The following is a 66,352-nucleotide window of genomic DNA, read 5'->3' as shown; positions in this document are numbered from 1 at the left end:
GTTACTTTTAATTTGAATCAATTGACTTAGATTCTATTCTCTGGGACAAAAGAAAACAGGCTAATTCCATCTTCTACACGATAGCTTTTCAGATACGTTAAGATGGCTATTCTATTACATCTCAATAGAAACAGCTTCCCATGTATGGGCCACTGAAATTTGATGGTGTGACAGCAACCAGAATTTGAGGGGAGATCCAGAGGTTTATGTTTGTGTACATGAAATGCTTTGCCATACTAAAATAAGGCACTTTTTTTTGCAGAGAAATGTGTTGTTTTACTAGCACAGTCTTGAAATTTATTGGTGTGCCACCACATTCAGCAAAGGTTGTGTGAGTCATAAAAACAGCTAGGGAATAGAAACGGTTGTGAATTGTCCACTCTTATGTACAACCCAATCACAGCAACAAGATCTGCAAACTGACACACAAATATTCTGCCCAGTTGTTAGTACACCCACTTTTTCACCCACCTTGCCATTTTTAAAAACATGTTCTTGAAATGTCCTTGGTTTGATTTGTAAGTTGGCATTTCAGGCAATACTTATCACTAACCTTCCTTTCAAAAGGTTTCTCCTCAAAACATTCATTTTAATTTATTTGAGTACTTAGAAAGCAATAGCTTTAAAACTTCAGCCTCTACAGAGCAGGTCATTTACTCTGATGAGAATGCCGAGAAGTGCTTTTTAGCCACCCACACAGATACTTCCTTTTAGAAACAGTGCTGGCTTTCCCCCTATTTCTACCCATATAGGTTGCTAGGGTTGTTAGAAAGTAAGTGTTATATTTAACAAATCAGAGCCATGCTTCTTAATGATGTCTGTAAACAAATCTTTATCGAAATAAACAACATTATAGGATCAAATATTACTCCGGATGCTAGGTTAGCATTATTAATGGACACCACGATGTTAAATTTAGAAACGAATAAGAAAGAATTGGTGATTATTTTACTCACAGTGGCAAGAATTATAATAGCAAGGAACTGGTAAATAATAACTAACCTAACACCGGAAGCGTGGTATAGGGAGGTATGAAACATAGCCTTAAATGATAAACTAACAATGGAAATTAAGGTATTCAGGGGGGAAATTAACAGATCAGATTTTGAGGCATACTGGTCGGTCTTTATTAAATATGCTTTAGAGAACGAAAATGGAAAACAATATAACCTGGTTGGTAAGGAATTTTGAATATGACATTTGATTAATGGTTGATTTATAAATATATGGTGAAGGAAAGGATGCTTGTTCAGGCCTTGGTGGTGGGGCTATGTGTTTGTAAAATGTGTTTGTAAAATGTTCACTGTTTTGTGTTTTGTTTACACTGTAAGTTGTTATTGTATGTAAATAAAATCTTTTTTGAAAAAAACAAACCTGAGACTTTTATATAGGGTCATAAAAATGGTTCTTACCATAATCCCCAGGAGCCCCCAGTGGCACAGTGGGTTAAACCGCTGAGCTGCTGAACTTGCTAACCAAAAGTTCACAGGTTTGAATCCGGAGAGCAGGGTGAGCTCCTGCTATTAGCCCCAACTTCTGCCAATCTAGCAGTTCGAAAACATGCAAATTTGAGTAGATTAATAGGTACCTCTCTGGCAGGAAGGTAACGGTGCTCCATGCAGTCATGCCAGCCACATGACCTTGGAAGTGTCTATGGACAAGGCCGGCTCTCTGGCTTAGAAATGGAGATGAGCACCACCCCCCAGAGTCGGACACGACTGGACTTAATGTCAGGGGAAAACCTTTATCTTTACCATAATCCCACTGGTGTCTTGTATCCCGACAGACATTTTTGGACATATTTACTGTGCATAAGGAGTTGCTGTTGGGGTGAAAGTTCATTCTTGACTGATGCATATCTTGTATAAGGTGTATACAAAATACAAATGAAATGCACATTTCCATTTTATTAATAATGGAAAACCCAGTAGAAGCAATAAGGGAAATACAAATAATTCTAAAAGATTTTGAAAGATACTCAGGATTGAAAGTCAACATGAGCAAATCAGAAATGCTTATATACAATATGGGGAAAAAAGAGCAGAAGGCGCTGCAGGCAAAAATGGGGGAAATAAAAATAATAAGAAATAGAATAAAATATTTAGGAATTACTATTACAAAAGAAATAACCAAGTTAAAAGTGGCCAACTATGGGGCAATATGGAAAAAAATTCAGGAAAAAATAAAAGCCTGGAGGGATAAGCAATTAAGTATCCCACGGAAAATACAAGCTCTGAAAATGTGCATAATTCCCAAACTACTTTATCTTTTCCAAACTTTATCAATAAAAATAGAATATAAACAATTAAAAGAATGGGACAACATTTTGAGAGAATGGATATATGGGAAAAAGAGAAACAGAATAATGAAAAAGATTCAATATACCCCAAAGAGAATTCTTGGATGCGGGTTTCCAAATCTACAATGTTATTATGAGGCTTTCCAATTAAGAGCACTACTAGAAATAAGTTTAAAGGGAGAAGATAAATGGATAAAAGTAGAGAATGAAATAAATCTAGGATGGGGAAAATACGGGTTATACACCAGAGACATTAACAAAATAAAGGAAAATCTAACAGGGCCGAGAAAGGTAGCATATGACTGTTGGCAAAAATGGCAAAAACTATGGGCATATAAAATATCAGGAAAGACCCCTATTAAGAGCATGGGACTCCCCGAAAGGTTAGCAAATAACTTAGAAGAAAAGGGATTAAGGAGGGTACAAGATATGTGGAAACAAGATGGAGAGATAATTAATTGGCCAGAGTTTTTGGAAAAGGGGGGGAAAGAAAATTGTTTAAAACTAAGAGGGATTTGGGAAAAAGTAAAAAAAAGAGGGTGCAAAACCCACTGAAGAACTAAAGGTAGATAAATTGCTAAATGCAAGAGAAAAGACAAGTAAAGGAACAGTGGCAAAATATATAATTTAATGGTAGAAGATAAAGAGTTTATGATTAGAGCAATAAGTAATAAATGGAATGGAGTTAAATCATTACAGACAAGAGAAATAGAAGAAATAATTAGGAACATGAATAAAATAAAAATAGAAAAATATAATGAATTAGAAAAAAAGATGATATTAAGATGGTATAGAACTCCTGAACAATTGGCTTATATGTTAAAAGGAAAGAATTCGAAGTGTTGGCATTGTAATAAAGAAAAAGGTACTTATTCACACATGTGGTGGGAGTGTTCTGAAATAAAAAAATTCTGGCAGGTTATACAAGTAAAAATTCAGGAGATATTCCAGATAAGAATTCAAATTAATAATGATTTACTACTTTGGGGAGTGTTGGATCATCCGAGTATAATAATTAATTGCCAGGAGTTATTTAAGGTAACAATAAGAGCAGCCCATGCAGTGATTGCCAGAGGGTGGAAAGACAAATCGAAATGGACGTTAACTAATTGGAATGATTATATGTATGACCAAGTGCTATTAGACATTACGGGAATTATGACCAAGCAAACACCAAGAATGGACAAAGAAAAGATCATTACAAATAGATGGAAGGCCTACTTCAACTGGGTGAAAAATGGAGGAGCCAACGATCACATCAAAGAAAAAACACAAAGACTCTACCAGTGGCTGGATCTGCAAGATTAGCTAGAAATATATTGTGGTTGAAGAGGGAGGGAGGGTGGGAGGGAGGGAGGGAGAGGAAGGGAAGGTGGAGATAAGGTAATATACACCAGTGTAAATTAGTATAATATCTTTAATATATGTTGAATTATTCAGGTTTTATATGTGTAACACTTGGAATTTGGCTTACTGATCTGTGTGTATAATATAATAAAAATATCTTTAAAAAAATAAAAAAATGAAATGCACATTTAGACTTTGGCTCTATCTCCAAGATACACATGGGTAAATCCACATATTCCAAAATCTGAAACAAAATCCAAAACGTCCCCAGAATTTTGGATAAGGGATATGGCAATTATATCCAAACATTTCTGTTGGGATACAAGACATCAATGGATTATGGTAAGAACCATTTTTCACAACCTTATATAAAAGTGTCAGGTTTGTTTACAGACACAAGTAAGAAGTATGGCTTTGATTTGTTAAATATAATGTTTCCTTTCTAACAACTCTAGCAACCTATATGGGGTAGAAATAGGGGGGAAAGGTTTCATAACATATCATGGTGAGATGTTATGAAACATGTGCTCTGCAATCATGGAGGAAGGGAGGAACAATAGATTACAAAACAGTAGATGTTCCAATGACTTACTGCAGACCAACTGATGCAGAAAGGGAGTGGAGCACAATCATTTCCTACTACATATGTTGAGATTTATGCCTGATGTAGGATCACAAACCTAAGCCTTGATTATGTAGGTTTCCCTGAATCCCACCTGCATTCCTTCTGGTTGAGAACACCAATGTTTAAATCAAGAAATGGTTTTCTAAAATCTATAGAGATACTTGCAGGAATACCTCAGCAAACAAGAGTACAAAAATGGCAGGTTAAAACCCGGAACCTCAAACCATGGCTGATACTGAATGAGAGACTCCCTCCTGGGGACACAGAAGTCTGGGTGACTCAGAAGATGTTGAACAGACTGCGCTCTGGCACCATGAGATGCAGAGCCAACTTTAAGAAATGGGGCCACAAAGTGGAGTCCACAACATGTGAGTGTGGTGAAAAACAAACCACAGACCACCTATTACAATGCAGTCTGGGCCCTGCCACATGCACAATGGAGAAACTTCTCATAGCAACACCAGATTCACTCCCAAGTGGCCAGCTACTGGTCAAAAGACATTTAGTATAATGCCAAGTTTTAAAACTTTGTGTTTTAAAATACATTGCAACTGTACCGGTTCGCTTCTGATACGATAAATAAATGAATAACCTGCATTCCAATCCTATTATATTTATTCATTAGGTGTTTGTTGTTTCTTCCTGAATGATATTCCCCAAGCATTTTCCTTGCAACTTTTCTGTACTGATGAATTCATGTGTATACTTATTTACATACATTCTCATCTACATTTTCTCCATTGACTAAAGTATATATTTCTTATTTGTTGCACATTTTGACCATTCACATTTGTAAAACATTTGTATAAGAAGCTATATCTTGAAAGAAAAACTCTAGATTGCAGCACTGTTTATGAGGAGAAAAAAATCTTTAATTAATATTGTAGAAGATGGTGATCAATTATGCACTCTATTTTTGTTCCCTGTCTTGTTACATAATTCTGCTTTGGTGTTTCCTTTCTTTTGTGATTCCAGATCGGATGGCTTTATGATTTGTCTTGTGCTGAAGGCTAAGGAATTGTTGAGGATCAAGCTTAATGCTAAAATATAAAAAGGTCAATTCTCAGGAAGGGTTCGCAAGTGGTAAAAGTAGTTAATTTGGTTCAGAAAGGATTCAATTTGAGCTTTTTGCATCTATCCTCCTGTTACTAAACACATATACATGCACACAGAAAACTCAATATGCCAATATAGTATCTCATGGTTTTCCCCAAGCCATATGCCTTACTAACTAGGACTGATGATGTTTAACATTGCAATGCCCTGTGATCCTTTTTGATCCTGCGGATTTAGGAATAAGCTTTCAGTGAATCATTCTAGGCTATTGGTTTCTAGGGCCCATTTCCTCCTGCAAAAAAAGTTTGTGACATTACAATGCCTAGAAGGAATATGATGGCATTTAAGACCCCTATTCCATTTTCCTTTACTATGTTTTAATTTCCTATTAATTTTGGACTATGTGCCAAAGCCATGACTCAGTCCATTTCTTTATTCATTTTAATGTCATTTCTTTCCAAAGTGTCACAAAAGCACCCACTATCTCTCTAGGTCTCACCTTTAAGTTAGTGTGGTTTACCTGATTTCATTCACATTGCAAACAGGGAAACTGCAAAGCTGAACACCCTGCTGGCATGACTGTATTCCTCTATCATCTGCCCAGGCAAGTGCCTCTGTTAACCACTGACAGGTAACATTGCCACCAGCTGTGCCAATTCACCTCCCTGGGCATTTATAAAACAAAGAAGGCAGTAGGGAGCTAAATAATAAGGCACTGAAGGGACCTTCGAAATTACTATGCTGGAACATGAAAAGGCTGGGGAAGGGATGAACAGAAATGTAGGGAATTACACAAACTAAGCCCCAACAGGCACGTGAGAGGTTTTCCTCAGATCTCCCCAGGACTCTAATATATCATTGAAGGCATACTAAAAAACACACCCAATTTATGGGATGACCCAAGGTATGTATCTGCTTGAAGCAAAGGACAAGAAGATGACCCCTTTTTATTCTATACTAGTTGGACTGGTGGTTGAATCTGTCTTCTGCTCTTGTCATCAAATATAATGTGTGGAAAATATATGGTGTATACATAATGGAATTGTGTGAAAGGTGCATAGTTGGGGACCTATAGAGGCTAGAGATGCTATCCTAAGAAATGAAGCCTGGAAAACTACTGAATTTGTGAACTGTAATCAAAAGTTGCTGATGAGAACCGTGACAATAATAAACTGTTGACATTGCTGGCTTGATTAATTATTGGTGGAAAACAACATGTTTACATAGTCAAAGACAATGCTCTTTTAAGTTAAGGAGTTCCCGGTGGTGCGATGAGTTAAACCTTTATGCCAACACGACTGCTAACCAAAAGGTCGGTGGTTCGAATTCAAGGAGTGGGGTGAGCTCCCTTCTGTCAGCTCCAGCTTCCCATGTGGGGACATGTGAGAAGCCTCCCACAGGATGGTAAAACACCCAGGTGTCCTCTGGGCAATGTCGTTGCAGACAGCCAATTCTCTCACACCAGAAGCAACTTGCATTTTTAAAAAATAGTTAAAGAAACCAATATCTGTTAAGAAGAAAAGTCAACATCTACCAGGAACTGATAGGAGTCAGGATGTTTCAGGCTGGAAAACATTTTTTTCACTTATTTACAGCTTTTTCAACTTTTTGGAAGAACATCAGCAAGAAATATTGCTATATAAGAGACACTTTACATTCCAAAATTGTGGCAGACAGTTGGCCTGGTCACCCGCCATGCTATGTTCCATGGGAAGGACAGGGTTGTTGTATTTGCAGAGCAACAGATCTGCAAGGAAAGCAGAAGTCTGGTCATCTGCCTTCTTCTCAGGTTGGAAGGAAGGTGTTTTGGAAAAGTATTGTGCGCATTTGGGAGAGCGGCTGATCTGCAATGGAACTCAGAGTCTGGTCACTTGCTTCATTCTCAGGAAAAGAATACGTTTAGGAAATTTTGGAAATATTGGAAAATTAGCAGATTTGCAGGAAAGCAATCTGGCCTAAGAGCAGGTGTTCTCCAGGAGACGGAGGAAGAATAGTAGCATATGAATTAAGGAATGAATGTGTATATGTGTGTGTCAATGCTGAGTAAAAATGTATTTATTTATTTATTTATTTATTTATTTCTTGCATTTATTGACCGCCCCTCTCAGCCCGAGGGCGACTCGGGGCGGTGAACAATAACAAAAAGACAGTGTACAATAAATCACGACAATACAAACCAGACAACTACAACATAACATATACTTATCCTAAAAATCCGCTTCGTCAAATCTTGGGGTCATAGCCAAAAATCATAGTCCTAGTACATTCCAGTGTCGTTCAAGATACACTCAGTTGAAGGCCTGCTCGAAGAGCCATGTTTTCAGGCCCCTACGAAAGGCCATCAAGGAGGGCGCCTGTCTAACTTCCACAGGGAGGGTGTTCCACAGCCGGGAACATTTGTTTATTAACCAATGTAGCTTAGATCTCTGTGTCTACCTTCTTTCTCTGTGTAAAAGTTGTTCTGATCCACCCTCTCACACTGAAATTGCAATAAAAGAACCTTTGTTTAAAAAGTATTCATGACACGCTGGCAACAGGATCGTGCCATTCACCAGAACTGAGAATCACAAGCTATTTTGGGAGGCCACACCAACCAGTAGGAAGCACACAACGCTGTCTTTAAACAGAATGGTAGCGAGTGCAGGAATTGCCAGGAAAGATGCAACATCTGCCCCGCTATCCAAATCCTAGAAAAATTATTTTTGTGAACAAAAGCTCCTTAAATGAGAGGTATACCATGTGAAAATGTGGTTGAAGCTTAATGTATGCCCATCTTAAAGACAACTGCAAGGGCTGATTCTTTGGGATATCAGAGGTGGTCACCTCAACATCTCAGGTTCTGGTCTGACAATCCTGCTGGAGATAATTTCCCACTCATCTATTACCTCCAGCAGGTTGTCAGACCAGAATTTGAGATGTTGAGGTAACCACCTCTGATGCCCCAAAAATTCAGCCCTACCAGTCATGATTTTGAACATTATAATGAGTTCTAAGTTACTATAATTTAAAATCTACCTGATAATTGTGTACGTGCTTGTTATTTGACATCTTCATTCTTGTTTCCTATTGTACCGATTCTTGGTATATTTATACACTTCCCATCAATCCAGGACCGAAAGAGCCATCTAAGGTGGCTTCTAAAGGAAAATAATTCAAGATCAAAGAATGAAACTTTATTTCTTTTCTCCTCTCACTCAATGATTCTGACTTAATGCTAGGGCTGGATCTCATCCTCACATGTATTGGCAAAAGAGATTCTTTATAATGAAAGTCAAGGAGGCAATGTAGACCTATTTCCAGGTATGAACTGGGGAGCTACAACAAATCTCTAGAGGACCTCGCTTCTCTTGCAGTGGGCCATGGTAGACTTTTCTGGCTATGATGGGAACATGCCAAGCAACATTGGACAATGGCATATTGGTTTTACACAATACATACTGAATTGTTGTTTTTTTCATGTCAGGAGCGACATGAGAAACTGCAAGTCCCTTCTGGTGTGAGAGAATTGGCCGTCTGCAAGGATGTTGCCCAGAGGATGCTTGGATGTTTGATGTTTTACCATCCTTGTGGGAGGCTTCTCTCATGTCCCCACATGGGGAGCTAGAGCTGACAGAGAGAGCTCAATCTGCTCTTTCCAGATTTGAACCGCTGACCTGTCTGTCAGCAATCCTGCCAGCACAAGGGTTTAATCAATTGCACCACTGGGGGCTCCAATACATACAGTAGAGCAGGCATGGGCAAACTTTGGCCCTCCAGGTGTTTTGGACTTCAACTCCCACAATTCCTAACAGCCTATCAGCTTTTAGGAATTGTGGGAGTCAAAGTCCAAACTATCCAGAGGGCCAAAGTTTGCCCATGCCTGCAGTAGAGTCTTGCTTATCCAACATAAGCGAGACTCTACTGGATAAGTGAAAATGTTGGATAATGAAGAGGAATTAAGGAAAAACTTATTAAATATCAAATTACGTTATGATTTTACAAATTAAGCACCAAAACATCATGTTTTACTACAAATCGACAGAAAAAGCCGTACACAGTAACATCATATAATAATTACTGTATTTATGAATTTAGCACCAAAACATCTCAATGTATTGAAACAGCTGTGTATCCAGGTGGGAGGCAGACTGCGTTGGATAATACAAATTGTTGGATGAGCGAAGGTTGGATAACTGAGACTCTACTGTACAATGGACATTAATACATGAAAGCCCATTATATGAAAACAGGACATGCACTGTCACGTCTTTAAAAAGCCTTCTGATACATTTGGGCAAAAAAAACACCCTTTCTTTAAAATCCATAAAAAGCTGCAAAACAAAATGATAAAAAGAGGAATTACTCCATGATATAAAGCAGAACGTGGGGGAAACGGACTCTGAACAGGTGCCTTTCAGTCCCTAGTTATGAATGCAGCTCCCACTGACAATATCTGTGAAAAGCTTTTCACTTTCCTGTGAACTGTCAAGGCCATATTTACTAGATAATGGTGCTAACTGCCTTTGGGTTATATTTTTGATGTTCTTGTTTTCCCTTATTATGGCCTTAAGGAAAAAGCTATACGTCCATCTCCAAAACCTCTAAAATTGATTTGTTGCATAATCTTGGAATTTAGTAATTTCTACTAATATGAGCCTTGCTTTTTTTCTCAGTGAACAAAATATGCTATTTTTCTCTTATTTTATTGCTGGCTTTTTTCTCATTCTTTCTTTGGAAACCTATTTTTCCTCTTCCAAGAATTCAAGGCAATGCACATGAAAACAATATGCATCCAATAAAGTGCTGATTTTTGAGCTCTCTCTAGAGAGAGAATAATACTTTCATTATTTAAACTACTTTCCAACATTAATAATAATGCAAACTAATCATGGAGATCAAGCATCATCTGAAAAGTACCTCCAGGGCACTGTTTTGCATAGTAATTGTGATTTTGCCCAGAGCGTTAACTGAATTAGTTCTTTTGACTTTATTTGTTTTTTGTAATGACTCATAGCATTTGTATAATTATCATATTTTCTCTTAATCAAAAGTGAGGCTAACTCATAAGCATAAAAGTTTTAGCAATATTAAGTTGACCTCACAATCTCTGAGGACCATAGATGTGCATCAGGAGAGAATGCTTCTGGAACATGACCATACAGCCTGGAAAACTCATAGCAACCCAGTGATTCCGACCATGAAAGCCTTCAACAACACAAAAGTTGTTTATATCATGTATTTTTTTCTCATTTTAAGCTGACAAAAGCAAGGGATCAACAGAGCAGTCACTGCCATCTTCTGGTAAACAGCAGAATACACTTCAACATTTCAGATGAAAACTGGGGCATATGCTGGGAAGCAACACCATAGTGCATTGAAGATGGCAGAAGTTATTAATAAAGAAGAATGCATTGCTTTGAAGGGGCTGCAACAGTTTGCTTCTGCTTGAGCCCACTGGGAAAGCGAAGAATCTCTTCCTACTGCAGAGTCGAATGCAAACTACTTTTGCGCTTTAAACTCAGTCAGTAGCAACTGGAGTAAAAACAAAAGGAAAGTGAGAGAAAAAACTGGGGGTGCATCTGCACAATAAATTAATGCAGTTTGACACCACTTAAACTGCCCTGGCTCAATGCTATGGAGCCATGGGAGTTGTAGTTTGACGATGCATTAGTAGTCATGGGCAGAGAAGGCTAAAGATTTTGTAAAACCAGTTCTCACATTTCCATCTCATTGTGCCATGGCAATTAAAGTGGTGCCAAACTGCATTAATTCTCCTGTGTAGAAGCACCCTGGGTCATTCACTCATGCCTACTGGTTTTATTTGGTTTCAGTCTGCTTCTATCAGAGTTTAGTCATTTTGTTTTAATTTTTTTCAATTGGTTGCTAGATGTTCTTTTTGATCATCATCCAAAGAATGGGAAAATGTGTATAATAAGCATAATGAAGAAAACTGATCAATACACTGGCTTTAAACTTCTAGTGTACACGATACCAAGAAACAGATCTTTTGAATGAGACTGAGAAAGTACTGTTGTGGAAGTTCTAGGGCGCCACTTTGTGGCTGCAAATAAATGTACCACCAATTGCAACATCCACACCTGCCTCAAGCAGACAAGAGTTCTTTCTCCTACCCTGGACATTCCACAAATATATAAACCTCACTTGCCCAGTTTCCAACAGACGTCACAACCTCTGAGGATGCCTGCCACAGATGTAGGTAAAACGTCAGGAGAGAATGCTTCTGAAACATGGCCAGCCGGAAAACTCACAGCAACCCAGTACCAATAGCTTCTTGCAGAATCTGATTTTAATTGGCTTAAGCATTCAGAAACTATAGCATACTTCATAAAATGTGCATCTACAGAAGTGAGCTATACTCTGTGGACTTTTTATTCTTTAGATCAACACTTACTTTCATTTGTATACGTCTTCAGTAGCATCCCAATATTTTTAATCTGGATGTGGGTAACCATATGGATTGAAGGAATCCTTAGACTTTCCCCCAAATTAAATAGGAAAGGAATGAGAAAAAGAGAAGGAAAGGAATGACTTTTAAAAGAAAAACTGAAAAAAATGATGAAGAGAATGATGGAAAGAGATATATATATAGAACAGAGGTAGGAATAGGACTGAATAAAATGGCAGAGAAAAATATGGATACTTTTGACCAAATTTTGATTTTCTTTATTTCAATTGTAAATAAGGTTAACTCTATTTCACATCTGCTAGAACATCAGTTAAAATCCTGAAAGACATCTTAGCTGACCCTAGGACCAAAAAGACATAAAATAAGTGAAATATACATAATCCCTAGAACTTATTTGTATTGTATAATAATAATGTTTTTATTCTATTTTTTCTCTCTCAAATTGATACAGAGTGAAGCACAATTCTAAATATGAAATACGTCTGGTTTTGGTCATTTTTCATTTTGTCTTTTTTGTGTTTATTTTGTTTATGTGTATAATAACATGAAATAAAACCTAAAAAAGGAAAGCTAGGATTTTGTTAAAGGAGGAGAGAATTGAGAAAACAATGAATTGAAGGGAGTGATTAAAAGACAGTGTAAGTGGAGCAACACTGGAATTAAAAGACAGTGTAAGTGGAGCAACACTGGAACAACACTGAAAAATAATTATTCATGGGTCCTTCTCTTGTATGAGGGTTATCCAGAAAGTAAGGTACAAGATTTTTTAAAAATACAAAAAAATGAATATATTTTAATAAAACTTACATGGATTGTAGCATAGGTATTACATAATTTTTCCACATAATCACCATTCAATTCAATATATTTTGTCATCCCTGGGACGAGTTTTTGATACCTGTCATAGAAGTTTCCCTTTGCCTTTTTCAGCCAGTTAGTCACTTTGATTTTCACCTTGTCATCGTTAGAAAAATGTTTTCCACTACGGTGTTCCTTCAATTTAGTGAACAGATGATAGCCACTGGGTGCGAGATGGGGACGGGCTGTGAGCGGAGTGGCTTAAAACATCCCAACCAAATGAAGTCAACAACTCTTGTGTTTCATGAGTGGTGTGAGGACACGTATTATGAAGACAGACTCCTGCCATCAGCATCCCACAACATTTGTTTTGGATGGCTCTGCGAAGTTTCTTCATGGTCTCACAATATATTCCGTACTCATTTTGGCACATGCTGTCTTGACATTCTCCAGCAAAGGATCACCGCCGTGTTGTGGCACTGGAGCTTGAGCACCTCAATGATGTCATGAGCGAAACCGTCTTGACATTATGTCCTCGCCATAAATTGAAATGATTTTGCAATGAATCACATGCCCTTAGCATTTAGGTAGTGTATTACAGCGCGAACTTCACACTTGGAAGAAACAGAATGAGGACACTCATCTCTAACCTTCACCACAATGCCAGTCGATGAGCTACTGATGATTGGCCTGCTCGTTTGCTTTTGTTGGCTTCCCACTACACAGCTGTGATACCAATTTACCCCTCAAAAATTCCCCGCAAGAGCTATGTGCCTTATAACCTCACTTTCTGGATAATCCTTGTACTTTGGAGTGAATAGTAGGAATGCCTTGTGGAGCAAAAAGGTGGGGCATAAATAAACATAATAATAATAATCCCCAGATCAGGATATTTCCCATCTACTGCTGGAAAATATGAAATATATGAGCTTAAAATGCAGGTTCATCATATTATTAACTTGAAATAACAATGATGTATTCTTGCATGACAGGGAACTGGAATGGATGCTCCCTGTAGTCCTTTCTAACTCTATGATTCTAAAAAGCACAGATCTATTTTATGTAAAAATAATTCAAGTAGGCGTTTTTATTTTATTTTAAAGCTGTGTTTTCTCACTGTCCCCCACACAAGTTGGCAGAAGCTTCCTATACCTGCCTAAAGCCCCTCCCTTTAAAGTGCCTATTCCTTTGCAGCAGACTTGTAATGCTGCAGGGTGCGGGCAGATGGGTCAGTGGCTTTGATCCATTTCGGCATCCAGTAATGGGTGAGCCAATCAGATCGCCCCGGATAGTGCTTCTCAAAGATCTGGCGATAGTAATAGCCTTCTTTTGTCTTTGGGGGGTTGAAGGGAAATTTCTCTGCTGCCTTCTCCAACAAAAAGTCATCAACCTACAGGTGAAAAAATAACAACACTGTAAGATAGGCAGACCATAACATTCACTGTAGTAATTCCTCAATAGAGTATGATCACAGAGTCATGCTGAAAAACCTAGAAACTCCTAGAAAGATATTCTCAGAATTTAAAAAATAGCTATTTATGTGTTCTTTTTTCACTTTCAAAAACACTGGTTCTAGAACAATAAAGCCCATATATCATTTGAGAGCATTTTATATTTCAAGGAATTCTTAAGATAACACCAATCAACACACATTTTGGTGCCTCAGATATTAGACCTGATTCTGGGTCTATCTGATCTGTCAAATCCAAAAATTGGCACCAGTTTCTCCCTGCTAGCTCGTTTTTGACATACAGAACATATTCAAAGTGTACTTGTTAAGCCTTCAGTCTTGTGAGACCCAAATACAAATCCTTACCAGGATTTAATGAGCCAACTTGGACCATTTATCTTCTCAGCTTAACCTACTTTACAGAGTTGTCGTGAGGATAGCTTGTCCGATGGAAAAAATGTATACATCTTCCTGACCTCATAATAAATAAATAGGCTAAATCCAACCATATTAGAGCCACTGAAATGAATGCTATTAGTAAGAACTTATGTAACGGGATTTATCCTGTGTGTCTATATGTGTGCTGGCCATAAAGGGGGAGAATGAATTTTGTGGACTTTTCACTTGTCATGCTGAGAAAGAAAACGAAATGTTAACACACAATAGAGCACCTGAGCATCAATGTAGTCTTGCAGTATTGAGAACCACGATTTCTTGACAGAAGTTAAGCCATCGCTGAAGGCTTCTTTTGGTCTCCATAGTATTTCTTTGGGTAATAAGTTAGTATCTTCAAAGGCCTCTCTTAAGAGATGCTTTTCAATTCCATTCTGTTAAAAGATAATAACAAACCATCAGCCACCGGAGTCTATCAAATTGATCAGATTAAAGACAAAATGCAGTCCTTTCTAAAACATCTCAACTAGACACCTAGAGTGTATCAAGAATGGATTTTCCCCAAACTCAAAGTTACCAATATGATGTTGATTGACATTATTGTCATAGTTGGGCCTAAAAATGTCAGTTGGTTTGTTTGTTTGTTTTGTTGGTTGGTTAGTTGCATGCTGCAAGTTGCTTCCAGTGTGAGAGAATCATCCGTCTACAAAGGTGTTGCCCAGGGGATGTCCGGATGTCTTATGATCCTGCAGGGAGGCTTCTCTCATGTCCTCAGGATGTCTACACTCCACACCACTGGAGAAATTATACTATTTAGCTGGTATTGCACCACCTGACATCTGTCAGGAAGTAGCAGCCACTAATGAAAGGACCAACGCAGTGACATCTCCAGCCCAGACTCTGTTCAGATATCAGCCAGAATGCCAACACCTTAAATCAAGAAATAGCTTTCTAAGATCTACAGAGATACTTGCAGGAACACCTCAGCAAGCGAGAGTCCAAAAGTAGAAGGCTAAAACCTGGAACCTCAATCCATGGCTGATACCAGATGAGAGACTAACCCCTGGGTACACAGAAGACTGGGCAACTTGAAAGGTGCTGAACAGACTGTGTTCTGGGACCACAAGATGCAAAGCCAATATTCAAAAATGGGACTACAAGTAGAGCCCAGAGCAAACCACAAACCACCTAATGCAGCCTGAGCCTTGACATATGCATAATGGAAGACCTTTTCACAGCGACACCAGAGGTGCTCCAAGTGGTCAGTTTCTAGTCAAAGGACATTTATTATAATGCCAAGTTTTTTACTTTGTAGTTTATAAATACATTATAACTGTACCCTTAACTTGCTTCTGATACGATAAATAAAAACAATTATGATGTTCCGGATTAGGTAACTAGGCATGAATTCTAAACATAATTCCTCAGTGATATTCAGAGAAGTCAATGACAACCCATAATGAATGAACAAACCTAGTGATGATCAGAACCAAAGGAAGAAATCTAAAATATCTTTCTAGGAAAGAAATCACAAGCGCTGCAAATCTTCTAGTGTTGCAAATAAATGGTATGTATCTTACTTTTGGTATTCTGAGTTCTGCTGGCAAGGACAGATAATAAGCGGTAAACTGGTGATCTAAAAATGGAACTCGCAGCTCAAGACTGAAAAGAGAAACAAAATTTGGAGAAATTAATATTCTGTGTAACTGTAACACCTAGACAACATACTGATTTTACAGTCTACAGTTATTACTACATTGTAATATTCTGACTTGTGAAAAATTGATCTGCATAGCTGATGCAACTCTTACCAGTGGCTATGTTAGACAGATTAAACTGGAAAGTTTGACTCTCTAGATGTTGTTGGACTGCAAATCCCACTAGCCTCAGCCAACACGGCAAATAAGCAGGGAAACTTTTAAATATATATATATTTGTAGATTTTTAAATTGTACTGAAATGCTTTTAATGTAAGCCACTTTGAGTCTCTTTATGGACAGAAAAACTGGGATATAAATAATAACAACAACAACAACAACAACTAGACACAAGCATTACGGAAGGCCAGAAGTCCTCCATCCCTATTGAGGAAATTCTCCCCAAAGATCCTCCCCTCAGTTGTAGTGCAGAGCTCTTAAATGGATGTTGAAGAATTTATTTTAACTTTAAAAAATTATCCTAAATTAAAATAGCTACTTTGTTGTTGTTGTTGTTATGTAGCTTCATGTTGTCTCTGGCAAGATCTATCCATAAATGGTTTGCTATTACTTTCTCTGAAAACAGCCCTTAGTTCCTAGTGGTTTCTTTTCCTAGTGTTAATTAAAGCCACATCTACACTGCCATATAATGCAGTTTGAAGTTGCATTATATTGCTGTATAGATGGGGCCTAAGTCTGATTATGCTTCGCTTCCAAGATCCAATAAGATCTTGCACTTTTAAGGTATTTAGGCAGAGAATCAGTTCACTTCCTGGTTTTAAAGGGCTTCTGTTATGCCCCAAATATAATGAAATTTCCAAATTCAGAGAATGCAGAAGAGAGTTTTTTAAAACACCAGCTCCTCGAAATGGGGAACAAGTTTAGAGGCATCAATAATGGCAGATTTCGACCCATCCCTGAAGAAAAGAGAAAGCTACTGGCTTCGTATCTAACTTCAGTAATAATAGTGTTCATGTTGAGCTCTACCCGTGGGCAGCGGTTGTCCTGTCGGCTCGGAGAACATCAAACAGATAGAGTTCCCTGAGAAGTCTCTCACTCTCCTCTGCCGCTTCTTCCGCAGAGGGTGCCTGCAAGAAAGGCAACATACAGCCAGCAATTACGTCCCTGCATAAAAAAATGGCAGCTAATATGCAGAACACTATTGGGGAGAAACAAGCAACACATGTATTGACAAAGAGGAAGAAGAACCAAATTGGGGTTCTTTTTTCTTCTTTCTGGAGCAACATGGCAAGGATTATCATTATTTTGGAAAATTACCTTATGAAAATAGATATACCCTTGTGTCAGCTCGTCTGAACCTTCTCCTGAGAAAATGACTGCACTGTCTGTTTTTTTCCTGATGTACTGAGAGATCAGATACATACCTAGAGTGGAGATACAAGTTCCAAAGTTTATATAGACACTGAGGGCACTTCCAGACAGCACTACATCATAGGTTTTAGTGAGGGACAAAAAATCCTAGTACTTTAGGAGAGGTCCACATACACATCTGTTGGTCCCCGGATTTCTGCCTCTTTTGTCCAGACTTCATGCTTTGTTCTGAGAATTAGAGGCTCCTAAGATGGCCACTGCAGGCAGGACTTTCACCAGAAACAGGCAGTTTTTTTTAATAATAAAAAAAAAACCTCGCAGGATGCAGACATGTGGATATGTGGAGATTTGGATAAATGGATAACCACAAAAGTTCTGTTCTTTGTTCTGGCCAGAAAACTGTTCCCTCCAGACATTTCATGAAGTATCTCCCACACTTACAAACCTCATGGGGTAGCCCAAGTTAACAGTACAAACAGGAGCACACATTTTAAAGCCAGGAACAGAACTTTGTCACTATCTACTATTTTTAGAGCCTGGCTGCCTGGCCATCTGTCTAGACAGATTTGATTGTGTACTTGTGGCATCCAACAACAGGGTCATGTTTCTGGGTTTTATTTCGCTTTCCTCATTAGTGGATATGTGGATATCCACAAATCTGAATCTCTGCAAAAGTTCCAATATATGTGCAGACTAAAAAATTCTGTGTCCTCCACATGTTTCATCAAGTCTCTGGCACACAAACAAAGTTTTCGAAGTAGGACTACTATCCAAGTCAGCACTACCCAATGAAACACCACTTTCAAGCTAGGAACATAACTTTGTCATTACTGTCACTTTTTACAGGCTGCCTGGGCATCTGTCCAGACAAATTTGGTTGTGTACTTGTGGCATCAAACAACACGAAGCTGTTCCTGGGTTACACATGGCTTTTCCTATTAGCCACCTGCATGACCTTGGCTGTCAGTATTTACATTCATCTCCAGCACATCCATGTCCCAACAGCCAATAGTAAGTTTTTGTCATAAACTGTACACATGTTATTAGCATGCACCCAATGAAGAACCAACATGTATAACCCGGCAACATCACCCTGTTGTTCCCTGGCACAAGTATACCATGAGACCTATCTGCACAGGTGGCCACACAACAAGGTCTGAGTAATTATAGCAACAATGGCATTCCGTTCCTGGTTTGAAAGTGTCTGTTTCTGTTTCATTGTGTACTACTTACTGTGAAAGTACTTGTTGCACCCCAGGAACTTCATTTTTCTGTCACAAACTTCATTAAACAGGTGAAGGATGAAGTTCCTCTTCCCAGGACAAAGTTTTTTTTCCTTCTACTCAAGTGTCACCTTCTTTTTAGGAACTGACCAATCAGAAACAAGCATCAAAAACCCAGGAACAAACTCAAATAAAAATCCTGTGATATCCGATTGCAGGGACATACAGACATGCGAATATCCAGATATTCAGCTAAAAACCACGATATTCCCACACCTGGAAATTTCGTGGTTTTTACCTGTTGTAGCGATTACTTCCGGGTTTACAGAGAACAGCGTCTGGCCGCCCTCCTGATTGCTGCAGGAGCTCCTGGGATAAAGGTACTGTCTGGATGGGCCCCAAGAGGTATAAAAAGGGGACAGAGAGAGAAACTGAAATTCGTAGTTTTATGCTCAGTCATTTTGCAAGGAATATATTCAATATGTTATGCAATATGACCCCTCTTATCTGCAAATTCAATATCAACCATTTCACTTACACCTCAAAATGTTGCCCGCTCTTGGTACTTTAATGCTATCCTATGGTATTATTCCAGCCCAAATATGCTCAAAACATAGGGTGTACTATTATCTGTAGTTTCAAGTATCCATGGGAAAGCTATTTCTGAAAGCTGATCTACACAATCATCTGGGGGACCAAAATATTGAACTGCCACCCTATAATGAGGAGAAAGGATTTCCTTTACCAAGGAACCTAGAATTGTTTTCAAGGTGGAAGACTCAAAAATCTCTATGCAGATGACACACAACTCTACTACTCTTTTCTACCCCATTCCAAGGAAGCTCCCCAGATCCTGGGCAGGCTTTATTCAAACAAGACAGATGTCCTCCTGGTCAGCTGCGAGGCCGATCGGGGTAAACGATGGCAGTCTGTGCTTGACAGGGTTACACTCCCCCTGAGGTCATAGGTCCACAGTCTGGGGATTCTCCTAGATTTATCGCTGACGCTTGAAGCTCAGGTTTCAGCGGTGGCCGTGAGGGCCTTTGCACAGGTAAAACTTGTGTGCCAGCTGCAACTGTACCTTGAAAAGCCTAACTTGGCCATGGTGGTCCATGCCTTAGTTACATCCAGAATGGACAACTGTAATACACTCTAGGTGGGACTGCCTTTGAAGATGGCTCGGAAACTGCAGTTAGTGCAAACGTCAGCAGCCAGATTACTAACTGGGACTAGCTATAAGGAGCATACCATGCCTCTATTAAAGCAGCTCCACTGGCTTCCAACAAGTTTCTGGGCCCAATTCAAAGGGCAGGTTATTACCTATAAAGTCCTATATGCTTAGGGTCCAACCTATCTTCGAGACCACATCTCCTCCACTTCTGGTCCTAAGCATGTCAGATAAAGGAATATTCACCCGGTAATAGCACCAGTGAAAGTAATCAACACTATAACTATGATAAAGACAATTGATCAAAGCATAAAATTACTATATAAAGGAAAGAGAAAACTACATAAAATTCAATTAAGTGAATTCCAATACTGCTATAAACTAGGACATTTCGGATTGGTAGTTCCTTGGACTCAACTACATAGGAGTCTTGGTGACCTGGGTCATTTCAGGGGACTCAGTCTAGCCTTGAAAAGGATCAAATTTCTGACATCCATGCCATTTACTTTTCTAGAAGAGGAAGAGCATATCAGTTTCCAAGGATCAGCATGCTTCTTCAATTGGAATCTCACTGATCTTCCACAAAGCTCAAATGGGATTAATGGAAAGGAAAGGCAGTCTCTGTGTCACAAGCCCAGGAATCTAGGATACTGTAATACAAGAAAGAACGTTTTGTGGCCACACTGCCTTTTCCCCAACTCACAGTTGGGGAAAAGGAGACAGGTCAAAGGGGTTCACTGAACTGCTGTTTATTTGGTGTGAAGGTATGCACCCGGATGTAAAAATTAAAGTAGCAGTAATCTTACCCACTGACGCTCGTATAGTAGTGATATCATATGTTTCCAAGGAAAATATAACATCTTCAAGGACTTGAATCCCTTCTTCAGAATTAAAAATGACTTCATGATGTTGGCTTCCGATGTGAGCTGCTACCTGTTGGTGACAACCAAGTTTGGTATAAAGTAATTAAACTGAATTAACCTCAAAACTAAAGGTTGATCTATAAGGAACAAGGGGCTTCATGTGTGTGCATGTTCTTATCTAATCAAAGAAGAGTGTTTAAAATCTGCTTTTAAAATCTCAGCTAGGGACCATCACATAATATAGCAGCAGCAATTCTCATTTTATAGATTAGAATTATCTGTTGCCAGAAGAAACTTTCTCTGTCCTGTCACAAATTAAATGTCACTTAATTTGTTAGTACTGTTCCATTCCAAGTTACTGCGTATACTTATAAGTAAGTCCAGAAATTCTAATAAAAATAGCCTCAATAAACCTGGGTTGACTGATCCAAAGGTCTTATGAAACAAGGAACCATCTCTGTCTCTGAATAGAGTGGCAAAAGGCATGAACTGAGTCCATTCTGGGAAAATATAAACAAAGCACTGATTCCCTCTGCATCCTCTGCCATAGCACCATACTTTTTAAGTGCCTAGATGGGAAAATGGCTGCAGCAGCCAGGGGCAACTGGTGCTTTCCCTTCTTCATGGAATAACTTTCAACATATCCACAGGCCATATTAAAATCCATAAGTTTAGTCTTAAAACCTGCCCTCAACTTATACATAAAGTCAACATCGAGCTTAAAGAAGTGCTTGTGAGATTTCAGTCTATGGCCATATACTTCCAGAGTATATTGATAGACTTAAGGACTAGGACAGTTCAAAGCAGATATTGTGGGATTTTCTGCCTTGATATTCTGGGATATAGGGCTGTGTGGAAGGGTTCCCAGTGAAAGGTTTTAGGGAAGGCATTGTGTGTGACTAGGTAACAACTGGTTGCGCTAAGGACCACCAAGAAACTTTTTCGAACCATTTTTACACTACAATAAAGGTTAAACATCACTGCACCTTTCTTGCAGCCAGCAGGTCAGGGGCATCCTCCATTCCAATAGAAAAGGTCTGCAAGGGGTAGGAAATCTTTTGTTCTTTCATCAATTTGATCAGCACTGCAGCAACCAAACTAGAATCCAAGCCACCTGTGAAAAGTGAGAAAATTGCAAATTAGAAATGTTATTCCTGCAAGAGCATCTCTCCAGGAATCTTTAGTTCCTCTAGAGCAACTCTATGGTCAAGAGCACTTAGAGATCTCTACAGAGAGAATACACATCAAATTCATGGATTTATTTATTGTGTCAGAAGTGAACTGAGAGTACAGTTATAATGGATTTTTAAGAAACACATACAACGTGGCAGTATACTAAATGTCCTTTGACCAGAAACTGGCCACTTGGAGTGCCTCTAGTGCCAATGCAAGAAGGTTCTCCATTGTGCACATTGCAGGGCTGTGGTTTGCTCTTCTCCATACTCAAATTTCGTGGACTCCACTTTGTAGCCCTATTTCTTAAGGTTGGCTCTGCATCTCGTGGTGCCAGTGTGTTCAACGCCTTCCAAGTCACCCTCGCTTCTGTGTACCCAGGGAGGAGTCTCTCATCTGGTATCAACCATGGATTGAGATTTTGGCTTTTAGTCTGTCACTTTTAGACTCTTGCTTGCTGAGGTGTTCCTGCAAGTATCTCTGTAGATCTTAGGCAGCAATTTCTTGATTTAAGGCGATGGCATGCTGGCTGATATCTGAACAGGTGATGGGCCGGAGATGTCACTGCCTTGGTCTTTTCATTATTGGCTGCTACTTCCCGAGGGATGTTGGGTAGTGCAATACTAGTGCAATCCATGAATAATCAAATAGGTACTGGTATATCTATGCTCATTGGTGCTATTTATAACTATGTGTGTCTTTTTTTAAATCAAGGTCTCACATACCAAATATTTGATATATTAAGGAACCATAAATATTGGTTGAGAAATGTTTCTGCTGCTTTCAATTTTTAGTGTCGATATTATGGCCAATCACAGCATTGGTCAGATGTTATTCTTGATGAAAAGAGAAGACCTAGATTGACACAGCAAATGCTCAGTTAATAAGCTGATAGAGGACCCTGCAACAGGGATAGAATCTGTTGCAGGTTACAACATGATGAGGATCTCCTTCTGCTCGATAATTTCACACAAAGGAGCTTCTCTTCTAAGAATAGTACAAAGCTGCTATGAATCACAAATGAACAAATCTCCTCTTGTGTCCAATCTCCACCGGTTGTAGTCCGGCCCTCTCTGACAAATGAGGATGCGTCCTCTTTACTCAGGCTGCTCATGACAGGCAGCTCTTGATGCAAGGACAGGGAGAGCAACAATTCCTCATAGTTACAAGTATCAGGAGAATTCTTCCCTGGTGTCTCTCATGTTGCAAAATAGAAGCCCTCCTTCTCCACCGTCTTCTGATATTTTTCAAGCTCTATAATTCCTACCCAGCACAGAAAGGGATGATGGAAACTGTACCCAGACAATATTTGGAAGGTTACACAGATATTCGATCTTTGGCATAGTTTAAGTATCAGAACCAGATGTACTGCACTGGCACATATTCTGTTAGGAATGGTGTTGATTTGTTACCATCTACTTTACCTGATAAGAGACAGCCAATTCTTCGGTGAGCCATTAAACGCTTTCGAACAGCGTTTTCTAACAAAATCCGAATGTTGCTCTTCACTGTTTCAACATCAAAGCCTTTCAGGAGGAAAAATGAGAGTTCATTAAAATAGACTAAATAAGAACATGGCCATCTTCTCAAGAAACATAACCCATGCTCTATTAACAATGCACTGAATCTCAAGATACTGCAGTTCTTGAATAGGGTGGGCATCCTCTGGCTCTAAGACCTCAAGTGACCCTAATTTCGGAAGCAGTTAATAAAGGAAAAGTATCTGCCGTTCTGTCAACTAACACACTGGCTGAGAAAGGGGGAGAGAAAGACAGAATGGTTCAAAGACAGACAGAAGGTTGACACCCACTTTGAAATCATATGGACTCACCCAATGACAATATACCCAATGTTGTCCTTCAGTCTGTTCATACTAGCTCACCTGAATCAGTGGTTCAAATTAAGATCCAGAGACTGGTGAGGGGAAAAGGGGGACCAGGAAAGGCTATGGGGAGGAGAAGAAAGAGACTGGAAGAAATTATCTTTGGCCCCATGTTTACATATCTTGGTAACATCCCATTTAGACTACTGTAACGGGCTCTACATGGGGCTGCCCTTGAAGAGTGTGCAGAAACATCAATTAGTTCAGAGATCTGCAGCCAGGTTATTAACAGGTGTTGGACTCAGGGAGCATACTACCCCGCTGCTAAAGCACCTGCACTGGCTGCCAATTCCTTTCCGGGCCCGATTCAAGGTGCTGTTTTTAACCTTTAAAGCCCTAAACGGTTCAGGTTCTATTTACCTATCTGACCATGTCTCCTCATACCAACCTGCCCAAATGTTATGATCTTCTAGCGAGGCCCTCCTCTTGTGGCAGCCACCATTGCAAACGTGGTTGGCGGTGACAAGAGAGAGGGCCTTCTCGAAACTCCCTCCCCAAGGAGGTTAAAACAGCCCCTTCCCTGACATCTTTTAAAAAGCACCTAAAGACCTTCCTGTTTGTGCAAGCTTTTGATGAAGGCACCTAGCTGTCATGACTGGAAGGCTAACTTTCATTGAGTCATGCTAGTGTTTAGCATCTGTCTTGTTGAATTGCCAGCAATAATTGTATTAGGCAAATGTGTTTAAATATGTTTATTTCTTATTGTAAATTTGTTTTAATATGTTATTGTTTTACATATGCATCTTGTTTTTGTATGGTCTTTTATATAATGTTGTAAGTCGATTTGGATCCCGTTTAGGAAGAAAAGCGGGATATAAATAATAATAATAATAATAATAATTATTATTATTATTATTATTAGGAGGAGGAGGGGGAGGAGGATAAGAAGCAAGAATATCAGAGGAAAGGGAAAGGTTGGATCCTCTAGAGCAGCAGGGAAGAGTTGGGGAGTTGGATGCACCATGTGCCCTACTGTCCTGTGAGGTTGCCACCCAAATGGCTGGAGGAAACACCAGCCAGATGCAGAACTGTCAGAGCAATATTTACCAGCTCCTGGTATGCAAGGAGAGAGGTGGCAAACATCCCCAGATAAATGGACATTGGCAGAAAATACTAAAACATGCATACCTGGGGGGAGGGGGAGACACAACTAGTTGTTTTTTATTCTGAATGTCACTACTGAATATGAGTTTACCTACCCACCTCCTGAAACAGAACGAAATCTGACAGTAAAGTCACATACACTTTGAAGTTTATGGAATGTACCTGACTAACAGGATAAGAAACTGGTATTACATTCACTGTTACCTGAGGGTAGATTTTGTACTGTACTGTAGGCAGCGTGCAGAGGTTCATCTTTAGGGCTGTGAAATTTCACCACTTCCACTGATGCCACTTTGCCGCTTGGCTTTAAATCCAAGACTTCGTAATGTCCTGGAGGGAAAGGGTCCACTTTGGGAGCAAAGGACATGTTGTGTTTCAAATCAATAAGACCTATATAAATAAGAATACACAAATGGTACAGAGGAGGTCATTAGTTTTTGCCTAATAACATGTCTGCTACTATAATACTTGAAATTGCTTTCCTCTGGATAAATCTCAACATTGCCCTGAAAACATTAGATTTGAAATTAGCTTCAGGTAATAACAGCACTATAACTGTCATCAATACAACAGATTTAGCATGGTTTAGAAGCAGCTCTCCTTCAAGTGGGGAAAGACATCTGACTGTTGTAGCACATGACTGTCCTCGCCTATGCATCATGCATGGTTTGTTTTGTGATTGTTACTGGAAGGTAATAAACAAAGTGTTATTTGCTAGTCTTAATGTTAAAATGCAAGGTTCCAATGACATTCTACTGTTTGCACACACTTTTTCTTACTTTTCTCTAACTTTCCTCTAGTGTGAGCCTATGACAGATATAACCTTGGCTACTAGAATGAGGAAAAGATCTTCAGCTTTTCAGGTTAAAGACCTAACATTAAAGGAATCCAAAGCTTTAATACAGGAAGACTAAAGAACCTATGACCCTCTAAGGACTGCTGGACTCCAATTCCTTTCGAAATCAGCCAGTACAGCCAGTGGTCAGGAATCATAGAAATTACAGCGATATCACATTTGAAAGGCCATGAACTCTTCACCATAATGAATAAGTTAGCTAATGAAGAAATACTGATCAACAAGTTAAAGAATTAATGAGGTCAGCACTGCCAGCAGCAGAAATAATAAAACCAGATGGATGATGGACTTGCAAACGTTTAAACATTGGCCATAATATATTTCTAGTAGGACTGTTACATTGTTAGGAAGAGATATTTGCAATCCTCTTTTCTCTTTCATTCGTTAAAGAGATAACTTAGATCAAATTTAGGGGCTGCAATGGTGCTGAAGGTAATCCTCTAAGCTGCAGAACTTGCTGATCAGAAGGTCAGTGATTCGAATCTGCAAATGGGGTGAACTCCCATTGTTAGCCCCAGCTTCTGCCAACCTAACAATTCAAAAATATGCAAATGTGAGTAGATCAATAGGTACTACTTCAGTGGGAATGTAACAGCAATCCATGCAGTCATGCTGGCCACATGACCTAAGAAGTGTCTACGGACAACACCAGCTCTTCAGCTTAGAAATGGAGATGAGCACCAACTCCCAGAGTTGGACATGACTAGACTAACTTACCTTTACCTAAGATCAAATTTAACTATGAGGATTTATTGACCATTTTATTAGATGAAAAAATAACTCTGGATTGCTCATGCTTACATAATGTCTAAATATATAACTGTATTTATTTTAAAATAAATTCCCAAATAAATCCTGTAAATCATGACAGATGGAGAATGCGGAGTAAAAATGTTTTCTATAATGGGAACCCATTATTTCAACCATATTAAACTTGAGCAAACTCTTAACTTCCCTATGCAGAAGTCAGTGCAGCTTTACTAAACTTTAACAAGCCCTATAATTTTTTATATATCACAAAACATTTTTTTTAAAAAAATATGAAAATTAAAATATTCATCAGACAAGGTCACGGAATATTCACTACTAAATTCACCTCACATTTTCATTTTGCAGAATGGTTTTGTTTTTTCTGCTGAAAGCTGTCAAACCTCATTCAAAACAAGCGATCAACTGAGACTTTCTACTTCACTCAACACAAACATTCTCACGAAAATTATTTCTGTCAACATGAAAGGAAACAGTATCTTCAGAAATAAAAGACTAATAATGTCAGGATACAACTGTGTTGTTTTGCAAGATTGTAGTTGTGCAATTTTAAATATTCTGACTCTGTGAAGAGGATTATGAAAACCTTCATAGTTTGGAGTTACCTTTTGCTTCAGAGCAAACACCCAAGAATCCATCGTCGGTCAAGACCTTAAACAATGGTCGAACTCCGTATGTATCTCTTCCCAGAAACACTTTCCTGTTTGCAGTATCAAGCAAAATGAAGGCAAAGACGCCATCAAGCATAGAGGCTGTTTGCTCAATTCCCCCTCTGTTGTAAAGATGCAGGATTACCTCTCCATCTACTAACGTCTGGTAATCAAATCCAAAGTGTTTCTGTAGCTACAACATTAAAAAATATATTAACAGGGGAGGAAAATTAGCATTCACAGAAACATTTCAAAAGTGCATTACATCCTTAAAAGAGAACAATGATACTTTAATCTGATAATGACACATATTTGTTTTGTCAATAAGACTCTGGAAGATGTTGTACACACTGTTAAATTCTAAATATGACTACACCATTTGATTAAATCAGTACTGAATTAAAGAGCGGTTGTTTTGGGATAATTGATGAAAAAAACTAAACTGGGGATAAATTGGCTTCCACATCATAAATGCTTCACAACAATGCTGGAGCTATAGTTTTCAAATATTTTGAATGCAAGACCTATTCTAAAGGGTTTATCTTTGCCTTTCCCTTAGAGGGTGCAACCCAATGGGTTTCCACTAGTCATGCGCCCAGTTATCGTTTCATCTGTTTATTTCGTGTTTTCGTTTCGTTTGTTTCATTCAGATGGCACGAAACAGTTCAACCCCCCGTTTTATGGTACAAACATAAAAGTGCAACAAAAGGGAAGTGGTAACTGTAACCATATGGTCACCTGCTTTTCGGGCTACATGACATGGCCCAAGGAATATTTCTGCATTGCTTTACCTCTGAGCCCAGTTGGGTCAATCAGAGGAGAAAAATGTAGTGACATAGTGATGTGGCACACATTATTCAGGGTATTTTTTAAAAAAAAATCATTATTTTTCAAAGGAAAGTAATTGTAGAATAATTTCCCCACCTTTGAAAACCACTATCTTTCTATCAAACCTTCAATCTCTCTCTATCTCTGTTCCTGGCCTGCCTTGTAAATCACTGCATTTCCAGGAATAGTTAAATCACATCTGTAATACATTTTAAAAAACAGCCAAAGGGTTGGGAAAAGGTGTCGTAGTGTCACCTTCAAAGGGGTTTGACCAAGTTGGTGGGCTAAAAGTGGTATATATGCCCTCCATGTGTGGTGATTTTCACCCCTCTAGCCCTAAAACTGAAGGGAGAGGGAGCCTGGGAAGCCCTCCCATTGCTGCCAATGGTCCAAAAATGTTTGTTCTTTGAGATACAGCACAAAAACGCCCATTCGGAAAGGCACCCATTTTCAGAAGTGGTGCTTGAAAATGAAAACAGGGCCATACAAATGAAACAAACAGAAACAGGTAGTGATACTATACAAATGCACAAAACTACTTTCCACAGTGGACCAATCCTGATCTCCAGATTGTGCAAATCACTACCACATGGTAGCATAAAGCCATTGAAATGAATAGGATTTGTTAGTCTCCACTACCTGGAACCAATATTAGATTCAATTTCTATCCCCATAACCAAAAATGTCTGTCATAAGGCCTGCTCCCAGAGATGACTCTCATTATTCCTGCAAACTTCTACATTTTCCTGTGTAGTCTTAACAATTCTGACTTTTTGTTGTGGTGAGACATTGAACAGCAGAGAAATCCTCAACTCTTCACTGAAGTCCATTTTTATTGGATCTTAGCCCCCAGTTTTTTAGCCATTTCACTGAGCCTCTCTCAGGTCTAAGGGCCCTTCCACACAGCCCTATATCCCAGAATATCAAGGCAGAAACTCCCACAATGTTTGCTCTGAACTGGGTTATCTGAGTCCACAATGACATAAACTCCAGTACAAAGCAGGTAATGTGGGAGTTTTTCAGCTCTGTGGATGGGACCTTGGTCTCTTTTATACGTTTTTCTGTCCAGTTACCTAAAGCCTCATGGTGGCCTAAGAGTCTTCATAGAAAGGAGTGGAATGTCTCTTTTTTGTAGATAGATGCACTCCTTTTTGAGATAACCTCAGGACCACAAGCCCTTAATGGGTGAGACCAAAGCCAACACAAACCCATAATGGGTACACTATCCTCCTTCCCCATTGTCTCCCCCTCTACTTCCCCAGCCCCATCCTCTCATCAGGGATCTGACAGCTTACAGACAGCTCTGGAAACCAGGACAAAGGATGCAGATTGTCCAAGCATGGTCTAAAGAAATTACAGGTTGAACATGCAAAGGATTTTACTAAGACAAGAGAGGCACGAGGAAAATGTGTCATAGCAAGTCCTAGAAAAGGAGTTCCTTATAAGAGGCTTTAGGGGATTTTTACCTGCTTGTAGTTATAGATTTCTCCATTGTAACACAGCCACAAGTAGGGAAATTTCTTCACTCGTAGAGGCTGCATTCCATACAGCTGGTCCACAATTGCCAGACGATGGAAGCCAAAACAGCAGTTGGTGAATCCATTGACATTCTCAAATCGGAAAGCATCCGGGCCTCGGTGTGCTATTTTCATGGCACACAGACACTGAACAGAGAGGCATCCATCGCTCCCAAAAAGAGCCCAAATGCCACACATGATGATGTAGATTCAAGGCTGTTGGAGAAGAAATAATAACAAGAACAGCAACGTGATGCGGTGACCAAAAGAAAAAAGCAAATGCAACAGTAAGCTGTACCGACAGAAGTCTAGTGTCCAGATCATGGAATAGTAGAGCCACTCTATTCTGCTTTAATCAGAGCTCAACTGAAATACAGTGTCCAATTCTAAACACCATTGTTCAAAAAGCCACCACAAAGCAGGGTTTTGGCCTCGAGTAAGCTGAAATGGGCCTATATGAGGCAGACACTTTGGCACTTTAGTTGTGATTTAAAGGCTGGTCTGAGTTTTAAACTGTATTTTTATTTTATTTTATGTATTAATAGTGGTTGTTTTTATAACTTTTATGTGATATTGTTTTTATACTCATGTACCGTTTATATTATATACTACACTTGCAGTGTCTTGTAAGCTACCCTGAGTCCCTTTTGGGAGATGGGATATAAATAAAGTTTTTATTTATTTATTTATTTATTTATTAAGAGGATTGAAGATTTGTAAACAGATATGTTTAGCTGGATATGTCTAGCTTGAAAAAGAGAAGTAGAATTACAATCATCTTCCAATATCTGAAAGAATGTCATATACAGTCACCTCTTCACATTAGGGATGCAGGAGCCTATTGGAAATGGAAATAAAATGACTTTTTAACCTGAGAGAACACTTCTCTAGCAATTTCTAGGACTTCCAAGCAGACTCTATGGTCAAGTTTGAGTAGAAGTTGGCCACAGAATTGAAATGAAGATCCCAGAGATTCCTAAAAAGTTCATATCAATAAAATCCAATGTGCAAAAGTTCAATCTGTAAACAAGGAGGGATAATGGTAGAAAATGAAGTTAGCTTATTTTTTTACTGCTCCAGAGACCACATTTACCAGCGGATCTACACTTCACATTCAGCAAAGGACAAGAAGGATCCTCTCACCTCTGCAGGAGTCTACCGTACACCATGCAGCTGTAGACAAGGCTACATAGGGACCACCAAACGCAGGATTGCCCAAACATGAATCAAAGACCATGAAAGGCACATCACACTAATTCGACCAGAGACGTCAGCCATAGCAGAACACCTGATGAACCAACCTGGACACAGCATATTATTTGAGAACACAGAAATGCTGGACCACTCTAACAACTACTATGTCAGACTACACAGAGAAGCCATTGAAATCCACAAGCATGTGGACAATTTCAACAGAAAAGAAGAACCATAAAATGAACAAAATCTGGGCTACCAGTATTTAAAAAAACTCTAAAATTATAACAGTAATTAAAGAACAAAGCTCAAACACTGGGGAACTCCAGACAAGAAACAATCAGGGCCAGTTAACACCTCTCAACAATGGATTCCCCCAGGCAGGAAGCAGCCAAGCCTTGAAGCTGAAAAACTATTCAATGCTAATCAAGGTGATCAATTGCAGCATTCATACTTGCCTCAAACAGACAAGAGTTCTTTCTCCCATCCTGGACATTCAACAGATATATAAACCCCACTTGCCTTGTTTCCAACAGACCTCACAACCTCTGAGGATGCCTGCCATAGATATGGGTGAAACGTCAGGAGGGAATGCTTCTGGAACATGGCCATAAAGTCCAGAAAACTCACAGCAACCCAACAGAGAAAATCAGCTGTGAAGAACTGGATAGAAATGTCTTCCTGGGCTCAATGACTTAGCAATTGACACATTACACACTATTTGTAATAGTAATATTAGAAAATTTTGACCATTTCCGCTACCTTGGCAGCCACCTTTCCACAAAAGTCAACATTGACACTGAAATACAACACTGCCTGAGCTCTGTGAGCATTTTTCTGAATGAAGCAAAGAGTGTTTGAGGACCGAGACATCCGTAGGGATACCAAGGTGCTTGTTTATAAAGCTATTGTCCTCCCAACCCTGCTATATGTCTGCGAGACGTGGACTGTTTACGGATGTCACATGAAACTCTTAGAACAATTCCATCAGCATTGCCTCCAAAAAAAAATCCTGCAAATCTCTTGGGAAGACAAGCGGACATGATGGAAGAAGCAAAGACCACCAACACTGAAGTGATAGTCATCCACCATCAACTCCGCTGGACCAGCCACGTTTTCCGGATGCCCGACCACAGTCTCCCAAAGCAGTTGCTCTACTCCTAACTCAAGAATGGAAAACAGAATGTTGGAGGACAGGAAAAGAGATTTAAAGATGGGCTCAAAGCCAGCCTTAAAAACTCTGGCATAGACACTGAGAACTGGGAAGACCCGGCCCTTGCATGCTCCAGCTGGAGGTCAGCTGTGACCAGCAGTGCTGTAGAATTTGAAGAGGCACGAATGGAGGGCGAAAGAGAGAAACATGCCAAGAGGAAGTCGTGTCAAGCCAACACTGACCGGGACCGCCTTCCATCTGGAAACCAATGCCCTCACTGCGGGAGAAGATGCAGATCAAGAATAGGGCTCCACAGTCACCTACAGACCTACCACCAGTACACAGATCTTGGAAGACAATCCTACTCGGACAATGAGGGATCGTCTAAGTAACACGCTATTTGAGTCGAAGTAACCTATGGCGCTGTATTGTTACAGTGTTATTATTCCACTTTAACTGACACAGCAACAGTATCTGGAGTCCTGCGATGTGTGGTTGAGGCAATGGCATTTAATGGTCTTGGTGGCGTTACAGGTCTTGGGCATCACTAAATCCATAGGATATTGTCATGGCATTTGGAGTGGAATAAGAGCACTATAATAGCATATGCTAGGAAGTTCGGGCTACAGGTCAGGTTCCAATATCCATTCCTTACCAAGTGTATTAGTTATCCCACTAAAAAAAGAACTGGAAAACTGGACTGCAAGGAATTCAACAGGTGTAGCTTTCCTCCACCTTTCCTGTGATGCGGAGAAAGTAAATTATACTGTAGAGCAGGTATGGGAAAACTTGGGTCTTCCAGGTGTTTTGGACTTCAACTCCCACAATCCCTAACAGCCTCAGAACCCTTCTTTTTCCCCCTCAGCCGCTTAAGCGGCTGAGGGGGAAAAAGTAGGGTTCTGAGGCTGTTAGGGATTGTGGGAGTTGAAGTCCAAAACACCTGAAGGGCCCAAGTTTGCCCCTGGCTCAATGCTATGGAATCATGGGCACTGCAGTTTGACAAAGTCTTTCGCCTTCTTTGCAAAGTTCTGGTGCCTCATCGAATTCCCTGGATCATTCTCATACCATAGAGCAGTTCAAGTGATATCAACCCGCATTAATTCTACAGTGCAGACATGCACCTGTGGAAGCCCAGAGTTTGGGAATAAACTGTCCTAAGAGGCATAAACTCATAAGTTTGGGAATAGAAAGGATACCGAAAGCTTACATGGAGACAAAATGATCCAAGGAGGGAGATAATATATTATTACTACCATTATTAGTATTGAAAAGGCTATCCCTTTCTTACCTGAGCTCAGAGGAGGAGGAGGAACACAATTGCTTCCGCACTAGAAGAGCAGTTGGCAGGAGACTTCCACGCCTCCAATTCATCCGTGTGTCAACCGAAAGCGAGAAGGGGAAATCTGGCAAGCCTTCGGTAACACGAGGCCGGATTGCATCAGTCCTGAGCTCCGCCTCCCGCTTGCAAACTGGCAACTGATTGCCTCCCAGGGCTACCCACCGAGCAAGCGCTTCCCAGGAGAGAAACTAGGTTGCGACCAAAGCCGGCTGCCACTCATGCCTCTGGTCCCGCCCTCTTTCCTAAGCAGGGCATCGACATCAGGCATGGGCAAACTTCAGCCCTTCCTCCAGGTGTTTTGGACTTCAACTCCCACAGTCCTAGGCTTGGACAGCACCAGCATCCATTTCTGTAATGATCAAGTTCTCTGGAGCTTTGGGTTGCTGTGAGTTTGTATAGCCATGTTCCAAAAGCATTCCCTCCTGCTCGCATCAATGCATCCTCAGAGGTTGTGAGGTCTGTTGGAAACTAGTCAAGTGAGATTTATATATCTGTGGAATGTCCAGAGTGGGAGAAAGAACTCTTGTCTGCTTGAGGCAAGTATGAATGTTGCAATTGGTAGATTTCTCTCATTTCCTGTTGTCTCACCCCCGGCTGCACCCCCGAAAGGATCAAGGCAGTGACATCTCCAGCTCATCCCCTGTTTGGATATCGGCCAGCACCTCAACGACTTAAATCAAGAAATCATTTTCTAAGATCTACAGAGACACTCGCTGGAACACCTCAGCAAGCAAGAGTCCAAAAGTGGCGGGCTCAAACCCAGAACCTCAATCAATGGCTGATACCAAATGAGAGACTCCCCCCTGGACACACAAAAAACTGGGCGACTTGGAAGGTGCTCTCTGACACCACGAGAAGCAGAGCCAACCTTAAGAAATGGGGCTAGTAAGTGGAATCCACGACATGCGAGTGTGGAGAAGAGCAAACTACAGACCACCTGCTGCAAAGCAACCTGAGCCCTGCCACATGCACAATGGAGGACCTTCTTGCAGCAACACCAGAGGCACTCCAAGTGGCCAGCTACTGGTCAAAGGACATTTAATCAACTACCAAGCTTGCAGGGGCGGCTCAACCCATTACACAAAGTAAGCATTTGCAGTATAGTTGATTTTGCCCAGGGGCGCTCTTGAGGCACTCTTGGGGGAAAATAGACCTTGACATTTGCGAGTTGTAGTTACTGGGATGTATAGTTCACCTACAATTAGAGCATTGTGAACTCCAACAATGGTGGAATTGAACCAAATATGGCACACAGAACTCCCACAACGAACAGAAAATATATATCAGTGATTGGTTGGGGGGGCGGGCTAGGGCCACCTCTGCCAGCTTGCAAACTTTATGTTTTGTTTGTTAAAAATGCAACACAATTGTTTGGTCTGCTCCTGACATGATAAATAAACCCCCGTTCTTAACTCTGAATCATTTGTAAATCAGATGTTTGTAACTCAGGAACTGCCTGTAATCCAGTGTCTGATTCCAGATTATCAACGTTGAACTGAATTATGAGTCTACACTGTCATATAAATCAGTTCGAATCTGGATTTCATATGGCAGTGTAGATAAAGCCTGAGGGAATCCTGGGATATGCAGTTTGGAGAGAGAAGCTTGAATTTCTGCTGCAGTTCAAGAGAATTGGAGCTCTATAACAATCAAACAATTTCCTTCCTAAATTGTATATCTCCTGATTCCCTAGGCTGGAGCCATGGAAGCTAATGTGATAGCTTACCTACCTACTGTATCGCATATAACAACAAAACAACAATATTTATTATGGTCCATAGACCCATCAGTGAAACAGACAATCATTTCTAAATTCTCACAACTCAGAAGTTCATTCTACCAAATATCAGATACATCTGCATTGTTTCAAGTCATACCCCTATTGGAGGTTTCTTTCTTTCTCAGTCTTGTTGCCACTGCAAGGAATTTTGCCACTGCAAGAGTCACCCTGTAGCATTTATCCTCGCATATAATTTGACCCATGGATCAGGCCCATATAATATGGGGGACATCTGCTTCAATCAGCCAGGACTAGGTTAGCAACTGTCATCCAAATATTTTTTTTTTCTTCATCTGCCCCTAGACTGTGGAATGATCTGCTGGAAGAGATTTGACAGCTGCATCCGCTGTCTGAATTTAAAACAGGATGAAAGACCAGTCTCATCTGGAAGGCATATCCCGATTATTTTCAAATTGTGAAGTTTAAAGGATGGACTGATTGTTTTAGTATCTTTTGGTTTTACTTAACATCATGTGTTTATAAGAACATGTGTTTTTAAACTGATGTTATGTGTCAGATTTTAATGGTTCCCCCATCTCATAGGAAAAGGCAGATGATAATAATAATTCCTCTATGATTCAGTAGTGTGGATAGTTGCTTCTTTCTCCAGACTGATGTGAACTTGTAGTGACAGCCCCAGGGTGCATCTACATCTGTAGAAATAAAGTATTTTGACAGCACTTTAACTGCCACAGCTTAATGCTGTAGAATGCAGAGACTTGTAGTTTTATCAAGGTCTTTAGCCTTCTCAGTCAAAGTGCTGGAGCCTCATCGAACAACAATTTCTGGGATTCCATAAAATTGAGCCATGGCAGTTAAAGTGACATCAAACTTCATAGTGTACAATAGTGTTTCTCAACCTGGGGGTCAGGACCCCGGGGGTGTGTGTGTGTGTGTGTGAGGAAAACACATTTCTGATGGTCTTATTAACCTCTTTGCCAGAGAAGGCTGAAAATCTCTCCACCTGTCCTTCTCTTCTTTTTTGGTGTTGGTTAATTACAACTCCCAGAATTCAAAAACAGCCCCCCCCCCCATCCCACCAGTATTCAATGTTGACCATGTAGGTGGTGTTCAGAGTTTGATTCAGATCCATTGTAGCCTGAGTTCAGAGTGCTCTTTGATTGTAGGTGAACCATAAATCCCAGCACTTACAAATGTCAAGGTCTATTTCCCCCAAACTCTGTCAGTGTTCACATTTGGGCATATTGAGTATTTGGGCCAAGTTTGGTCCAGATCCATCATTGTTTGAGTTCATAGTGCTCTGTGGAGGTAGGTGAACTACAACTCCAAAACCCAAGGTCAATGCCCACCAAACCCTTCCAGTAATTTCTGCTGCTCATGGGAGTTTTGTGTGCCAAGTTTTGTTCAATTCCATTGTTGGTGGAATTCAGAATGCTCTTTGATTTGGGTGTATTGGGTATTTGTGCCAGTTTTGGTCCAGTGAATAAAAACACATCCTGCATATCAGATATTTACATTACAATTCATAACAGTAGAAACATTACAGTTATGAAGTAGCAACAAAAATGTTATGGTTGGGGTCACTATAACATGAGGAACTGTATTAAAGGGTTGCGGCATTAGAAAGATTGAGAAATACTGGTGTAGAAACACCCTCTTTTTATGAAAAAAAAAAATCAAAGAGTGAAGTCAAATTTGAATGACAACATGAAGGTCTAAGAGTTTCCTTCTGGCACCGTATTAGAAAAGTTACCGGTTGGACCACATGACATTGTGACACTGGCCAATTTAGCAGAGGAAGTCAGGCAGTTGTTAAAAGAAAATAACTTTTCTATGGTCTTGTCTCCAAAAGAAAGTAGTATAACGAGTTGAAGGCTGTGTAGCTGGATGAAACTGCAAAATATGTGCTGATCTGAGTCCTTGTGTTAGCCATCTAAAAGTTTTATTTGTGTTGCTGCCAAAACGTTTGGAACCAAGCCCTTCACAGCTGTTGCAGTAAGTCGTGCACATGTTGAATCGATTTGATTAGCATGTTTGACTTATTTATCGCCCTGAAAGAAAATGCAATAAAACGAATGAATGGCAGTTGTTTACAATGAGCTACATTTGTACTGCTATCGCTCAGTCTCCAGACAGACAGATTCATTTAAAGTTCTTTTCAGGTTTTTCCAGATTCTACCATTCTGAGTTATGCTCTACTATCCGCTTGCTAACTAAAACTCTGTTTTACTTTCTACTTCTGACCCAAATTCACTTATGAATAAACCAAACAGTTCCTTCTGGTACATGTCTTTAGAAACCTGCTGCCTACTACTATACTCCATTACAAATACTATAATGATGTTGTTGCTCCCTATTTTTATCCAGTTTTCCCAATCTATATAATTATTTGACTGTTCCTTATTAGAGATAATAGCCAAAACCCTTTTGGAAAATCCATGTTACCAATTACTGGAGATGTTTGATGAATTGTCGAAGGCTTTCCTGGCTGGAATCATGGGGTTGCTGTGAGTTTTCTGGTCTGTATGGCCATGTTCCAGAACTTTCCTGACATTTTGCCTGCATCAATGGCAGACATCCTCAGAGGTTGTGAGGTATATTGGAAACTAGGCAAGAGGAGTTTATATATTTGTGGAATGTCCAGGGTGGGAGAAAGAACTCTTGCCTGTTGGAGGCAAGTGTCAATGTTGCAATTGTCCACCTTGATTAGCATTTAATGGACTTGCAGCTTCAAAGCCAGGCTGATTGCTGCCTAACAATTACCAACTACAACGTCGGACTATACATAGAAGCCACTGAAATCCACAACAGCTAATCTTCCAAACAAAGGATTCCCCCAGGCAGCAATCAGCCAGGCTTTGAAGCTGCAAGGCCATTAGATGCTAATCAGAGTGGCCAATTGCAACATTCACACTTGCCTCAAACAGACAAGAGTTATTTTTCCCATCCTAAACATTCCACATATATATAAACCCCACTTACCTAGTTTCCAACAGACCCCTCAACTTCTGACAATGCCTGACATAGATATGGGTGAAACGTCAGCAGAGAAGCCTTGTGGAACATGGCCATAAAGCCCGGAAAACTCACAGTAGCCCAATTACTGGAGAACTGGGAGCCTTACTATGTGAGCTCTGACAGCATTCAATAGAACTGAATTTTACTCACTTTCAGTTAAATCTGTTTTGCATGTAATTAATAATTGTTGTGAATGATAGCCCCCACCATTCTCTCTTTTTTTAAAAAAAAATACCATTGTCTGGATATGCATATCCACACATAGGTTTGGTTATCCCACATATAAACTATTAACAAATCTTAATATTCATCATGGTACAATTTACTACATATGTAAAGTGAAACTATTAGGACAAAAGCAGCAGTCACATCATTCCGTCACAAGGTAGAGCTATTGCTTTGGCAGTCAAAGCTCAACTTTGTTTGTATAGGATTATGTGGACACTTTCAACGTTTCTATATTAAAGAGTCTGTATTTGACAACATCCTTCAAAAGGCTGAAAAAATGTTTATTTTACCAATAAATTAATTATTTTTAGACTGTTTTTAAAGCTGACTAGTAGCCAGACTTGATGCTGATGTCCCAAAGGAGAAATAACAGTGTGTCTAACTGTAGTCTTTTTCAAACTGAGAAGCCATTTCAAGAGAGAATTATTAAGAATGAATGTTTAACCCTTATCTTTCCCAATATTTTCCTGTTCAAAATCATTGTTGGTGACATTTCGTAAGTAGCTTTCCCCCTTTTCCCAGAAACTGTATTAGCTACTAATCTGAACTACATCTCCCAGAATCTCCAATCCAGAAAGAACATTTTACAAGCTCTGGTTTTGTTATAAAATAATTTAAAATGTGCAAACTCCCTGGATGTATTTACTGTGCACATTGGATTTTATCGGCATTAATTTGACAGCTTGGTTTGTGAATCCATTTCTGCATGGTTCCACATGACGCAGCATCGAACAGGAATGTCAATATGGTATTGGGCTGAAGCCAGAGAGTGCAGTACTCCACTGGTTAGACTGGAAGGCGCTGAGCCCTGTAACTAGAGAGCCACCTCATTGCCATGTCACCATCTACTGAAAAACCCACAAGGTTACATTTCAACTAGAAACTGAAATTACAGCAAGTGCACTCTTTCTGTTAATGTGGTTGCAGTGTAATTGTTTGTTTTGGAAAGAATCATGAGAATTGTATGATAGTCCTTTAGACTGAGACTGCAGTTCTAAGTGAATTGACTAGAAATAATAAGTCCCACTAAACTCATTCAACTCATTGGGGTTTGTTTCTTGGTAAACTTGCACATACTCCACCAAGAGGGGATGATGCTACCTTTGTGAAAGTAGACGCCAAATGTTTTGGAAAACCGGAATCTCCATAACCTTTTGGAGAAAAATGGCATTCACAATCATTTGAAAATCATAACCTTTTTGAAAAAGTATGATCTTCCAGAGAAGAGCCAAAAAAACAATCATTTTAGTTAAATCTTCTCTTTAGTGGTATATATCCACATGTACTTATGCAAGGCAAATTGGCTTTCAATTGTTAGACTGATAACCTGGTTGTCTCTGATCTGTTAGGAACAGAGATTATGCCAATGCACAAAAATAGCAGTTCTTCAGAAGTGGGTTTTTTAGTGCCCAAAAATATATCTACTCTCCCATAAAACATCTTGTTTCTATATCATGCACTCAAGAGACAAAAATAAAGTAGACTTTGTTAAAACTAACATATCTGGTTTACTCACAACCTTCAGCAAGCAGGTACATAACTTGTCAATCCAGTTACAGATTGGTTTGAAGTAATTTCTTTGTACAAGTAACAAAGGGCAACTTTCTTGCAATCATGCGTTTTCTCTTAACAGTCCAAAGTCTAAGCAGGCAAGATACGGTCTTAACAGTCTGAGAATCTAATGGAGTCTGAGCAGTCTCCGATCTGATCATGTAGTCTGCAGACCCTCCCACAACCTAAAAAAACATAGATTAATGGGAAGGCTGCATACCAAAACATACATATACAATACAGTAAGTAAACAGAGGCTTGAAGAAGGTTGCTATTTCCCACAAAATGGTACATGACCTTTAAAGCCCAAGACAGTTCAGGTCTAGGCTATTTGGCTGACCACATCCCCTTGTACGAACCTGCCTGGGCCCTGAGATCTTCAGGAGAGGCCCTTCTCTCAGTCTGACCTCTATCTCAAGCCCAGTTGGTGGGAATGAGAGAGCAGGCATTTTTAGTGGCTGCCCCTCGACTTTGGAATTTCTTGCCTTGGGAAGCCAGAATGGCCCCCTCCCTGCTGTCCTTCCGATGACAGGCTAAGACCTTTTTATTCAGACAAGCTTTTAAATATGAAGGTTTTTAAGATCCATTCTCAGGGGGTGTTGTGGTTTTTAACTTTGAAATTGTTTTAATGGTTTTTAACTGGGAATTTTTAATACTGTTACATTTAATGTTTTAATGTTCACATATTTGTATATTTTAAATGATTATGCTGATGCTTTTATGTTAAGCCGCTTTGAGTCCCCTTCGGGGGAGATAAAGCAGGGTGTAATAATAATAATAATAATAATAATAATAATAATAATACATAGGGATGCCGGTGTTCGAAAATGTCTCTGTCAGTGATCCTGTGAAGAATATATTCTGACAAAGAGTGTAAGGTACTGAGGAAGAATTTGTTTCTACACTTTATCTGATCCCAAAAATGAAATAATTAGCCTATTGACCACATGGATGAACAACTATGGACGGCTAAAGAGACTCATTAGTTCCAAGGAGTCTTTGGAGGACCATACATCACAGATGCCCCATTCTAATAAAAAAGAAATTGTTTTTTCTCCCAAGGAGAAATGGGGGCATTCTTACCATGTTTTTTTTTGGGGGGGGGGCAGTATTATGGGATATGTTGAGGCAAAATTTCACCAAAAACAATGTTTTGACCCTGGGGTTGGTGGTGCAGGGGAACTCCAAAACATGATAAATATCCTCTATAGTTCATCTTGGGGGTCACAATGTCCTGAGGGTAAGATGCTGCCCATGGGTTAGTTTTTCTACCCTTGGCATATACTGAAGTTGAACATAAACAATTTTACCATTTCCAATTAACAAATCATTCTAAATTTTATTTCAGTATTTCTTCAGAATATTAATTGGAGCATACCAAACTAACTATGCCTCTAGTACTATATTATTTAAATTGATTGGCAGTGGGTCTCCGTCAACAGCCTCTAAATAAGAAATTAGTTTTCCAGTGTTTCAAATAGGTATTGGCAAACCTGACCTTGAGATGGTGGAGATTAAGCATCATAGCACAAAAGTCACTGAAACATAGGTCATGGTGCTGTGGAAACCTGAGCTCAACTTTGGAATAAAAACAACAGTGAGCTTTATCCAACATTCAATGATTATGTTAAGCTTGAGTCCTAGCTAGGTTAAGAAACCTAGGCTGTTTATTTTGGAGTTAACCCAGATGATCTATCTGATGGCACCTTTTGTGTAATTGAAAATCTTATGTCAAATAAAATGTGTTAGTCTTTTGGGTGCTACTAGTTTTGTTGATTTTGCTACACTACAATAATATGGCTACATTTTTGGAATCTGCTCTAAAATATTGTTCTAGGGATGCAATTTTTCACTAATTTAATTTTTTGAAAGAAGGAATAATTTAAATCATTTTCTTCCCATGTTGAGGAAGTTTTCAAAAACTGCCCAGGATTTTTAGTTCAATGAAGTACCAGCACTCTTTGGCAGGGCAAACTATATACTTTGTAAAACTACAACTTTCATAATCCCATAGCCATGACAAATAAAGTGATGTCAAACTGAATTAATCCTGTAGTGTCGATCCAACCTGAATCCCAAACTACAAAGAGTGTGCTCAATCCCAGTTTCTTCATGTGAGTTTCCCAACACTTTAGAACAGTGGTTCCCAGCCTTTGGTCCTCCAGTTGTTTTGGACTTAAATTCCAATAAATCCCAGCCAGCTTTCCAGCTGTTAGGAATTGTGGAAGCTGAAGTCCAAAACATCAGGAGGAGCACAGTTTGAGAAACTTTGCTTAGAAACATGGGTTGTAACCAGTTTTTGAATATTTTCCTATATCTTTTCCATCCCTGAATTGTACTGCCCATGCAGAAGAATTTTGAAAGAGCATGCCGGCACAAAGATTACGGCAGCCAAGTAAGCTCACGCAGTCTAAAGTGATTCATAATTTATTAAATATATTTGCCAGAAGCAGCAGTGGAGATAACCTTCAGGCTCACGTACACATTATTTGGAAAGATAAATAAAGGTTCTGCACTCTGAGCTCATTGCCGTGAAACTTCTCACTTATTTCCTGCATAAATGAATGGAAGATCAATATTGAGTAACATTGGCTGACTCACTTCTGCTTAAAATACACTTCCGCCTTGTACTCCAGGAACAAGGAGAATATTAGCCTTTTGCTCCCCAGTACAATATTTAATGTTGAGTAACAATGGTTCCTCCTTATGAGCCGAAAAGGACAAACAGGATCTACAATAATTGGAAAGGAGAGTTAAAAGTCACCAAGGCTGATTAAACATGTGAAGTCAAATACATTACTAAGTGGAATTCTACTGTATCATAAGTATGTCGTTATTTCCTTCTATATATTTGCACTGTGTGCTTCACAGCTAAGTGGATCATTCTAGCTGTCCTAAATTTTTCATCTTGAACACTGATTTCAATCAAGTTTGCTTCCATGTCATGTTTTAATATTGAATACTGATATTGTTTTAACATTACAACTGAAGCTTGAGATTGTTTCCCCCAATATGTGAATGTGTCTTGTGTGTGGTTTTTTATGTGCCACAGTTTATTCTTTGCCTTCTGAATGCTGCAAATTAGGGAGAAATACAGCGGTTGGTGTTCTGCCCAGCATAGAAATATAGTCATGGGAGAACTGCATCTGCTTCTCTCTATTGTCCAGTCTCATTGACAAAAATCGTACAGAAATTCTTCCAAAATGAAATGTTTTTGCGAAAGAATGTTACAATTGACTTTTAGCCAAGTGCATGAATGCACTGCAATCAGAAAACAACTGAACACTTGCATTAAAAATGTGTGGCAGTTCAAAAGAATCAAAGCTTGCAGTTCAATTCTGTGCATGGCTAATCAGAAATATGCTTTATTACACCATGATTGCTGACTCTGCATTCAATGAGGATAAGGACTATAGTTCAAAGTGCAAGTATAAGATTACAGCCCAACCTTATCTGCTCCAACAAACTGCAGCAAAGGGAAGCAAACCGTTGCTTTCTTCTTTTCATCCCCTCACTTTTTCCTTTTATGCCATGTCTTTTTAGACTGTAAGCCTAGGAACTGAGACTGTGTTGTTTTTATTGACTGGATGTGTGCTATGTATAATGGATGTAACTGGATTGCAATTCCCATCAGGCCTAGCTGAGATGACTTACCACTCCAAAATGTCTTAGCGAGTCACAAATGTAGATGGCTACGGTCAGATAATGATGATTGACTTTGGGTAATCACTTTCAATGGCAAGTTTCTGCGCCCACAGATACTTTTAGAACACCCTGCCTGAGGTAGAAGCAAAGTATAATACATTTATTTTCCTTGGCAACTAGCCACCTCAATGAAAATCTGATTGAGGCAGTCTAATTCCAGTGACTGGTAGCACAACTGCTTAGTTGAGACGTAGGGTGCAACTCTCCTACGCCTATCCTATTCGTTTAGAAATAAAAACACAACTGCTGAATGATGAAGAAATGAAATGCTTTGGGGCACAGGCTTTCCTTTAAAAGAGTTTCTCCATTTCCCTCCCTTGAGGGCAGTTCTGGGCACCATAATTCAAGAGGGATATTGCCAAGGTGAAACTGCAAACTGCAAAAACTGTAGCACATTTCACTTTAGTTTTTCAGTGAATATCTCATAGGAGTCACAACCAATTCAACATAGGGCCCTATATCCCAGGATCTGATACCAGGTTTTCTGTTTAAGCATGACCTTTTAGATATCAAAACCTTTTAGAGAAGAGCCAAAACCCCATTTGAGTAGAATCTTTTCAAGTGGTATATTACCAAAAGTAATTATGCAAGGCAATTGGCTTCAGTTGTTATACTGAATAACCTATTGTCTCTGATCTGGTAGGAAACAGAGAATATGCATAAAAATAGCAGTTCTACAGAAATGTTTTTCAGCCCAAAAGCATATTTACTCTCCCATAAAATGACTTGTTTTATATTATGCACTCATGAGACAAAATAGACTTTGGTAAAAAAAATATTTGGTTTACTCACGACCTTCATACATTCAGCATACACAGGTACACAACTTATTTATTTATTTATTTATTTACATCATTTATATCCCGCCCATATCAGCTCGCAGGCGACTCAGGGCGGTCTACATATTCAATACATACATTCAAAAGCAAAGATAATTAAGTGCATTTAAACAAAAAAGACAGAGCAAAAACAACTTTAAAAGAGTTATATCCTTATCAGATGTTTGAGATAGTTTGTGTGCCATCCTGTCAGAACACCTCTCTTACAATAAAACAGCAGGCAAGTGTTTGCAAGTCTCCAATCAGAGCAGTCCCAAGGTCTAGAGAAGTCTGTGCTTCTCTCAGTGCAGATCATGTAGCCTGCAGCCCCTCCCAAAACTTCTCAGGAAAACAAGCTGCATATCAGAACATACATACTAAAAGTAAGCAATAGGAGGCCCTCCAAGTGGCCAGCTTCTGGTCCAAGAAAATTTAGCATCATGCCAAGTTTTTAACTTTGTTTGTGCTTTAAAGTACATTTAATTGTACCCTCAATTCGCTTCTGATACGATAAATAAATAATTTTTATCCAGAAAGGAGACCCAAAGGCGCTAGAACAGGCGTGGGGCAAACTTGGGCCTTCCAGGTGTTTTGGACTTCCACCCCCACCATTCCTAACAGCCTCAGGCCCTTAGGGCCCTTAGGGCCTGAGGCTGTGAGGAATGGTGGGGGTGGAAGTCCAAAACACCTGGAAGGCCCAAGTTTGCCCCACGCCTGAGGCTGTTAGGAATGGTGTGGGTTCAAGTCCAAAACACCTGGAAGGCCCAAGTTTGCCTCATGCCTGAGGCTCTTAGGAATGGTGTGGGTGGGAGTCCAAAACACCTGGAAGGCCTACTACATTTGCCCCACGCCTGCCCTAAAGTGATCCCTTCGCCTAAGAAGCTGAGACACCCTCAGTGAAGGAGCACCAAGTCCCCTCGCCCGCCCCGCCTCTCCTCGGCCTGCCTGTCATGAGGAGAAGGGGGCGGAGAAAGGGAGAGAGTGGGCGGGAAGGGAGGCCTCCCAGCGCCGCCTTCTGGCCCCCGAGGCCTGGGAGGGCGGCCTGGCCGGAGCCCTGGGCCCAATGAGGCGCCGCAGAGGAGGCGTCGCCGCCGCCGAGGCCGAGGGAGGATGGCGGCGAGAGGGCCGCGCTTCCGAGGCCCGCTTCTCCTCCTGATCCTCCTCCTTCCCGTCTCTCTCACGCCGAGTCTCTGAGGCCTGCTCTCCGAGGTAAGTCGCGGAAAGGAAATAACCCATTTGGGGCCTCAGAAACAGGAGAGAAGAAAAGGGTTTTCTCAGTAGGAAAGGGAAACCTATTCGCCTCTTTTGGGAGTGTTTCTGTTGGGCTTCCGATGTATTCAGGGTGCCACTCTACACTGTCGAATTAATGCGGTTTGGTGCCTCTTCAACTGCCGTGGTTCAGGGCCCTTGCACATAACCGAGTAACCCAGGGTCCTTCCATACAGCCCTATATCTCAGAATATCAAGGAAGGATAACCCACAATATCTACTTTGTACTGGGGCCCCTTCCACACAGCTGAATAAATCCCACAATATCTGCTTTGAACTGGGATATATGGCAGTGTGGACTCAACCCACATTACCAAGTAATCCAGGGCCCTTCCACACAGCTCTATATCCCAGAATATCAAGGCAGGATAACCCATAATATCTGCTTTGAACTGGGTTATTTGGAGCCCCTTCCACACAGCTTAATAACATCCCACATTATCTGCTTTGAACTGGGATATATGGCAGTGTGGACTCAGATAACCCAGTTCAAAGCAGATATTATGGGTTATCCTGCCTTGATATCCTGCCTTGGGATTTTCTGCCTTGATTTTCTGGGATCTAGGGCTGTGTGGAAGGGCCCTGGGGCCACACTCAGATAATGTGGGATTTTTTCCCTTTGTGTTCTGAAATATAGGGCTGTTTGGAAGAACCCCCAAAATATCAAAGCAGAAAATCCCACAATATCTGCTTTGAATTGGGATATCACTTCATTACACTTGACAATGAATCAACTTTAAATCCGGTTGGTGCTTCCTGCAGAATTCTGGGGTTTGTAGTTTAGGGAGGATCCTTTAACAACCTCACTAAACTACAAACCCCAGAATTCTACAGGAGGCACCACTGGGATTTAAAGTGGATTCATTCTCTATTGCGAGGAAGTAGTGATATCCCAGTTCAAAGCACACATTGTGGGATTTTCTGCCTTGGTATTCTGGGGGCCCTTCCACACAGCCCTCTCCCAGAATATCAAGGCAGAAAATCTCACAATATCTGCTTTGAACTGTGTTATCTGAATCCACATTCAGATAATGTGGGATTTTCTTCCTTGATATTCTGGGATATAGGGCTATGTGGAAGGACCCTGGGCTATCTGAGTCCACACTGCCATATATTCCAGTTCAACGCAGAAAATGTGGGATTTTATTCAGCTGTGTGGAAAGAGCCTCATTTGGCTCTTAACGCTGTGGAATCCTGAGCTTTGGCCTTCCCAAAGTAAAACTTTAATTTACTGAGATGTTATGATGCAACTGTGGCGGTTTGAATCTGGGAAGCAGGGTCAGCTCCCACTGTTACCCCCATCTTCTGCCAACCTAGCAGTTTGAAAACATTCAGATGTGAGTAGATCAATGGGTACTGCTTCTGTGGGAAGGTAACAGCACTCCATTCAGTCATGCTGGCCACATGACCTTGGAGGCGTCTACAGACAACGCCTGCTCTTTGGCTTAGAAATGGAGATGAACCCCACTCCCAGAGTTGGACACGACTACACTTAATATCAGGGGAAACCTTTACCTTTACTTAAATGTGGATGATGAGGCCTATTTGTTTCTAAGTATTTGTTTGTTTGTTTGGTTAGTTAGGTAAGTTCACATAGATGTTTATTTTGTGTATTATTTGATGTATTTGATTTATTTCTTATGCCCTTGAATGTTTGCCACTTTTTGTCTGGAAACTGCCCTGAGTTCCCCTGGGGAGATAGGGCAGGTTACAAATAAAGTTGTTGTTGTTCCCTGCCAAAGAACGCCAAAAACAAAACTACAACTCCCAGGATCCCATATCATTGAGCCCTGGTGTCACAAACTGCATTCATTCCACCGTGCAGATGCCCATCTCCCCTCCTCACCTCACCCACAAGTTTGTGTGTGTTTCAGGGTTGGGTAGAAAATCTTGGCCTTCCAGCTCATTTCAAACTGGTTAGACTTGTGTCATCACCAAAGGGTGCATCTTCTACACCAAAAGCATGGGCAAACTTGGGCCCTCCAGATGTTTTGAACTTCAGCTCCCACAACTCCTAACAGCCAAATACCTGGAGGGCCAAAGTTTGCCCATGTCTGGTGTATCTTCTACAGTTTGGCACCACCTGAACTGCCCCTGGCTTAGTGTTGTGGAGTCATGAGAGTTGCAGCTTTACAGTATTCTCTGGCAAAAAGTGCTGGCGCTTCACCCCACTACAAATCCCAGGATTTCATAGCATCCAGCCACTTGCAGTTAAAGTGGGGTCAATCTGTGTTCAGTTTACAGTGTAGATGCAGCCTGATTGATTCTGGTTGGTTGGAAATGCTGGGCTTCATCCAGTTTCAGACTTATTAGTCATGCCTCCTTCAGAGCTGTGGGACTGGTTAGAGGTGAGTCACCCAGGTCCCCCTGACTAGTAAGGTTTTTGCTCAAAGCTTGCTTTAGGGCACGTGTACGCGGTTGAAATAATGCCCTTTGACACCGCTTTAGCGGCTCAATGCTATGGAATCCTAGGGGCCATTCCACACAGCCGTTTAACTCAGAATATCAAGGCAGAAAATCTCACAATATCTGCTTTGAACTGGGTTATCTTGAGTCCACACTGCCATGTATTCCAGCTCACAGCAGATAATGTGGGGTTTTATTCAACTATGTGGAAGTAGCCCAGGAGTTTAAAGTTGGTGAGCACTTTTCTGCATGGAAGGCTTTGAAGACTTAAAATGACAACTCCCAGCCTCAGTGCTATGGAATGATTGATGGGATTGGCTTACTACAGAGTAATGGTGCTCTCAGCCTTAGGGTGCATCTGCATAGTAGAATGATTGCAGTTTGACACCATTTGAACTTCCATGGCTCATTACTAAGGAATCATGGCAGTTGTAGTTTTGCAAGGTCTTTAGCCTTCTCTGCCAAAAAGTGCTGTTGCCTCACCAAGCTACAACTCACAGTCCAAAATCCAAAATACGTATGTTCCCAAGCCTTTCGGATAAGGGATACTCAGTCTGTATGTGAATTTCATGACTTGACTTGGACTTCCATTTCCATGATTCTACAGGTTTGAAATACTCCAAAATCCAGAATTATCCATCTGAGTGGTTCAGATAGTGTTTCAGATAATTTGGTGCACTGAAGCATTATTTCATGGACATAATTATTAAAAATATTGTCTATTACCTTCAGGCTGTGTCTGTAAGGTGTATATGAATCATAAATGAATTGTGTGTTTAGACTTGGATTTCAACTCCCAAGATATTGCATTATATACATATTCAAAAATCCAAAAACTCAGAAATCCGAAATGCTTCTGGTTCCATACTATGTGAGGCGGTGAAAAGAAGCAATTATTTGTCAAAAACCAGAGAACAGGGATCTCTTCGGTGCTGCATCAAGGATCTGCCAAACTGGGATCAGAGAATTATTTTGGAGTGACACTTGGTAAACCAGAATGAGTCGCTCTGCCAAATCTTTACACTGAACGTTTAGACTCCAGTGAATCCAACACAGTTTACATTAATTTCAAATAAACAACATGTGTGGAATTGTTCTATTAGGTAGGTTTCACAGACATGTTGTCTTGAGAATAAGCACCATTGAAAGTAATGGGACTTACTCTTGAGCAAACATACATTAGTATATGCTCTTAAAAGCAATTTTGCACCTCTCTGCTGTTGTCACTATGCATATATATTTGAAGGACAGAAATGTACTTATTATAGGGTTATTAAATGTATTCATGCCTTCATTCTTGAAGTGTTTTAATACTATTGAGGTCACGTCGCATTCTATTTTAATAGAGACTTTAATATTTAAATAGTGATTTTCATTGCCCCTAATCTGAGTCCAAAATATTTGAAAATAAATACTCTGCACACACATACATTTTCATCTCCTCCCTATAAGCTAATGAGACTGGATCTTCTTTGCATTAGGAAGTGAAATATGGCAAATTCAGTTCCACTTTATTTATAAATATATAGCTGTATGTGGTATCTTTTGGCATCTCCATCCAGATCCATACACATTTGCTGATGATGCAATATGGACACCTTACTTTGGCATTGCCCTGCTTTTTAATTTCCTGTGTTCCAGAACCATTCAAAATCCAAGAAGATAGGGCTTTTTTAACCATTGCTAGAAAGGTACTCTTGGTAGTAGATTGCTGGATTACTGTTTAGGCAGTAAAATACTATGTGAAGTAGATAACTTTTCTTAGAAATGCAGATATATGTTAAAATCCTAAGGTATATTAGGGTCGAAAATACAGGCTTAGGCCTTCAATCCATATTTGAAGGAAGGTTGAGATGTAAAGCCATGGATTAAATGAAATCAAGGATGGAGCTGTGTTCGTCCATTGTCATGTATTTTCTCTCTCAGCAGATAATCTCTTCAGGAAATGGCCCCTCCGAAATCCATACTGAATCTTCTGACCTTTACTTTTGGATCTGCAATTGGGTTTTTCATATGTTATCTGCTATTTAGCTTAGTATTTGAAGAACAAATTAAAATTGAGCCTCACATTGTTTACAATGATCCTCATGGACATCACTTGAATAGTGATGAAAGAAATAATCTGAAAGGACAAATGAATTTCAATGCAGATGCTGGACAACATCAAGGTATGTTTTTGCACTCTGAAGAGTTTATCATTTTTATTCATCATATACAATCCTGTCGTTTTTTAGTAATATGTACTATACTTGCATTCCTCGTGTCTTGAAAACATATGAGGAAAACATTTTCATGATATTGTTTTATAACATTAAAATACGTTTAATGCACAAATAAAGAGTTTGGGGTAGTTTCAGTTTGCATTTAAGAAACTAGCTTTGCATTATCTTCACAATCCTATTTATATCTACTCAGAAGTCCTTTGAAGTGCAATTAGATTATTTCCTAGTAAATGGGTATAGCATTTCAGGCTTAATTGTGTATGTTTATCTTAGTAGTTTTGACACTACTGGTTATTTGCTGGTGACCCTGGCTTCTAAAATCATAGGGCTGAATCCAATGTTACTCTAAAGTAAGTTCCAACTAGAAGAGATCCATTTAAATGGATAGAGTTGTTGGCCTTAAGTAACAGAATTCATAAATTTCAGTGAGTTTACTTTAGTTGAACTTAAAACTGGACATTTTCCCCTCCCAGTTTTGACACTCAAAGGTCTTAAAATAGCATCTATAAATGCAAAATAGTTTTCTAAACCTGTTTAACATGATTGAGTATAGCTAAGTTACCTTAACAGCTAAAATAAAAACAGGTAATATCTTGATCTCATGGTTTACTAAACTTTATACGGAAGTGATTCGAAGATAATAGCACATACCGTAAATTATAGAAATACACAACATGTATGCAGTGGTGGGCACCTACTGTGAAGACCACTTTTCATCCTGTGCTTCCCACTTCTGCAGGCTACATTGCTTTTTCAATGTTGGTCAATTTTCAGCCTCTCCTTTCTCTTGTTATGTTGGGGCTTGGTGGAAGGGACAAAATCACAGAATTTCACAATGGTTTCTGAACTAATTTGGGAGAGCAAGACATCGTAGGGCTTCAGGAGGCTTTTAGGGCTCCAAAACATCCGGAAGTGTCAGCTTTGGAAGATCTAAAGTGTTCCCTCTCTTTATTTATTTTAAGTGACCAGTAAATTTATTTAGGAATAGGTATAGGTGCTCAGTATATCTTACTGTAACATAAAAACTGCTCGGTCAGATTTCATAGTTGTTGACAGATCTGAGGTATTTCTAATCATAGATATGTATGACTATTATTGTTTGAAGATTATATTCATTGATGGCATTTTGGAATTTAACATCCCCAGATGAAAACAAGAAGGTTGCTGAAGAACTGTACCAGAAGGTAAGAATCCTTTGTTGGGTGATGACTGGTCCCCAGAATCTGGAAACAAAAGCTAAACATGTCAAAGCTACGTGGGCTCAGCATTGCAACAAGGTGCTGTTTATGAGCTCTGAAGAAAACAAAGACTTTCCAACAGTTGGATTAGAAACCAAAGAAGGCAGAGACCAGTTGTATTGGAAAACCATTAAAGCTTTCCAGTATGTCCATGATCATTATCTTGATGAAGCAGACTGGTTCATGAAAGCAGATGATGACACCTATGTTGCTCTGGACAACCTGAGATGGCTCCTTTCAAAATACAGCTCTGAAAGACCAATTTATTTTGGAAGAAGGTTTAAGCCATTTGTGAAGCAGGGCTATATGAGTGGAGGTGCAGGCTATGTGCTGAGCAAAGAAGCTCTGAAGCGATTTGTGGATGCTTTTAAAAACAACAAATGTACTCATAGCTCTTCCATTGAAGACTTGGCATTAGGCAAATGCATGGAAAGCATTAATGTAGAAGCTGGAGATTCCAGGGATACGAGTGGCAAGGAAACCTTTCACCCATTTGTGCCCGAGCATCATTTAATCAAAGGATACCTACCCAGAAATTTTTGGTACTGGAATTATAACTATTACCCTCCTGTGGAGGTAAGTTTGGTTTTTATATTATCAATGGAGCTATTATGGTATATAATATTTTTACGTACTAAACCAACCACTAGACAAATTAACAATTTAATTCTGTATATGCATATAGACATCTCTAGCTGTCTTTATCCTGTTGAGACTTTGGTTCTCTAGTCCAGTACAAGCCACTTGATAGATGTGTTGCAGAGATCCTTTCTACCTGAGAACTTTCTCTCTCTCTCGTGTGTGTGTGTGTGTTTAGTGCTTTGCTTCGCATTTTTGTTCTGCTTAGTTTCATAGTACAGTAGAGTGTCGTTTATCCAACTTTCACTCATCCAATGTTCTGTATTATCCAACACAGTCTGCCTCCCGCCCGGATCCACAGTTTCTTCAATGCATTGCGATGTTTTGGTGCTAAATTCATAAATACAGTAATTACTACATAATGTTACTGTGAATTGAACTGCTTTTTCTATTGATTTGTTGTAAAACATGATATTTTGGTGCTTAATTTGTAAAATCATAACATAATTTGACATTTAATAGGCTTTCCCTTAATCCCGCCTTATTATCCAACATTTTCGCTTATCCAACATTCTGCCGGCCCGTTTATGTTGGATAAGCAAGACTCCTCTGTAACGCAAATTCAAATTGTGAAGCTGATTTTAGACAGCTTTTGGCCTGTTTTCCTCAACTTGATCCAGGTTTTCCTACTTCTGTTAACCTGGATGATTATTGGACTACCACTTGTTTCAGGCAATGGCCATGATGGCTGGAGATAAAAAGGTGTTGCTCACATACCTAGTTTATGTGTGAGAGACTTCCTGCATGCAGGGGTCATCTGTTATAGTTGTCTTCCTCTGGGAAATGTTCTAATCATTTTGCCACATAAAATCAGGGGAAGATAATGATGTATTTTCCATTCTCCCCAAATGTACATGTGCTTTAATTGGATTTCACTTCTGTAGCATCTTGTGCTTTTGGAGCTTTTGAATCAGACTGTCTTTCGCAGTAAAACTTATTCTTTTTGTTTTTTATGGATCACATGCTATTTAAATATTGTATTGGTGTTTAATACCCCTAAGCTCCTTATTACTAACATTCAATTTGATTCAGGATGTGATATTTATTTATCTCATCTTTTAATCATACTGTTTTCTTTTCCTGTTAGGGTCCTGGCTGCTGTTCCGACTTGGCAGTTTCATTCCACTATGTTGATGCCACTACTATGTATCATTTGGAATATTTGATTTATCACCTCCGTCCTTATGGCTACCAGTTTAGATACAACTCTGACTCTCCTAAGGACCCAGGAATGCAAAATTTAAGTGAAGCAGCAAAGGGGGATGTGAAATCCAAAGCGGAAGTAGGAAATCCTCTGAAAGTCTCTGGATAAAATCATTTACAGTGCACTGAAGAAGCCTTATGAGATGGTAAAGAAATACATTTAGCTTACAATGACTGGATGGGTTTGCTAAGCATATATATCTGTATTTTAAAAGTGTTCCTTCAAATGGCTGCCTACTGCAGCATCTTTTCTAATCGTCCTGGTGGGAAGGATGTTTCATATGCCATGAGACTGCAAGGTCAAATCCATAAAGTTTTGTATTAAGCATCATAACTCCTTAATTTTGTTTCAGTAATGTATACATGCAAACTTTACAGTGAAACAAACTTTGTTATCTAGATTCACTTGTAAACATGCAGTATTTTAGTCCTTATATCATGTGAATGCCTTCTGTTACTAGACCCAGTACATTAGATGCTGACAGATACTTTGCTAAAGAGATTCAAGTATGAATGTGTTTTTTAAAAAATATTTACATAAAAGATTCTTGTGTGAATGTATGTTTAAGGAAAAGCTTTGTCCTACACAGTCATTTGTCAAGTAATCCTGCACATGGGTTGCATTTACACCTGCGTTTGTAAAACTAGGAATATTTGGAGTTTTAGTTTCACATGTTATACAGATTATTTTCTTGCTGCAGAGAAAGTCAGTAGAGTTCAGCCGGACAGAAAGTTAGTGGAAATGTGGGTGAACAGGCTGAATGTATTCATAGAATGAGTGCCGTCTTACTAGATGAGAGGGGAGTAATCTTTGACTCCCAGGGCCTATATGTGGTGCCACCTGGTGGGCTTACACCCCTTCATGCATACAGACCCACATTTACCCAACTCATTTTGCAGTAACAGAGAAGTTTAAATCCCTTCCCACCCACTGGAATTGGTGGGATTGAAGGGGCAAGGGCTCCTTCCATCTCCCAGTGATCTGAAACAAAACAAAAAAACAAGAACATCTGCTACATTGAGATCATGGGGGTGGGAATAATGCGTCCCATTCCCCAGCAATTCTAATCAAGATTGCTATTCTGGATTTGCTAGTAAAAATAGCTGCTCCGTCAAGTTGTGGGTGCAGCTCCATGAGCATCACAGTCCACTTGAATGCCTCAACAGGCTAAAGGTTGCCTATATGTGCAGTGGATAAACAAAATAAAAATTATTTAAATGAACTGTCTCACATTGTTACTGGAAAATGAGTTACTGTGATTATATTATAGGTAGTAGAACATTCATAGCTCACACATTTATGTCAGTTTGGTTCTATTGACTCACTCTTAAAAAAAAAAAGAAGAAACCAATAAGCCATTTTTGTTTTTATAAAAGTGGACTTGCACCCAAATAGGTATTGTTTAAGCTTGAGAGTAAGGGTGGGTGGCTTGTCCAGTACTTCAAGTGTTTTAAATTTTCCGTTTAATTTCTATAATTATTTATTTCAGTTTAAATACCGTGCCTCTTTCTTGTGTGACATTTCCTGGTTCATTTAAATTATTATTTCCCTGTGGATTTGATTGTCCCACTTGTCAGGCCAACTTTGAACAAAGATCTCTGCCAACAGATGAAGGAGCTCTGTACTTTATGCTTAAATACAAACCACAGTGCAATTTTTGGTGTTAGTTATGCCCTCTCATTATGTACTATGTGCCAGTTTGGCCTGGTAGTTTCTTGTTTTGATATTCAGACCTTTTTTCTCCCACTTAACTGTTATGTTGAAAGTGATCAACCAGGGTGTGCTTTCTATCTTGAGTTCATCATATTGATGTTTACATTGAGATTATGTATTTGATGGTGTGTACTAGTTAAACAAAACATTTGTCAAACTTACTAAACTCATTGCAGTTTCTTCTTCAAACAAGAGCAGATACTGGTTCATACTTTGTGTCTTTCAGCGTGGTTTATTTTATAGTTACACATGTGCTTCCGCCTTTCTTACATTAAAACATGTGATAACATTGTTGGTTGCTCTTAATGAATGTGCAGTACACCCTTAATATTTCATTATAGATAAGTAGTATGTAACTTACAGAAGAAGGAACTAGAGGTTTTCTTATTTATTTTGGTAAATTAGGCCTGTGGAAGGGTTCTGAAAACTGGAATTAACAGAAGAGGACAGATTGTTTGCTCTTAAATTAAACCAATGCCGAGTTGTAGCTTCACTTTTAGATCAATCATGAGTACAAAAGTAATGACAGATCTGCCCAATTCTCAAACAACTCTTATAACAGAAGTGCTGCCAAGACCAATATTAAGCTGTTTTGCTTACTTGCGGATTTTATGGCGTTTAAGCAAGTTGATGCCAATCTCAAGTGTAGAGTGCTCTCAAACAGAGTGCTTTGTCAGTCCAAAAGCATTGTGCAATATTCCACCAATCCTTGGTTTTAGACAGTAAAAATGTGAAAGAAGCTACAAAGTAACATGGGATGGTCACAAATAGAAACCCAATAATGTTGAAGGGGATTTCTGTAAGAAAAGTCAACTCGGAAGCAGCTGTAGCATATTCTCTAGTTCATTAATAACCTAATTTCATCTTCCTTTTTGGATTTGGTGGCATTCATATATCTACCTCAAAGCACCAGGTGTAAATTCGCTAGTGCTTTAGTGGAGTTTGTTGGTAATCTGAGAGAAAACTATTCCAAGGGGTTTTTTTTAGCTTCAAGAACTAATGGCTATTATTATTCCATCATGATTCTTAAGGAGCAAAATGGAGCCATCCCTAGTTAATTGACTTCTGTATACTTGGTGATCTCTTGGAGTATGTTAACATACATGTCTTGAGGTATTTTACCATATATTAACATATGTGACATAAAACAAATTCTCCAACATTCCAGATGCACAAAATGAGAGCTGAGAGAAAGGAGGGGAAAATTGAAAGTGTAGGTATGTGGGAAAAGATGGAAGATGGATTTAGCCTATAGAGTGATTTTCCAGGAGAAAGCGAAAGGACACCTTTTTTTTTTTTTTTTGCATATTATAGCTGTGAAATATTGTGATTCTGGATCCTTGATCTCAGTCCTGAACAATTGCCTCTTCCGGGGGAGAAGGGCGGGATATAAATATAGGAAATAAATAAATCCAGTATTATAGGAAATGCCTTATATTAGGTCAGACTGTTTGTCCTTCCCAGGAAATTATTATCCATGTTGAGTAGCAGAAACTCACAGAGGCCTCAAATAGCATTCTTCATATTATATGGTTCACCCAATCCTTTTAGTAAAGATGTCCCTTTCTCTGTTCCCTGATTTATCCTGCTACTTTTTTACTGTCTGAAGGCACAAAATGTTTTTCAAGCATTGTTTATGTCCCAGGATTCTACCTTGTAGATTGGCATTAATAGCTGTACTAAACTTTAGTCTTGATCTGTATTGCTTTTGTTTTCTTTGGTACAACATGTAATGTTCTCGCCTATAGCCTGCAAAACATTCCACAATCAGTTTAATTTTAAATCACTTAAAAGTTTCTTTTCAAAACTTTTCTTAGAACGTTTGATATCATCAGCAGTGTTGAAAGTACTTCATTGTTAGCAGAGCTTGTGAAAGTTAAATTTTTGTTTGTTTGTTCTATGGTCCTCAGAATCCCTCAGCCATTACTGACAATACTGGCTGGAAGATTCTGGAAGTTGCAGTACAAAAAAAGTAACCTGTCACCAATTCTGATCATTTAGATTTTGTATTGTATTTAACTTTTTTCTCTATTACATCAGATTTGAGTGGAATCATAAAGTTGATATGAGATTATACTGTGGACAAAGTATAAACTGGTCCCATCTTTGTACTTTATATTTTAAAATTATATCATATTCAGCAGGTTATAAAGCTTTACTTTGGTCATCTGCTAACAGAGAAAATGTTGTGAACAGTCATTTTATGAAGGGACTTCCCTTCAATGTATATAAATCGTACCGGAAATGCATTTGAAATGACAAATTAACTGCTGAGCGGTATGTTAGTGTAAAGAGACTTTTACATGGCAAGAGAAATGTTCTTTTTTTCACAACAAATAGTGGTTAACTTGTTAGTTCATATGATCAACAGATGAATGTTTTTGAAATAACATATTTCAAGTGCCTTTCACTGATTTTTGCAATTAAGTTAATTGAGAAACGCACCAATAAAACTAAGTTACCACAATTTTAAAAATGCCTCCCTTGTAACTTTTCTGTGCTGTGAATGTACTTCAAGGAATTGATCAGGTATGTCAAGTTTAAATGCATGGATACTATGTGTATTTCTTTCTATGCGACTTTTCTTACATAAGATGAATGTAAGGATCTGCTGGATAATTGTCTCAACTAGCCAAGATAGGCTACTATATTTTGATGGGGCAATTCTACAGGCGCAGTCCTGCTACCTCTAATCATTTAAGTGAATATACCAGGGATTTAACTTCTTGTCCTTTAAATACAAATGAAAAGGGAACAAAATGCAACGTGGAAATAATGTCCTGAAAAATCTGATATGGCACATCTTTTTTATCCATCTGTTAATCTTGAGGCAGCTGGGACTGGGTTCCTTGAGATCCCACCAACCTTGTCTTTATTATTATTAATAATAATAATAATAGAAGTAGTAGTAGTATTTTATTTCTTACCTACCTCTTCCAAGGCAGGTTACAACATCACTAAAAACACACAATCAACTAAAAACATTCTACAAAATACACATACCATATTAAAACATATTTCTACAATATGCATATTAAAATGTGCAGAACAAAGATTAAACATAAAATGCAAGTTTAAAATTCATGATTAAAACTGGTTGGGTCTTTAGATGGTAATTTAACAGCTAATTTAACTGTTGGATGCTTCTATCAGGGTTCCACAGTCTTGGGGCGCCTGAGTAGCTGCCCCCGAGAAGAACTCAGTGTTCAGGGCAGATTGTACAGGTGAAGGCTATCCTGTAGGTAACCTGGACCCAAACCATGTAGGGCTTTAAATGTCAAAACCAACATTGTGTGCTTAGCACGGACACTAATTGGCAGCTAGTTTAGGATAGGTGTAATATGCTCACTCCTGTAACCAGTCTGACTGCTGTATTTTAAACCAACTGGATTTTCCGAACTTAATGCAAAGATCACCCAATGTAAAACACCTTGCAGAAGTCCAACCTTCAGGTGCACTATCATCTTTAGATCCTCCAAATCTAGGAAGGGGTGCAGCAGGCGTGTCAGCCGAAGCTGATAGTAAGCACTCCTGGCCATCTCATCTACCTGGGCTGACATTTGGAAAGATTGATCCAGGAGTACTCCCAAGCTACAATCAGTCTATCAGGGGGAGTATAACACTATCCAGGACTGGTTCACACACCTTCACCTCCAAATAAAGAACTTTGATGTCAAGCACTTCTGTTTTGTCTGGATTCAGTCTCAATTTGTTTTTCCTCATCCAGCCCATTACCTTCTTCATTCATTCAGAGGAGACGCGCTATCCTTATCTACAGTTGTTTCGGAAGGCATGGAAAAATATATTTGAGTGTCATTAGCATACTGAAAACACCCCTGCCCCATGCCTCCAGATGATGTCTCCCAGTAGTTTCGTGTAAATATTAAAAAGCATTGGGGATAGAATGGCACCTTGTGGGGTGCCACATAACAGCTGCTTTTTTGAGGAGTAGGTATCCCCAAGCATCACCATCTGGCTCCTGCCTGCGAAGTATGACTGGAACCACTGCAGCACATTGCCTCAAATTTCCAAGCCCTCCAGGCATTCCAGAAAGATACCATGGTTGATGGTATTGAAAGCTGCTGAGAAGTCTGTTAGTACCAACAGAGACCCACACCCCTTGTAAGTGTAAAGATGGAGATCATTCACATAGCAGTCTGAATATACAAAATGATACATTTTGTATAAAATTATTTTCAGGCTATGGATTTCCAGATAAGGGAGATACAACATACACTGCAGTTCGATGGATTATAAAGTCTTGTTTTTAAAGAAAGTATTGGAATAGTAAATATGATATTTGATCTTATCTAGCTCAGCATATTGATTGAAAATAATTCTCCATGATATCTGCCCTATCCAGATATGCAGGAGATAAAATCAGGCTTATTATTTATTTTTAGGGATCATATGCTAAATATGAGAAATTGCTATTAAATTTCTTGGTAGTTTTTAAATTATCAATCTTCCTTATCCCTTTACTTACGCAAGATCTGAAGGGCAAATACCTTAGTTCTATTTTTTGAAAAGATTATGACCCTGAGCTCCACCCTGTGGGTTTTAATGACACATCATTTAAACCAGAGCCTCCCTTTTATTATTTTGGATTAGTCTTTTTGTCATTTGCTCAAATAGACAATGAGAACTGAACAAAACACCAGCTTTACCTGAAGACATTTGTTGTTCTGCCCGTGAGACCATCACAACAATCTCCTAGAATGCACCAGAAGTAATCGTTGTTTTTGTGTAAAATCTGTACAGATTAAATTACGGGAGCATTTCCAAATAAGAACAATATAAATGCACATCATTTTCAGAAGATCTATTTAATGACTGCAGATCAACTTTAGCTTGTACAGTCATTGTACTCCATATTCAGAGATTCAAGCTTCCATAGTTTGGAAATATTCAAAAAGCAAGCTTTGAATGTACAGCTTTACATAAGGACCACTGTATATAATGAAACTTGGAGCATCCACTGGGGTGGGGGTCCCAGGACAAAACTTCAGCAGATACCAAGGGCCTGCTGTACAGTTCTTTTTGTGTAAGGGCAGGGTTTCAAGGGAGAATGCAGTATAGAAAAACAAACGTATGTACATCTTTTGGCACTTGTTAAATTCCCCCTTAATTTCACTGACTGTGCTGTCTACAAGAGCCCCAAGAAACAGTACCATATAGTGATCTTTAACATATTCCCCAAACTATTTAAAGTCTTTTGTAGTGGCAAATTAAACTTACCTGGTAGAGCTATGAAATCATGTATCTGTTAGATGTGCTCACTGTCAGGATTTGAAGCAATGAGACATATCTTCAATAAAATTGTAAAAATTGGGATCGGTTTTTTTGAACCTCTGCAATAACAAATATTTCTATGTTGTTTGCATGAGCGTCCTTCACAACCACTTCAGAGTTGAGGTCACGTTCATCTGCTTGCCCATCTGTTATTACCACAGAGGGAGCTCATGTGCGCTCTCCTCAGATTCGAACCTGCGATCTGTTGGTCCTGCTGGCACAAGGGTTTAACCCACTGTGCCACAGTATCAAGTTGCTCCTGACACGAAAAAAAATGTATGAAGTTTGGCAAATTAGGAAGACTTCAACTTTTATTGAAACTATGAGCGTGTTCCAATGCCAGCTGATCACAAAAGGCCAAATGCATGAAGTTTGGCAAGTTTTAAAGACTTCAACTTTTATTGAAACTCTGAGCGTGTTCCAATGCCGGCTGATCACAAAAGGCCAAATAAATGTATGAAATTTCGCAAATTTGGAAGACTTGAAGTTTTATTGAAAATTATTAGCATTTTCCAATGTCAGCTGATCAGAACAGGCTGGGGGGGGGGGGAGGAAACCCACATAGAGAAGTACTTACACTAAGACCCATCTCACAGTTGGCTCCCGAAAGGTCAAAAATAGTGACATAAATGATATGTTCTGTAATGCAAAAACAAAGGACTATATTAAGCCTTACCCTTAGTCCTGTAGGTCTTAATTCCCTGATCTCTCCTTTGTTATCTTTCATTGATCACCTTTCTCCCCATAATCTCCCTTGTTTTAAACATGGTTAAATGCAGGATGATTATAGTTTTGCACAGTACCATATTGAAACTATTCCTTTTGTCATTGTTGCAATGCTAGCAGTTTTATCAAGATTGTGGGTTAATTCAGGCACACAAAACAGACTTGGTTATTTTAGGATTTTCCTGCATAATTGTTTTTGGGGCATTGTATGTGCAACTCTTGCCCAGTTCTATATAAGAAAAAGTCAGCCTAAGTATTTTCCTCCTCAGTGCTAATAATATACTTTGTCATTTTAAGTCTTAACTTGTAGAATCCATCAAAATCCATCAGAAATGAATAAATAGTTTTAGTTGTAGGCAGCATTATTCTAGCTGTCTTCCCTTGGCTGTTACTGGAATATGAAGGTTTACATCTCACTTACCTACATATTTCTCTTTTTGGTTAATGCAGAGGTTGGTTCTCCCTTCTTCAAGATGCACTACATAAAGTTTTCCCACACCCAGACCTACTATACAATCGCTGTAGCCTCCCAAAGGCATTCTATGCCTATTGAAGATGCATGAGAAATTAGAGAAGTGTCTGTCAATGTTCCTATGTTCCTATAGCCAGATATGAAATAATTACATACACTGAGGCTCTGTAGGACCCCAGTGGAGCTCAGTGGAGGATGTAATCATTTCCCGACAGAATACAGGGACATAGCCAGACACTTTTCCGATCCTGGTCTGCTCTTTCCCAACACAGAATGGTTTGATGAGAGCTGCAGCAACTTTTTGGAAGGCCGAGCGGATATTGAATGGCTAGCTACGTGGACAATACAAGAGCAGGTTTATATTTGTCAAGTGGATGAAGATACTTACACAATCTGTACTCTGATTGTAGGAGGGGTTGGGAATGTGGTCATGGTATTCCTTAATCCTTGATTCTGTAGGATCTTCAGAGGTATTTTATTAACATACATCAGTTGATATGTGATTCATTCAAGTGTGAGACAGTAGGAGTTTCACAATTCCCTCTCTGCATAAAATCCATGAATCATTGCCTGGAAGAGGCAATTTCTGCTTTTCTCATAATTATAACATAGTCTAATCTTTTAGACAATGAAGTGATTACACCATCCACCATTTTTAGATAACGGTCTAAAATGGTGTTTCTTAAATTCTGTTCCTCTAGATATTTTAGACTTCAGCTCCCTGAAATCCTGGCCATCTTACCAACTGTTAGGAATTGTGGGAGTTGAAGTCCAAAAGACCTGGAGGAGCAGATCTTGAGAAACACTGGTCTAAGAGATTATCCTTATTATGTTGTAACTGCGAGGGAGGGCACGTTTCCTTAAAAAAATCCCTACAGTAGTAACTCTAGAAAAAAAAACAACACCTTACATGAGCCTGCTTCAGATCAATAGATATAAACTTATTGCGAATAAGACAAAATCTGATTCTGCAGAATCTTTGGAAAAGTGAACCAAATGTAGATGACATACACAGTTTCCAAACAGAGGAAGCTCCTAGAACTACAAATTAAAAGACTATTTTGTAGTAAAGAGGTGGTGGGGTGGAAGAAAAAAGCAGGACACAAGAATGTAAAGATCATAAGTAGAAGATGTCATTCTGGCAACTTCATATAAATCAATGAATGAGACAGGAAATCTGTACGATAAAACGCCCATCTAGAAGCATCTCGACATCTTAATGCAGGTGTGGAGAACCTTCGGTTCTTCAAATATTTTGGACCAGAGTTTTCAGAATCCCTCTTATTGCCAATCAGGATAAGGTAAAGGTAAAGGTTTCCCCTTGACATTAAGTTTAGTCGTGTTCAACTCTGGGGGGTGGTGCTCATCTTCATTTCTAAGCCAAAGAGCTGGCATTGCCCATAGACACCTCCAAGGTCATGGGCGGCATGACTGCATGGAGTGTCATCACCTTCCTACCGAAGCATTACATATTGATCTACTCACATTTGCATGTTTTCAAATTGCTAGGTTAGCAGAAGCTGGGGCTAACCCCTGCTCCCCAGATTTGAACCGCCGACCTTTTAGTCAACAAGTTCAGCAGCTCAGCGGTTTAACTCACTGTGCCACCAGGGACGCCTACTTCTGGATATTTTCCAAAATTCAAGGTTGTCCATCTCTTAAACAATCAAAATCAAAGTTTGGAAACGTATTGTTTTGGATGACAGCTTTCAAAATACCACAACCGCCAATAGAACTGTAATGTTTAAATTAATTCCTCCAAGATTTGGTTACAATATTTTAAAATGTTTTCCATTAGGGCTTTTAGTACAGATCACAAATCTCTTTTAAGACCAGGTAGTCCAACTACCTTTAGGGCCTGGTAAACCCTGCTTTCCTTGCTCTCCCTGAAAATAGTATGAAGACTTTGCATTAAGTTTCACAAAAGGTGGCATGTACTGGAACACAGGGAGGCACAGATTCTTCAATTATTTAGGTCATTTTGTTTGACTGCAAAGCTGCTTCTACTGTCTGCTAAGCTTGGATTCTGGGGTACCCATATGCCTCCTTAGCAATCATACAGACAATAAGCATGCACAACAGTGGCAGATGTTTTGCAAAGACATCTTATTCCTTTTAATACCTCAGCTTACTATCACTTACATATGGAATCCCTAAATGACATGTTGCCATGACATGTCAGGGAAAACAATCCTTGTGATTTTGTTTGTGAGTTTTGGCAGTGACAATATTTCTTGGGATCAATATTTCCTAACATAGCCCTATAAACTCATGTGTGATGTTCTAGTCATGAGACAGGCTTAAACAATGGGAAATTGTATTCTGATTTCTGGTTCCAAATCTTCCAAAACCACTGGGCTTTATGAGCACAAGTACTATATTTCTGATATGTATTTAATTCAGTGAAGATTGAGGGAATTTTGACTGACAGCAAACAGAAAGCACACTTTTATTCTGAAATCTGGATAGTTCAGTTACACCACAGTAATCTTGAGCTTGTTTACAATCAGAACATTCATGCCTTCAGTTCCTTTCTCCTATTTATAAATAACACAATCCAAAAATGTGTGTGCTGTGAATCTGAGGTTACATTTTAAGAAATAGAAATGGTGTCAATCAGAAAGGTTACTTCCCTGAATTGCTCAGGCTGTGCGGACATGCTGTCTGAGGGACTCTGGGAGCTCTAGCCCCTCAAAGTAACTATTCCAGCATTTGAGAAGGTCTGAACTTTTCCAAAAGAAAGGATATACTCTTGTATTTTGAACTGAAGCACCTTTGTTGGAGCATGCAAGAAATTGGTGAGGGTGTGCATTGACTCTAAAATACGATGCATGGAGCTGATTGGTCAGGTAATGTCCAGGGAGATGGCTGAGCCTGGGACTTTTGGTTACTGTTACATTTTTGGTTAAGCTTGAGTTATGCATGTGTAGAGAGAAGAGAAGCAGAGAGAGAGAGAGAGAGTTTGGAGTGTGCTCTCGCTTCATTTGTAGGAGCTCAGCCGTCTGGGGTTGTTGCAGTGCCTCAAGATGAGGGTGATGGTTATATTCAATTTCCTTCAGAACAGGACCCTTCAGAGATTTCCATGTTGGATTTTAATGTAGATTCTCAGGGGATTGTGAGTGAAGAAGAGGGCACAGAACAAACTGCAGAGCAAAGGGGGTCAAATCTGTCAAGATCGCCACCTGCAAGGGGGAGTCAGAAGGTCTGTCAGAATAAGGGAAAAGAGGAATTTGAAGGAGAGTTCTCAAGGGAATTGGAATGCATTTTGTGTAGGGCTTTTGGAATAAATATAGGGTTTTCACAGCATTGCCTTCAGTGAGTGCAACGTCAGTTACCGATCAAGTCTTGTATATATGTCATGTCAAGAGTCATGGACACTTTGCTCAACTCGTGTTCAAGTTGCTGTCGGTGAATGTTTTCCTGTGTACTTTTGTGGATTTTGGTTCTGTGCAACCTTGTTTCTTGGCTTTTCAAGAGGTTTTGGACATTTTCCTGTGGGTTTTAAGGACTATGCATTCGTGGACTTTGCTGTGGAATTAAGTATCAACCCTGTTCTCTTTTATGGATTATATTTGCCTACCTGCCATTTTGGATTGTTTTTAGACTTCCTTACATAATCTTTTACTTGCCTTTTTCACCTTTTTTCGATACTGCTTGCATTTATTCAATAAATTGTTTATTTGCTAAAGAACTTTGGAGTGTTTGTGGGTTCAAAGGTGTGCTTCCAGCCTTGGTGTGCGACATCATGAGCTGCTGAAGGAGTTTATCTACATGGACAAAGAAAGACCATTATAAATCTCTCATAAAAGGACATTATCTGAGTTGGTGCAACAGATCACGTTGTACATATATTGTTCTGAACTGCAAAGAGTAAACTACTTGTTCTTTACTCTTCACCTGCATGGCATACTTTCTTTCTCTGGCAAGACAGTGTTTGGGATTATCAAACGTGAAGTACACGTGGTTTATTTTACATTATACCACAACCTTTACCCTTTAAATTTGGGGTGACTCTAACAAGATTTTTTTCCATTTAGCCCCTAAAGATTACAAAATATACCAACTGCACCAATACAAAAAACCTTTCTCAGTCATTTGAAGATTTGTCTCGAGAACCTCTTCTAAGAAGTACTAAACCAATATCGCTAGAAACTCTAGAAACCCAATCGTTAGCACCTCAAAAATTCTTCAGTTGGGGTGCTTGATTTGAGAAATGTTTTTTTTAGAGAGATCACATCAGCCAAAGTAGTTACTGTCATACCTCCATTTGAAGATGTTGGATCTTAAGCCCTCTTCCTGCAGATGTCTAGCAACTGATTTCTGAATTATTGTAGTGAACAAGTGCTTGCCTGTTTGGCTGAATGACAACAAAATATGAGCACAAAAGCCTAGAAACAAAGGTTGCATTCAACCGTTTCTAGAGTCAGAGAGTAAATTAAGTTCCTTGTTCAAACACCATTTGAGGTCGCCATGACAAAAACGTGATGACCTTCCAGTCTGACAGGATAAATAGTTCTTCTGTATTGTTTGTTTCAATTCCAAGTACATTTACAGTTCATTACCCCTTGATTTTAAAAATAAAACCTTGTCTTAGGTCAGAATAAAGTTGAAGAAGAATACTCATATCTTTCCCTTCTCTCTCTAAGAGAGTTGATGTTTGCACTGAGAAGCACAAATATGGCACATGTTACCAGCAGGTGGTGGCACAGGATCCAGAAACTTCTATATTGTGTCTGTTCATGTGGAAAACTGAAAACACCTACCCACTTGCAAACCCATACAACAGGGCCCCAATGAGGTGTGAGGAAAACAGTACAATTACTGCTGGATGTTCCATATTGAAAACCGGAAAGCAAGGCATAAAAGGAACTTCACTTTTGCAACTTCACTGGCAAAAGTCAAAGGGACTTTTACCCTATTTATACCCTGTCTTTCTCTACTCCGAAGGGGACTCAAGGCGGCTTACATGCGGCATTTATTCATTGCTTT

The 66,352-nt window shown here is 39.5% G+C and overlaps 2 protein-coding genes across 3 annotated transcripts; one reads left to right on the top strand and one right to left on the bottom strand.

Moving 5' to 3' along the window:
* Nucleotides 1–11,964: 11,964 nt before the first annotated feature.
* Nucleotides 11,965–33,298, bottom strand: ASNS (asparagine synthetase (glutamine-hydrolyzing)). The gene is made up of 12 exons (XM_060782209.2): nucleotides 33,071–33,298; nucleotides 29,385–29,651; nucleotides 27,046–27,283; nucleotides 25,021–25,206; nucleotides 23,255–23,356; nucleotides 21,644–21,771; nucleotides 20,601–20,727; nucleotides 17,350–17,456; nucleotides 17,059–17,159; nucleotides 15,955–16,036; nucleotides 14,653–14,808; nucleotides 11,965–13,921 (listed from the first exon to the last, which is right to left on the bottom strand). The coding sequence occupies exons 2-12, from the start codon at nucleotides 29,631–29,633 to the stop codon at nucleotides 13,712–13,714; spliced, it is 1,686 nt and encodes a 561-aa protein (XP_060638192.2). The 5' UTR covers nucleotides 29,634–29,651; nucleotides 33,071–33,298; the 3' UTR covers nucleotides 11,965–13,711.
* An 11,876-nt stretch (nucleotides 33,299–45,174) lies between these two features.
* C1GALT1 (core 1 synthase, glycoprotein-N-acetylgalactosamine 3-beta-galactosyltransferase 1) lies at nucleotides 45,175–56,792 on the top strand. Of its 2 annotated transcripts, none has more exons than XM_060782208.2 (4): nucleotides 45,175–45,391; nucleotides 49,787–50,025; nucleotides 51,226–51,893; nucleotides 53,044–56,792. In XM_060782208.2, exons 2-4 carry the CDS (start codon nucleotides 49,803–49,805, stop codon nucleotides 53,266–53,268), a joined length of 1,116 nt encoding a protein of 371 aa, XP_060638191.2. In that variant the 5' UTR covers nucleotides 45,175–45,391; nucleotides 49,787–49,802; the 3' UTR covers nucleotides 53,269–56,792. The 2 variants fall into 2 exon arrangements, with proteins under 2 accessions (XP_060638191.2, XP_060638190.2); XM_060782207.2 differs by having other exon boundaries at nucleotides 49,784–50,025.
* Nucleotides 56,793–66,352: the final 9,560 nt, after the last annotated feature.

Source organism: Anolis sagrei, chromosome 6 (genome assembly GCF_037176765.1).
Source record: "Anolis sagrei isolate rAnoSag1 chromosome 6, rAnoSag1.mat, whole genome shotgun sequence".
Classification (NCBI taxonomy): domain Eukaryota; kingdom Metazoa; phylum Chordata; class Lepidosauria; order Squamata; family Dactyloidae; genus Anolis; species Anolis sagrei.
This window is presented reverse-complemented; position numbering and strand designations above follow the sequence as displayed.

Bases quoted from the DNA above. Each gene is read 5' to 3' on its own strand.
- ASNS (XM_060782209.2), bottom strand. From the start codon at position 29,633: ATGTGTGGCATTTGGGCTCTTTTTGGGAGCGATGGATGCCTCTCTGTT. The intron at 21,772-23,254 runs GTAAAGTAGATG...CACTTTTCACAG, and splicing joins AATTGGCTGTCTCTTATCAG to GTGGCTTGGATTCTAGTTTG. The intron at 20,728-21,643 runs GTGCAGTGATGT...TGTCACCAACAG, and splicing joins ACCTGCTGGCTGCAAGAAAG to GTAGCAGCTCACATCGGAAG.
- C1GALT1 (XM_060782208.2), top strand. From the start codon at position 49,803: ATGGCCCCTCCGAAATCCATACTGAATCTTCTGACCTTTACTTTTGGA. The intron at 50,026-51,225 runs GTATGTTTTTGC...TAACATCCCCAG, and splicing joins AGATGCTGGACAACATCAAG to ATGAAAACAAGAAGGTTGCT. The intron at 51,894-53,043 runs GTAAGTTTGGTT...TTTTCCTGTTAG, and splicing joins ACTATTACCCTCCTGTGGAG to GGTCCTGGCTGCTGTTCCGA.